This window comes from Rhinatrema bivittatum, chromosome 1 (genome assembly GCF_901001135.1).
Source record: "Rhinatrema bivittatum chromosome 1, aRhiBiv1.1, whole genome shotgun sequence".
NCBI lineage: Eukaryota > Metazoa > Chordata > Amphibia > Gymnophiona > Rhinatrematidae > Rhinatrema > Rhinatrema bivittatum.
In genome coordinates, this window is record NC_042615.1 from 829783112 (window position 1) to 829855200 (window position 72089).

General features: G+C 43.3%; 1 long non-coding RNA gene across 1 annotated transcript; it reads right to left on the minus strand.

The window, feature by feature from the left end:
- Positions 1-14020: 14020 nt before the first annotated feature.
- LOC115082551 lies at positions 14021-54096 on the minus strand. Its single transcript, XR_003854196.1, has 4 exons — positions 54062-54096; positions 32776-32805; positions 28319-28348; positions 14021-14040 (listed from the first exon to the last, which is right to left on the minus strand). It is a non-coding gene; the product is annotated as an uncharacterized LOC115082551 (long non-coding RNA).
- Between the last annotated feature and the right edge of the window lie 17993 nt (positions 54097-72089).

Consider the following 72089-nt stretch of genomic DNA (forward strand, 5'->3'; position numbering starts at 1 on the left):
TGGTTTTATGTGTGTAAATGTCTGTACTAAAATAGCCTGGGGCTCAGTTTGTGTAAATGTGTCCATATAACCTGGTTTTATGTGTGTAAATGTTTGTACTAAAATAGCCTTGGACTCAGTTTGTGTAAATGTCTGCATGTAACCTGGTTTTATGTGTGTAAATGCCTGTACTAAAATAGCCTGGGGCTCAGTTTGTGTAAATGTGTGCATGTAACCTGGTTTTATGTCTGTAAATGTTTGTACTAAAATAGCCTGGGGCTCAGTTTGTTTAAATGTATGCATGTAACCTGGTTTTATGTGTGTAAATGTCTGTACTAAAATAGTCTGGGGCTCAGTGGGTGTAAATGTGTGCATGTAACCTGGTTTTATGTGTGTAAATGCCTGTACTAAAATAGCCTGGGGCTCAGTGTGTGTAAATGTATGCATGTAACCTGGTTTTATGTGTGTAAATGTCTGTACTAAAATAGCCTGTGGCTCAGTTTGTGTAAATGTGTGCATGTAACCTGGTTTTATGTGTGTAAATGTCTGTACTAAAATAGCCTGGGGCTCAGTTTGTGTAAATGTGTGCATGTAACCTGGTTTTATGTGTGTAAATGCCTGTACTAAAATAGCCTGGGGCTCAGTTTGTGTAAATGTGTGCATGTAACCTGGTTTTTTGTGTGTAAATGCCTGTACTAAAATAGCCTGGGGCTCAGTTTGTGTAAATGTATGCATGTAACCTGGTTTTATGTGTGTAAATGTCTGTACTAAAATAGCCTGGGGCTCAGTTTGTGTAAATGTATGCATGTAACCTGGTTTTATGAGTGAAAGTGTCTGTTCGAAAATAGCCTGGGGCTCAGTTTGTGTAAATGTATGCACGTAACTTGGTTTTATGTGTGTAAATGTCTGTATTAAAGTTGCCTGGGGCTCAGTTTGTGTAAATGTATGCATGTAACCTGGTTTTATGTGTATAAATGTCTGTATTAAAGTTGCCTGGGGCTCAGTTTGTGTAAATGTATGCATGTAATCTGGTTTTGTGTGCATAAATGTCTGTACTAAAATAGTCTGGGGCTCAGTGGGTGTAAATGTGTGCATGTAACCTGGTTTCATGTGTGTAAATGTCTGTACTAAAATAGCCTAGGGCTCAGTTTGTGTAAATGTATGCACATAACCTGGTTTTATGTGTGTAAATGTCTGTATTAAAGTTGCCTGGGGCTCAGTTTGTGTAAATGTATGCATGTAACCTGGTTTTATGTGTATAAATGTCTGTATTAAAGTTGCATGGGGCTCAGTTTGTGTAAATGTATGTATGTAACCTGGTTTTATGTGTGTAAATGTCTGTACTAAAATAGTCTGGGGCTCAGTGGGTGTAAATGTGTGCATGTAACCTGGTTTTATGTGTGTAAATGTCTGTATTAAAATAGCCTGTGGCTCAGTTTGTGTAAATGTGTGCATGTAACCTGGTTTTATGTGGGTAAATGTCTGTACTAAAATAGCCTGGGGCTCAGTTTGTGTAAATGTATGCACGTAACTTGGTTTTATGTGTGTAAATGTCTGTATTAAAGTTGCCTGGGGCTCAGTTTGTGTAAATGTATGCATGTAATCTGGTTTTGTGTGCATAAATGTCTGTACTAAAATAGTCTGGGGCTCAGTGGGTGTAAATGTGTGCATGTAACCTGGTTTCATGTGTGTAAATGTCTGTACTAAAATAGCCTAGGGCTCAGTTTGTGTAAATGTATGCACATAACCTGGTTTTATGTGTGTAAATGTCTGTATTAAAGTTGCCTGGGGCTCAGTTTGTGTAAATGTATGCATGTAACCTGGTTTTATGTGTATAAATGTCTGTATTAAAGTTGCATGGGGCTCAGTTTGTTTAAATGTATGCATGTAACCTGGTTTTATGTGTGTAAATGTCTGTACTAAAATAGTCTGGGGCTCAGTGGGTGTAAATGTGTGCATGTAACCTGGTTTTATGTGTGTAAATGTCTGTATTAAAATAGCCTGTGGCTCAGTTTGTGTAAATGTGTGCATGTAACCTGGTTTTATGTGGGTAAATGTCTGTACTAAAATAGCCTGGGGCTCAGTTTGTGTAAATGTGTGCATGTAACCTGGTTTTATGTGTGTAAATGTTTGTACTAAAATAGCCTGGTACTCAGTTTGTGTAAATGTCTGCATGTAACCTGGTTTTATGTGTGTAAATGCCTGTACTAAAATAGCCTGGGGCTCAGTTTGTGTAAATGTGTGCATGTAACCTGGTTTCATGTGTGTAAATGTCTGTATTAAAGTTGCCTGGGGCTCAGTTTGTGTAAATGTATGCATGTAACCTGGTTTTATGTGTGTAAATGTCTGTACTAAAATACCCTGGGGCTCAGTTTGTGTAAATGTATGCATGTAACCTGGTTTTATGAGTGAAAGTGTCTGTTCTAAAATAGCCTGGGGCTCAGTTTGTGTAAATGTATGCATGTAACCTGGTTTTATGTGTGTAAATGTCTGTACTAAAATAGCCTAGGGCTCAGTTTGTGTAAATGTATGCATGTAATCTGGTTTTATGTGCATAAATGTCTGTACTAAAATAGCCTGGGGCTCAGTGTGTGTAAATGTATGCATGTAACCTGGTTTTATGTGTGTAAATGTCTGTACTAAAATAGCCTGTGGCTCAGTTTGTGTAAATGTGTGCATGTAACCTGGTTTTATGTGTGTAAATGTCTGTACTAAAATAGCCTGGGGCTCAGTTTGTGTAAATGTGTGCATGTAACCTGGTTTTATGTGTGTAAATGTTTGTACTAAAATAGCCTGGGACTCAGTTTGTGTAAATGTCTGCATGTAACCTGGTTTTATGTGTGTAAATGCCTGTATTAAAATAGCCTGGGGCTCAGTTTGTGTAAATGTGTGCATGTAACCTGGTTTTATGTCTGTAAATGTTTGTACTAAAATAGCCTGGGGCTCAGTTTGTTTAAATGTATGCATGTAACCTGGTTTTATGTGTGTAAATGTCTGTACTAAAATAGTCTGGGGCTCAGTGGGTGTAAATGTGTGCATGTAACCTGGTTTTATGTTTGTAAATGCCTGTACTAAGATAGCCTGGGGCTCAGTGTGTGTAAATGTATGCATGTAACCTGGTTTTATGTGTGTAAATGTCTGTACTAAAATAGTCTGTGGCTCAGTGGGTGTATATGTGTGCATGTAACCTGGTTTTATGTGTGTAAATGTCTGTACTAAAATAGCCTGGGGCTCAGTGTGTGTAAATGTATGCATGTAACCTGGTTTTATGTGTGTAAATGTCTATACTAAAATAGCCTAAGGCTCAGTTTGTGTAAATGTGTGCATGTAACCTGGTTTTATGTATGTAAATGTCTGTACTAAAATAGCCTGGGGCTCAGTTTGTGTAAATGTGTGCATGTAACCTGGTTTTATGTGTGTAAATGTTTGTACTAAAATAGCCTGGGACTCAGTTTGTGTAAATGTCTGCATGTAACCTGGTTTTATGTGTGTAAATGCCTGTACTAAAATAGCCTGGGGCTCAGTGGGTGTAAATGTGTGCATGTAACCTGGTTTTATGTGTGTAAATGTCTGTACTAAAATAGCCTGTGGCTCAGTTTGTGTAAATGTGTGCATGTAACCTGGTTTCATGTGTGTAAATGTCTGTACTAAAATAGCCTAGGGCTCAGTTTGTGTAAATGTATGCATGTAAACTGGTTTTATGTGCATAAATGTCTGTACTAAAATAGCCTGGGGCTCAGTGTGTGTAAATGTATGCATGTAACCTGGTTTTATGTGTGTAAATGTCTGTACTAAAATAGCCTGGGGCTCAGTTTGTGTAAATGTGTGCATGTAACCTGGTTTTATGTGTGTAAATGTTTGTACTAAAATAGCCTGGGACTCAGTTTGTGTAAATGTCTGCATGTAACCTGGTTTTATGTGTGTAAATGCCTGTACTAAAATAGCCTGGGGCTCAGTTTGTGTAAATGTGTGCATGTAACCTGGTTTTATGTCTGTAAATGTTTGTACTAAAATAGCCTGGGGCTCAGTTTGTTTAAATGTATGCATGTAACCTGGTTTTATGTGTGTAAATGTCTGTACTAAAATAGTCTGGGGCTCAGTGGGTGTAAATGTGTGCATGTAACCTGGTTTTATGTGTGTAAATGCCTGTACTAAAATAGCCTGGGGCTCAGTGTGTGTAAATGTATGCATGTAACCTGGTTTTATGTGTGTAAATGTCTGTACTAAAATAGCCTGTGGCTCAGTTTGTGTAAATGTGTGCATGTAACCTGGTTTTATGTGTGTAAATGTCTGTACTAAAATAGCCTGGGGCTCAGTTTGTGTAAATGTGTGCATGTAACCTGGTTTTATGTGTGTAAATGCCTGTACTAAAATAGCCTGGGGCTCAGTTTGTGTAAATGTGTGCATGTAACCTGGTTTTATGTGTGTAAATGTTTGTAATAAAATAGCCTGGGGCTCAGTTTGTTTAAATGTATACATGTAACCTGGTTTTATGTGTGTAAATGTCTGTACTAAAATAGCCTGGGGCTCAGTTTGTGTAAATGTATGCATGTAACCTGGTTTTATGAGTGAAAGTGTCTGTTCGAAAATAGCCTGGGGCTCAGTTTGTGTAAATGTATGCACGTAACCTGGTTTTATGTGTGTAAATGTCTGTATTAAAGTTGCCTGGGGCTCAGTTTGTGTAAATGTATGCATGTAACCTGGTTTTATGTGTATAAATGTCTGTATTAAAGTTGCCTGGGGCTCAGTTTGTGTAAATGTATGCATGTAATCTGGTTTTGTGTGCATACATGTCTGTACTAAAATAGTCTCGGGCTCAGTGGGTGTAAATGTGTGCATGTAACCTGGTTTCATGTGTGTAAATGTCTGTACTAAAATAGCCTAGGGCTCAGTTTGTGTAAATGTATGCACATAACCTGGTTTTATGTGTGTAAATGTCTGTATTAAAGTTGCCTGGGGCTCAGTTTGTGTAAATGTATGCATGTAACCTGGTTTTATGTGTGTAAATGTCTGTACTAAAATAGCCTAGGGCTCAGTTTGTGTAAATGTGTGCATGTAACCTGGTTTTATGTGTGTAAATGTCTGTACTAAAATAGCCTGGGGCTCAGTTTGTGTAAATGTGTGCATGTAACCTGGTTTTATGTGTGTAAATGTTTGTACTAAAATAGCCTGGGACTCAGTTTGTGTAAATGTCTGCATGTAACCTGGTTTTATGTGTGTAAATGCCTGTTCTAAAATAGCCTGGGGCTCAGTTTGTGTAAATGTGTGCATGTAACCTGGTTTTATGTCTGTAAATGTTTTTAGTAAAATAGCCTGGGGCTCAGTTTGTTTAAATGTATGCATGTAACCTGGTTTTATGTGTGTAAATGTCTGTACTAAAATAGTCTGGGGCTCAGTGGGTGTAAATGTGTGCATGTAACCTGGTTTTATGTGTGTAAATGCCTGTACTAAAATAGCCTGGGGCTCAGTTTGTGTAAATGTGTGCATGTAACCTGGTTTTATGTCTGTAAATGTTTGTACTAAAATAGCCTGGGGCTCAGTTTGTTTAAATGTATGCATGTAACCTGGTTTTATGTGTGTAAATGTCTGTACTAAAATAGTCTGGGGCTCAGTGTGTGTAAATGTATGCATGTAACCTGGTTTTATGTGTGTAAATGTCTGTACTAAAATAGCCTGTGGCTCAGTTTGTGTAAATGTGTGCATGTAACCTGGTTTTATGTGTGTAAATGTCTGTACTAAAATAGCCTGGGGCTCAGTTTGTGTAAATGTGTGCATGTAACCTGGTTTTATGTGTGTAAATGTTTGTACTAAAATAGCCTGGGACTCAGTTTGTGTAAATGTCTGCATGTAACCTGGTTTTATGTGTGTAAATGCCTGTATTAAAATAGCCTGGGGCTCAGTTTGTGTAAATGTGTGCATGTAACCTGGTTTTATGTCTGTAAATGTTTGTACTAAAATAGCCTGGGGCTCAGTTTGTTTAAATGTATGCATGTAACCTGGTTTTATGTGTGTAAATGTCTGTACTAAAATAGTCTGGGGCTCAGTGGGTGTAAATGTGTGCATGTAACCTGGTTTTATGTTTGTAAATGCCTGTACTAAGATAGCCTGGGGCTCAGTGTGTGTAAATGTATGCATGTAACCTGGTTTTATGTGTGTAAATGTCTGTACTAAAATAGCCTGTGGCTCAGTTTGTGTAAATGTGTGCATGTAACCTGGTTTTATGTGTGTAAATGTCTGTACTAAAATAGTCTGTGGCTCAGTGGGTGTATATGTGTGCATGTAACCTGGTTTTATGTGTGTAAATGTCTGTACTAAAATAGCCTGGGGCTCAGTGTGTGTAAATGTATGCATGTAACCTGGTTTTATGTGTGTAAATGTCTATACTAAAATAGCCTAAGGCTCAGTTTGTGTAAATGTGTGCATGTAACCTGGTTTTATGTATGTAAATGTCTGTACTAAAATAGCCTGGGGCTCAGTTTGTGTAAATGTGTGCATGTAACCTGGTTTTATGTGTGTAAATGTTTGTACTAAAATAGCCTGGGACTCAGTTTGTGTAAATGTCTGCATGTAACCTGGTTTTATGTGTGTAAATGCCTGTACTAAAATAGCCTGGGGCTCAGTGGGTGTAAATGTGTGCATGTAACCTGGTTTTATGTGTGTAAATGTCTGTACTAAAATAGCCTGTGGCTCAGTTTGTGTAAATGTGTGCATGTAACCTGGTTTCATGTGTGTAAATGTCTGTACTAAAATAGCCTAGGGCTCAGTTTGTGTAAATGTATGCATGTAAACTGGTTTTATGTGCATAAATGTCTGTACTAAAATAGCCTGGGGCTCAGTGTGTGTAAATGTATGCATGTAACCTGGTTTTATGTGTGTAAATGTCTGTACTAAAATAGCCTGGGGCTCAGTTTGTGTAAATGTGTGCATGTAACCTGGTTTTATGTGTGTAAATGTTTGTACTAAAATAGCCTGGGACTCAGTTTGTGTAAATGTCTGCATGTAACCTGGTTTTATGTGTGTAAATGCCTGTACTAAAATAGCCTGGGGCTCAGTTTGTGTAAATGTGTGCATGTAACCTGGTTTTATGTCTGTAAATGTTTGTACTAAAATAGCCTGGGGCTCAGTTTGTTTAAATGTATGCATGTAACCTGGTTTTATGTGTGTAAATGTCTGTACTAAAATAGTCTGGGGCTCAGTGGGTGTAAATGTGTGCATGTAACCTGGTTTTATGTGTGTAAATGCCTGTACTAAAATAGCCTGGGGCTCAGTGTGTGTAAATGTATGCATGTAACCTGGTTTTATGTGTGTAAATGTCTGTACTAAAATAGCCTGTGGCTCAGTTTGTGTAAATGTGTGCATGTAACCTGGTTTTATGTGTGTAAATGTCTGTACTAAAATAGCCTGGGGCTCAGTTTGTGTAAATGTGTGCATGTAACCTGGTTTTATGTGTGTAAATGCCTGTACTAAAATAGCCTGGGGCTCAGTTTGTGTAAATGTGTGCATGTAACCTGGTTTTATGTGTGTAAATGTTTGTAATAAAATAGCCTGGGGCTCAGTTTGTTTAAATGTATGCATGTAACCTGGTTTTATGTGTGTAAATGTCTGTACTAAAATAGCCTGGGGCTCAGTTTGTGTAAATGTATGCATGTAACCTGGTTTTATGAGTGAAAGTGTCTGTTCGAAAATAGCCTGGGGCTCAGTTTGTGTAAATGTATGCACGTAACCTGGTTTTATGTGTGTAAATGTCTGTATTAAAGTTGCCTGGGGCTCAGTTTGTGTAAATGTATGCATGTAACCTGGTTTTATGTGTATAAATGTCTGTATTAAAGTTGCCTGGGGCTCAGTTTGTGTAAATGTATGCATGTAATCTGGTTTTGTGTGCATACATGTCTGTACTAAAATAGTCTCGGGCTCAGTGGGTGTAAATGTGTGCATGTAACCTGGTTTCATGTGTGTAAATGTCTGTACTAAAATAGCCTAGGGCTCAGTTTGTGTAAATGTATGCACATAACCTGGTTTTATGTGTGTAAATGTCTGTATTAAAGTTGCCTGGGGCTCAGTTTGTGTAAATGTATGCATGTAACCTGGTTTTATGTGTGTAAATGTCTGTACTAAAATAGCCTAGGGCTCAGTTTGTGTAAATGTGTGCATGTAACCTGGTTTTATGTGTGTAAATGTCTGTACTAAAATAGCCTGGGGCTCAGTTTGTGTAAATGTGTGCATGTAACCTGGTTTTATGTGTGTAAATGTTTGTACTAAAATAGCCTGGGACTCAGTTTGTGTAAATGTCTGCATGTAACCTGGTTTTATGTGTGTAAATGCCTGTTCTAAAATAGCCTGGGGCTCAGTTTGTGTAAATGTGTGCATGTAACCTGGTTTTATGTCTGTAAATGTTTTAGTAAAATAGCCTGGGGCTCAGTTTGTTTAAATGTATGCATGTAACCTGGTTTTATGTGTGTAAATGTCTGTACTAAAATAGTCTGGGGCTCAGTGGGTGTAAATGTGTGCATGTAACCTGGTTTTATGTGTGTAAATGCCTGTACTAAAATAGCCTGGGGCTCAGTTTGTGTAAATGTGTGCATGTAACCTGGTTTTATGTCTGTAAATGTTTGTACTAAAATAGCCTGGGGCTCAGTTTGTTTAAATGTATGCATGTAACCTGGTTTTATGTGTGTAAATGTCTGTACTAAAATAGTCTGGGGCTCAGTGGGTGTAAATGTGTGCATGTAACCTGGTTTTATGTGTGTAAATGCCTGTACTAAAATAGCCTGGGGCTCAGTGTGTGTAAATGTATGCATGTAACCTGGTTTTATGTGTGTAAATGTCTGTACTAAAATAGCCTGTGGCTCAGTTTGTGTAAATGTGTGCATGTAACCTGGTTTTATGTGTGTAAATGTCTGTACTAAAATAGCACGGGGATCAGTTTGTGTAAATGTGTGCATGTAACCTGGTTTTATGTGTGTAAATGCCTGTACTAAAATAGCCTGGGGCTCAGTTTGTGTAAATGTATGCATGTAACCTGGTTTTATGTGTGTAAATGTCTGTACTAAAATAGCCTGGGGCTCAGTTTGTGTAAATGTATGCATGTAACCTGGTTTTATGAGTGAAAGTGTCTGTTCGAAAATAGCCTGGGGCTCAGTTTGTGTAAATGTATGCACGTAACCTGGTTTTATGTGTGTAAATGTCTGTACTAAAATAGCCTGGGGCTCAGTTTGTGTAAATGTATGCATGTAACCTGGTTTTATGTGTATAAATGTCTGTATTAAAGTTGCCTGGGGCTCAGTTTGTGTAAATGTATGCATGTAATCTGGTTTTGTGTGCATAAATGTCTGTACTAAAATAGTCTGGGGCTCAGTGGGTGTAAATGTGTGCATGTAACCTGGTTTCATGTGTGTAAATGTCTGTACTAAAATAGCCTAGGGCTCAGTTTGTGTAAATGTATGCACATAACCTGGTTTTATGTGTGTAAATGTCTGTATTAAAGTTGCCTGGGGCTCAGTTTGTGTAAATGTATGCATGTAACCTGGTTTGATGTGTATAAATGTCTGTATTAAAGTTGCATGGGGCTCAGTTTGTGTAAATGTATGTATGTAACCTGGTTTTATGTGTGTAAATGTCTGTACTAAAATAGTCTGGGGCTCAGTGGGTGTAAATGTGTGCATGTAACCTGGTTTTATGTGTGTAAATGTCTGTACTAAAATAGCCTGGGGCTCAGTTTGTGTAAATGTATGCATGTAACCTGGTTTTATGAGTGAAAGTGTCTGTTCTAAAATAGCCTGGGGCTCAGTTTGTGTAAATGTATGCATGTAACCTGGTTTTTATGTGTGTAAATGTCTGTACTAAAATAGCCTAGGGCTCAGCTTGTGTAAATGTGTGCATGTAACCTGGTTTTATGTGTGTAAATGTCTGTACTAAAATAGCCTGTGGCTCAGTTTGTGTAAATGTGTGCATGTAACCTGGTTTTATGTGTGTAAATGTTTGTACTAAAATAGCCTGGGACTCAGTTTGTGTAAATGTCTGCATGTAACCTGGTTTTATGTGTGTAAATGCCTGTACTAAAATAGCCTGGGGCTCAGTTTGTGTAAATGTGTGCATGTAACCTGGTTTTATGTCTGTAAATGTTTTTAGTAAAATAGCCTGGGGCTCAGTTTGTTTAAATGTATGCATGTAACCTGGTTTTATGTGTGTAAATGTCTGTACTAAAATAGTCTGGGGCTCAGTGGGTGTAAATGTGTGCATGTAACCTGGTTTTATGTGTGTAAATGTCTGTACTAAAATAGCCTGGGGCTCAGTGTGTGTAAATGTATGCATGTAACCTGGTTTTATGTGTGTAAATGCCTGTACTAAAATAGCCTGGGGCTCAGTTTGTGTAAATGTGTGCATGTAACCTGGTTTTATGTGTGTAAATGTCTGTACTAAAATAGCCTGGGGCTCAGTTTGTGTAAATGTGTGCATGTAACCTGGTTTTATGTGTGTAAATGTTTGTACTAAAATAGCCTGGGACTCAGTTTGTGTAAATGTCTGCATGTAACCTGGTTTTATGTGTGTAAATGCCTGTACTAAAATAGCCTGGGGCTCAGTTTGTGTAAATGTGTGCATGTAACCTGGTTTTATGTCTGTAAATGTTTGTACTAAAATAGCCTGGGGCTCAGTTTGTTTCAATGTATGCATGTAACCTGGTTTTATGTGTGTAAATGTCTGTACTAAAATAGTCTGGGGCTCAGTGGGTGTAAATGTGTGCATGTAACCTGGTTTTATGTGTGTAAATGTCTGTACTAAAATAGCCTGTGGCTCAGTTTCTGTAAATGTGTGCAAGTAACCTGGTTTTATGTGGGTAAATGTCTGTACTAAAATAGCCTGTGGCTCAGTTTGTGTAAATGTGTGCATGTAACCTGGTTTTATGTGTGTAAATGTTTGTACTAAAATAGCCTGGGACTCAGTTTGTGTAAATGTCTGCATGTAACCTGGTTTTATGTGTGTAAATGCCTGTACTAAAATAGCCTGGGGCTCAGTTTGTGTAAATGTGTGCATGTAACCTGGTTTTATGTCTGTAAATGTTTGTACTAAAATAGCCTGGGGCTCAGTTTGTTTAAATGTATGCATGTAACCTGGTTTTATGTGTGTAAATGTCTGTACTAAAATAGTCTGGGGCTCAGTGGGTGTAAATGTGTGCATGTAACCTGGTTTTATGTGTGTAAATGTCTGTACTAAAATAGCCTGGGGCTCAGTGTGTGTAAATGTATGCATGTAACCTGGTTTTATGTGTGTAAATGTCTGTACTAAAATAGCCTGTGGCTCAGTTTGTGTAAATGTGTGCATGTAACCTGGTTTTATGTGTGTAAATGTCTGTACTAAAATAGCCTGTGGCTCAGTTTGTGTAAATGTGTGCATGTAACCTGGTTTTATGTGTGTAAATGTTTGTACTAAAATAGCCTGGGACTCAGTTTGTGTAAATGTCTGCATGTAACCTGGTTTTATGTGTGTAAATGCCTGTACTAAAATAGCCTGGGGCTCAGTTTGTGTAAATGTGTGCATGTAACCTGGTTTTATGTCTGTAAATGTTTGTACTAAAATAGCCTGGGGCTCAGTTTGTTTAAATGTATGCATGTAACCTGGTTTTATGTGTGTAAATGTCTGTACTAAAATAGTCTGGGGCTCAGTGGGTGTAAATGTGTGCATGTAACCTGGTTTTATGTGTGTAAATGTCTGTACTAAAATAGCCTGTGGCTCAGTTTGTGTAAATGTGTGCATGTAACCTGGTTTTATGTGTGTAAATGTTTGTACTAAAATAGCCTGGGACTCAGTTTGTGTAAATGTCTGCATGTAACCTGGTTTTATGTGTGTAAATGCCTGTACTAAAATAGCCTGGGGCTCAGTTTGTGTAAATGTGTGCATGTAACCTGGTTTTATGTCTGTAAATGTTTGTACTAAAATAGCCTGGGGCTCAGTTTGTTTAAATGTATGCATGTAACCTGGTTTTATGTGTGTAAATGTCTGTACTAAAATAGTCTGGGGCTCAGTGGGTGTAAATGTGTGCATATAACCTGGTTTTATGTGTGTAAATGTCTGTACTAAAATAGCCTGGGGCTCAGTGTGTGTAAATGTATGCATGTAACCTGGTTTTATGTGCATAAATGTCTGTACTAAAATAGTCTGGGGCTCAGTGGGTGTAAATATGTGCATGTAACCTGGTTTCATGTGTGTAAATGTCTGTACTAAAATAGCCTAGGGCTCAGTTTGTGTAAATGTATGCACATAACCTGGTTTTATGTGTGTAAATGTCTGTATTAAAGTTGCCTGGGGCTCAGTGTGTGTAAATGTATGCATGTAACCTGGTTTTATGTGTGTAAATGTCTGTACTAAAATAGCCTGTGGCTCAGTTTGTGTAAATGTGTGCATGTAACCTGGTTTTATGTGTGTAAATGTCTGTACTAAAATAGCCTGGGGCTCAGTTTGTGTAAATGTGTGCATGTAACCTGGTTTTATGTGTGTAAATGTTTGTACTAAAATAGCCTGGGACTCAGTTTGTGTAAATGTCTGCATGTAACCTGGTTTTATGTGTGTAAATGCCTGTATTAAAATAGCCTGGGGCTCAGTTTGTGTAAATGTGTGCATGTAACCTGGTTTTATGTCTGTAAATGTTTGTACTAAAATAGCCTGGGGCTCAGTTTGTTTAAATGTATGCATGTAACCTGGTTTTATGTGTGTAAATGTCTGTACTAAAATAGTCTGGGGCTCAGTGGGTGTAAATGTGTGCATGTAACCTGGTTTTATGTTTGTAAATGCCTGTACTAAGATAGCCTGGGGCTCAGTGTGTGTAAATGTATGCATGTAACCTGGTTTTATGTGTGTAAATGTCTGTACTAAAATAGCCTGTGGCTCAGTTTGTGTAAATGTGTGCATGTAACCTGGTTTTATGTGTGTAAATGTCTGTACTAAAATAGTCTGTGGCTCAGTGGGTGTATATGTGTGCATGTAACCTGGTTTTATGTGTGTAAATGTCTGTACTAAAATAGCCTGGGGCTCAGTGTGTGTAAATGTATGCATGTAACCTGGTTTTATGTGTGTAAATGTCTATACTAAAATAGCCTAAGGCTCAGTTTGTGTAAATGTGTGCATGTAACCTGGTTTTATGTATGTAAATGTCTGTACTAAAATAGCCTGGGGCTCAGTTTGTGTAAATGTGTGCATGTAACCTGGTTTTATGTGTGTAAATGTTTGTACTAAAATAGCCTGGGACTCAGTTTGTGTAAATGTCTGCATGTAACCTGGTTTTATGTGTGTAAATGCCTGTACTAAAATAGCCTGGGGCTCAGTGGGTGTAAATGTGTGCATGTAACCTGGTTTTATGTGTGTAAATGTCTGTACTAAAATAGCCTGTGGCTCAGTTTGTGTAAATGTGTGCATGTAACCTGGTTTCATGTGTGTAAATGTCTGTACTAAAATAGCCTAGGGCTCAGTTTGTGTAAATGTATGCATGTAAACTGGTTTTATGTGCATAAATGTCTGTACTAAAATAGTCTGGGGCTCAGTTTGTGTAAATGTATGCATGTAACATGGTTTTATGTGTGTAAATGTCTGTGCTAAAATAGTCTGGGGCTCAGTTTATTGTTCCTTGAGTATATGTTAATATTTATTTAAATAGATATTTTTATATTTCAAGTGAATTTTTAGTTGATAACTTTATCTGATTGCATTTATTGTATTTATACGTTGTTTGTTTTGGTTTGAGAGGCTCATGTTTAATCTCATAAGAATTTTAGATTTTGTAGTTTGGTAACTTTAGGTTATGTATTTATGACTTACTTGAAATTTAATAAATTGAAAGTCTGAAGATTTGCCAGCATAGCTTATTTTTGTATAATTCTTGGTTTTGCTATACCATCTTTGTCATCTATGTTTTATTGATGAAACATACAAGAGAGAACAGAAAAATAAGTTTGAAAAGGGAGCTTTCTGAGGCAATAACAGAAATTTAAGCCTATGAACAGTTAATGTGAATCATTATCAGGAGGTAAAGTTAAAGCTTACCTTAAGAATCACAGAGACAATATCACGATACTAAATGAAAGAAAACAAGGAGTGAGATTAGGGATGAAGCTTTCCTAGGAAGGTCACAGAGTTTCAAAGTCACTTTACAGGGGAGACAGAAGTGTGAGAAGCAAACTCCAGGTTACCAAGAGACTTCAGTCCTGTCTAACATTTTGTTTTTGCAACACAACCTTCCCATTTAGAGGTCCCAGGGGGAAGGATCCGCAGTGGGATCTGTGTTACAGTGCATAACCCGATGTAGGTTATACATAAAATTAACATCCCACATCAGGAGATATCAGACCCAGATCTGAGGATCAGAAGTAAAACCCCCAAGATCTGCAGCAGACGCTTTCGCCTTCTCCTGGTTTTCCTATAATCATCCTTTGGATTCTAGGTTCCATTCTGATTTAGCCTTATATATTAGGATGTAAAATATTAGCAAAATAATTTTTTATCGTATTTAACATTGAATACCTGTAGTAGCATAAATGGTAAAAGTGCTTGGTGGTATTACTCAATATAATAGACAGCAGCATGTAACATTAATTAAAAATAAAATAGTAAAGATAACAATCTTATGAACAGAAGGAAATGGAGAAATTACTTACCTGATAATTTCGTTTTCCTTAGTGTAGACAGATGGACTCAGGACCAGTGAGTATAGTGTACTCCTGTTAACAGTTGGAGACGGATCAGATTTCAATCTGACGTCAGCTCCTTGTACATATACCCCTGCAGGAAGTACAGCTCTTCAGTATTCTCCTCGAAAAGCATTGTGGATATATGTGTGACTGATTGATTAACTTCATAATATGATTAACTTAAATAACTTCATAACTTGTTAGAACATTTAAAACATGATTAACTTGATTAACTTGAACTGGTTGATTGGCTATAGCTGGAGACCGCCAGTATACTCAACCGGAAAGCGTCGACTCCCGGCAGGGTGGATGCCCCAGGTAGATGAAAACATGGCTTACCCTTGATTCATTGACAAAAAACCATGTCTAACGGCAGCCAAGGGTGAGATGCTGAGTCCATCTGTCTACACTAAGGAAAACGAAATTATCAGGAAAGTAATTTCTCCATTTCCTAGCGTGTAGCAGATGGACTCAGGACCAATGGGATGTATAAAAGCTACTCCCGAACCGGGTGGGAGGCTGCCCGTGGTCCACTTAGAATTGCCCTTGCAAATGCCGTGTCCACCTGAGCCTGCACATCCAGATGTTAGAATCTGGAGAAGGTATGGATGGAGGACCACATTGCTGCCCTGCAGATCTCGGCAGGTGACAACATTCTAGTTTCTGCCCAGGATACCACCTGGGCTCTGGTGGGATGGGCCTTGACCTGTAGAGGTGGAGGTTTTTCAGCTACTACGTAGGCCGCCTTGATGACTTCTTTGATCCAGCGGGCAATGGTTGCCCGCGAGGCCGCTTCTCCTTGCCTCTTTCCGCTGTGAAGGATGAAAAGGTGGTCCATCTTTCGTACTGGTTCCACCATTTCTAGGTATCTGGATAGGAGTCTGCCGATGTTGAGGTGGCGTAGACTACGGGCTTCATCCGAATTCTTCAAGCCATCCATCATTGGTAGTGAGATGGTTTGGTTAAGGTGGAAGTGTGAGACCACTTTGGGGAGGAAGGAGGGCACCGTGAGTAGTTGGATGGACCCTGGGGTGAGTCTGAAGAATGGCTTACGGCAGGCAGTGCTTGTAGTTCCGAGATGCAGCGGGCCGAATACACGGCCAGCAAGAACATTGTCTTTAAGGTTAACAGATGGAGGGACAGGCCTTGGAGGGGTCTGAAGGCGGATCCCGCTAGGAACTCCAAGACAAGGTTGAGGTTCCATAGAGGTACTGGCCACTTTAGTGGTGGGCGGATGTGTTTGACTCCTTTCAGGAAGCGTGATACATCTGGGTGTGAGGCTATGCTTTTGCCCTCGCTCCTGGAGCCGTAGCATGACAATGCTGCCACTTGTACCTTGATGGAGTTGAGGGACAGACCCTTCTGTAGTCCATTCTGTAAGAATTCCAGGATCACGGGAACATTGGAGGAGTGTGGCTTGACATTGTGGTCTTCGCACCAGGCCTCAAAAACTCTCCAGATCCTTATGTACTTTAGAGATGTGGAGAACTTGCATGCTCGGAGGAGAATATCTATTACCGCCCCCGAGTATCCGCTCTTTCTCAGGTGGGCTCTCTCAATGGCCAGACCGTAAGAGAGAATTGAGCTGGGTCCTCGTGAAGGATCGGGCCTTGTTGTAGTAGGTCTCTGTGTGGGGGCAGGGGTAGTGGATTCCCTGCCAGTAGTCTTCTCATGTCTGCGTACCAGGGTCTTCTTGGCCAATCTGGAGCCACCAGAAGAACTAGTCCCCTGTGTCGCTGTATCTTGTGTATGATTGCTCCCAGCAAGGGCCACGGTGGGAAGGCGTATAGCAGGGTCCCCAGTGGCCATGTCTATACCAGGGCATCGATTCTCTGGGACTGCGGCTGAAGTATCTGGGTACTTGAGCATTGGATCTGCTTGCTAGAAGGTCCATGTCTGGGGTCCCCCACCGATTCACTATCATCTGGAAGGCTGTGGATGACAGCTTCCATTCTCCTGGGTTTAGACTTTCCCTGCTGAGGAAGTCTGCAATGATGTTGTCTTTCCCGGCGATGTGGACGGCGGAGATTTCCTGGAGATTTGCTTCCGCCCACACCATCAGGAGGTCTATTTCTAGGGACACCTGTTGGCTTCTGGTTCTGCCCTGTCGATTGATGAAGGCCACAGTCGTGGCGTTGTCCGACATCACCCTGAGTGCTTTGTCTCAGAGTCAGTGGGCGAACCGCAGGCAGGCTAGTCTGACTGCCCACGCTTCTAGGCGGTTGATGTTCCATCCCGCCTCTTCTGCGTTCCACCGTCCTTGGGCGGTTAACTCTTCACAGTGTGCTCCCCATCCATGTAGACTGGCATCTGTGGTGAGCAGGTTCCAGATTGGGGAGGATAGTCTTAATCCCCGGCTCATGTGGCTGGTCTGCAGCCACCACCGTAGCTGGGTCCGGATTCTGCCCGGGAGTGGTAGACATATGGTGTAGTTCTGGGACCGTGGGCTCCACAGCGATAGAAGTGAGCATTGTAGGGGCCTCATGTGGGCTCGCGCCCGTGGCACCATTTCAAGTGTGGATGCCATCAGTCCGAGGACTTGCAGGTAGTCCCATGCTGTGGGACGAGGAACGCTCAGCAAGGTCTGCAGCGGTTCCGCAGTTTTGATCTCCTTGTGGGGGTCAAGCTGACCTTGATTTCCTTGGTGTTGAATTGGACTCCTAGGTATTCCAGCGACTGTGAGGGCTGTAGGGAGCTTTTGTTTGTGTTGACCACTCATTCTAGGCTTTCCAGTAGTGTTATGACTCTGCTGGTTGCTTGGTGGCTTTCCTACGGTGACTTTGCCCTGATCAGCCAATCGTCTAGGTAAGGGTGAACGAGGATTCCTTCCTTCCTCAGTGTTGCCGCCACCACTACTATTACCTTGGTGAACGTTCGGAGTGCTGTGGCTAACCCGAAGGGTAGTGCCCAGAACTGATAGTGACGATCTAGGACCTTGAAGCGTAGGTAGCGCTGGTGCTCCTGATGAATTGGGATGTGTAAGTAGGCCTCCGAAAGATCCAGGGATGTGAGAAACTCTCCTGGTTGTATTGCACGTATGACAGATCGTAGGGTTTCCATGCGGAAGCGGGGGATCCTTAGGTGGTGGTTGACCGACTTGAGGTCCAGGATAGGCCTGAATGTACCCTCTATCTTGGGTACTACAAAGTAGATGGAGTAATGTCCAGTATTAATTTCCTGTGTAGGCCCTGGGGTTATGGCCTCGAGGGCCAGAAGTCTGGACAGAGTAGCTTCCACTGCCGCCCTCTTGAGGAGGTCATGGCAGGGGGATTCTATGAACCTGTCCGGAGGGGTTAGAAGGAAATCCAGGTAGTACCCCTCCCGGATGATGGCTAGGACCCACTTGTCCGAAGTTATCTCGACCCATCTGCGGTAGAATAGAGCTAGTCTGCCCCCTATGGCTTCTTCCCTCGGAGGGGTTGGCTGATTCTCATTGTGGGGTACTGCTGGGGCCTGTCCCCGAGCTGGCTCCCCTCTTGTTGTGCTTGGTTCAAAAGGACTGGTTCCTGCCTGTAGGGTGGGATGCTTGATAGTTGCGCTTGTAAGGGTTGAAGCGCTTCGAGCTTCTGCCCCTGGTGGACCTGTGGAAGGGATGCTGGTTTTTCTTCATCTTGTCTTCTGGCAGGCGTGGTAAAGGGGAGTCGCCCCATTTGTTGGCCAGTTTCTCTAGTTCACTGCCGAACAGGAGGGATCCTTTGAAGGGCATCCTCGTGAGGCGCGTCTTGGAAGAGGCGTCAGCCAGCCAACTTCGAAGCCAGAGTTGTCTCCTGGCCGCCACTGTGGACGACACTCCTCTAGCTGCTGTGCGCATAGACTATGGCGTCCACTCTAGGGCATGCCAGAAGCTCCTTGGTCGCTGGGTCCAGGGGGTACATGGCTGACAAGTCTTGTCCCCCTTTGAATGTGGACTCCGGGGCATTCCATTCCAGGTCAATTAGCTGTTGTGCCGCCTGTAAGAGAGGAAAATGGCAAGACGTCTGGTGAAGGCCCTCCAGCAGGGGGTTCGTTCTAGGTTTCCCCGAGGCACCTTGGCCCGGGATAGCGAGTTCCGTTAGACATTGGGATACGAGGTCCGGGAGCTCGTCCTTTGTGAAGAAGCATATCATGGTTCGGTGTGGCTCTGTCCCCGAGGGAAGTTCCCCCTCCTCCAGGGGTTCAACTTCCTCTTCGGAGAAATCCGTGTCCCCGTAGGCGGGGCTTCTGGGTGGTGGGAACCTGTGCCTAGGCCTCGAGGGTCCTGGGGAATGAGGGTCCTCCGGTGGAGCATGTGGCTGATCAGCCAGAGGTGCAGTTTGCATCTTGACAAAGGCGTGAATCCCCTTGAATAACTCCTCCCAAGATATTGACACTGTGTCTGTTGAGGGGCGCAGGATCTCTGGGAGTCCCCATCTGTGGGGGGGACCCACTGGGGCCTTCTAGGTTCGGGGTACATCCTGAGGAGCTAGCACTGAGCCCTGGGTGGGCCTGGCCCTGACCTGGATCTCCCAGGGCCTCCTCACAGTATGCGCACAGGGCATCGGTCTCCTCGCTTTGTGCGGCTCTGATGTGGCATGCAGGGCAGAGGCCTTGAGCTTTTATTCCTGTTTCTGGAGGTGCCATGTCTGTGGACGCGTAAGCTCTTGTGTGCTCCAGTGCGCCTGAGATGTGCGTGCAGATATGCGCCTAGCCGTAGATATGAGCCCGGCTCTGTGCGTGCAACTTATGTGCGCAAGGTTTTATGTGCATGTAAGTTTATGCGCACAAGGATTTTTGTGCGCTTAGCTCGATTTGTGCGCTCAGATCAAACAGCAGGTGGTGCGGCGAATAGGGCCAGGATGGCGACGGCGAGCATGCGGGTAATATGGCGACCTCCACGGAGGGTCTCCACGTGGGCAGACCCTTGGAAATAACCGGGGCCCTGCTAGGGCAGATCAAACCAGTGGCACTGGCTCCGATCGGTGACCTGTGCTCCTCCTCGATCCTCGGAGACTGGATTCAAACAACAGATTTCCACCTTATCTTGTCTTCGGCGCTTCCTGGTTTCGTTCTGGGTGGTCTCCGGCTGCGGGGGGAGAGGGCCAATACCTTCACCACCGCACTCGAGGGGTGCACCCGCTGCCTCTCAGTCACGCCCGAGGATCGGGGGCTAGGTCCTCGCTGCGATTCGGCCGCCGGACCGAGGCTCACCTCCGAGGGACCACGGAAATCACCTCGGGAATCTCAACTGGGGGAGGGACCTGAAGGTATCACCGCAGGAGAGCGGGGCTCGTCTTCAGATAGGTTTTCCCCTTTAATTTTGGTTTTCTTCTTTGGATTTGGTTCAAACGCTGCTAGAGCGTGCAGATAGTCCCTAACTGCTATGGAGACAGAAAATACTGAAGAGCTGCACTTCCTGCAGGGGTAAATGTACTAGGAGCTGATGTCAGATTGAAATCTGATCTGTCTCCAACTGCTAACAGGAGTACACTATACCTACTGGTCCTGAGTCCATCTGCTACACGCTAGGAAAGTAGAGTTAAATCTCATACCCCAGTCTGTATTTATCAGGCTCTGGGGCATTGTGGAAGATCCACGTGAATTCAGATGGCTGCAGGAACAATTCACGTAATTTAATTCTATAATACACTGTACTAGCATGACGTCTTTGAGAGCCTGAGGTTCAATACATGTAAATATATGCATGGAACCTGGTTTTATATGAAGATAACTGTATTAAAATATCACAAAATTATGTTTGTCTAAATGTATGCATGTAATCTGGTTTTATGTACGTAAATCTCTGTAATAAAATAGCCTGGGGCTCAGTTTGTGTAAATGTCTGCATGTAACTTGGTTTTATGTGAGTAAATGTCTGTATTAAAATAGCCCGGAGCTCAGTTTGTGTAAATGTATGCATGTAACCTGGTTTTATGTGTGTAAATGTCTGTACTAAAATAGCTTGGGGCTCAGTTTGTGCAAATGTATGCATGTAACCTGGTTTTATGTGTGTAAATGTCTGTATTAAAATAGCCCGGTGCTCAGTTTGTGTAAATATATGCATGTAACTTGGTTTTATGTGAGTAAATGTCTGTATTAAAATAGCCCAGAGCTCAGTTTGTGTAAATGTATGCATGTAACCTGGTTTTATGTGTGTAAATGTCTGCACTAAAATAGCCTGGGGCTCAGTTTGTGTAAATGTATGCAAGACAAGTATCCTGGTTTTATGTGACTAAAGGACGCTCTAAATTAGCCCTAAGCTCAGTTGTAAAAATGTATGCATCTAACCTTTTCTGTCTAAAAATGGCTCGACTAAAATTGTCTATGGCTGTTTTTTTGTATTAATGTATGCACAAAACATGGTTTTATATGTGCAAATGTATTTACTAAAATTGTTTGAACTTACGCTCTGTAGAATATTTACAGACCGAGTTGTTTGCAAAAGGTCAGATTTTCAAAGGCTACGTGCGTAACATACACGTGTAACCTGAGAAAATCTGCCCCACGTGCGCCGAGCCTATTTTGCATAGGCTCAGCAGAGCGCCAAGCCCCAGGACGTGTGTAAGTCTCGGGGCTTTCAAAATCGGGCAGTTTTGGGGCAAGTCCGGGGGCGTGACTGTGGTCCGGGGGCATGTCCGGGGCCAGGTGGCAGTCCAGAGGTGAATCCAGGGGCGTGACCCGAGCCCTCCTCCATTCCGGACATGCTGGTGCACGCAAGATACACCTGCCTCTGGCAGGCAAAAGAAATAAAATAAGGTAGGGGGGATTTAGGTAGGGCTGGGGAGTGGGTTATATAGGGGAAGGGAGGGGAAGGTGGGGAAGGCCAGAAAAAAGTTCCCTCCAAGGCCGCTTCAATTTCGGAGCGGCCTTGAGGGAAAAGGGACAGCCATCGGGGCTCCCCTCAGGCTCGGCGTGTGCAAGGTGCACATGTGTATACCCCCTTGCACGTGCCGAGCCCGGATTTTATAACATGTGCGTGGCAGAGGAACATGTTATAAAATCAGGCGTAGATTTGTTCGCACCGGATTACGTGAATAAATCTACTCCCGCGCATAAGTTTTAAAATCTGCCCCAAAGTGTATTGCCTGTGTTATCCGTGCTTCAACTTGCATCAGTGGAATGTGTTATGGAACTTTTGAGATCTTTATAACCATTGAGATTGTTCAATTCATCCTCATGTTTTCACCTTTTTTCTTTTTTCCTAAACAACTACCGTCCAGTCTCAAATCTACCCTTATTAGCCAAATTAATAGAAAAAACGGTACAGAAACAACTAGCAGAACACCTTGATAACAATAACTTACTATATCCATCACAACAAGGATTTCACAAACACTACAGTACCGAAACACTACTCCTCTCACTTACAGACAACATCCTAAGAAGTTTTGATAGTGGAAGATTGGACTACACAATAAAATAATAAACTGGTTCTGCTCATATCTAAAAAACAGATTCTTTCAAGTTCAGATCAACAACACACTATCAGACAAATTCAATCTTGAAACAGGTGTACCGCAGGGATCAGCCTTGTCCGCGACCCTTTTTAACATATACATGCTTCCATTATGCTATCTACTAGCAGGATTAGGAATCATACATTACATCTACGCAGATGATAATTCTACCAATCGACGACACAATAAAAAAAACATTAAACCTAGCTAACATGTACCTAGATATCATAAAACAACTATTAAACTGAATGGAACTAGTGATCAATATTGAAAAAACAGAATTTCTACACTTAGAAAGAAAAAATATCGAAATCATTCAAACCCCAATTATACTCAAAAATAACCAGAAAATAGAACTAAGGAAAAAGTAAGGAACATAGGAATAATAATGGACCCCGAAATTAATCTAAAACAACACATATCGCTAAAAGTAAAAGAAGGCTATGCTAAACTCATGATCCTCAGAAAACTTAAACCATTACTAACTCCTGCAGATTTCAGAATAGTGCTTCAGGCACTAGTTTTCACCAGTACTGATTACTGTAATGCACTTTTTCTAGGACTCCCAAATACAACAATAAGACCACTTAATTCTACAAAACACAGCAGCGAGAATACTAATTGGAAAAAGAAGAGACCATATAAATGAAACTCTGGCTGAACTTCACTGGCTACCGATAGAACAAATAATAAAATACAAAGCACTATGCACATACATAAATTAATACATGATGAAAAAGCGGACTGGCTAAACACCGCACTATGGGTACACGTACCATACAGGAACCTTTGTTCAGCAAACAAAGCTCTCTTAACCATTCCCTCAGTCAAGACAGTCAGACTAACACAGGTAAGAGAGAGGGCATTGTCTTTAGCAGGACGCACACTCTGGAACACAATGCCTTTGGAGATCAGATTACAGAGAGACCCCAAAAACATTCAAGAGAAGTCTAAAGGCATGGCTTTTTAAATAGCCTTTTATAAAGAGACTGGAGAATAGAAAATACACTGGAATAAATAGAAGAGCACCAGCACACAGCACTATTCTCATAAATGTGCATTACAATATTTTTTATAACAAATGGGCAATCTACAGGTATTATTCTATCATGAATAAATATACAAACATATACCTGTGCCTATTATAAACACAAATTTTATTTATTATTGTTGACTTAATTTCACATACATATAAAATCTTCTAACATTCTTCACTCATACCACATTCATCCACATAATACAATATTGCACCTATCCCTAATACAATTTTGCACCTGTCCCTATCATATTAAAATACATACATATATTTCATGTGCCAATAATAATACAATAATTGTAAACAATTCCCTCACATTAATTATATCGTGATGTTCTTATTCAATTCCATTTATTACAGCAAAACATCCAACAATGCTTCCTTGCACCGTTCCCTTTTCTCTTAATATTTATGAAGCTCCCAACGAGAGACTCTCGTTTCACCCAGATGGTTTCCTCAGGGGATCACTACTAAACTATTATTTCTTCATTTCCATTATAGGGAACATCTATATCATTCTCGTTGAACATATAATATGGTCAACTTTGTTGAATATAATTTTGTGAATATACTTTTTTAAAAGGTTTAATGTGAAACTCGGACTCATACTGTTGGAATTGTTGAAGGATGATTAGGTGGACTGTGGAGCAGGGGACTGCGGAGCAGTTTAAGTAAAGCAGTATGGTTGTGAAACCGGATGACAAAAATATATATCTTAAGGTTAGTATATTAAGATAAGGAGAGTAACATATAAAGTTAAATATAGTTTGGGGTCTCGAGTTATGTTTTAATGTGTTTTGGTTATTAGGCTTTGTGGTGCATTCATCGGAGGTGAGTGGATATTGTGGTTGAGACCTGAGTTGACCAAATAGTCTGAATAGTGAGAATAGGTGAAATTCAAGAGGTGAGCGGTTGGTGTTAACACATCTTTGACACACATTAGTGGTGACTGGGTAAAGTCATTGGTTTGAATATTTGGTAATTAAAATGTTTTTAGATGTTTTTGTAAATGCTTTCTATTTAATATTAATATTCATGATTACCATGTTTTGTGTTCTATCATAGACAGCAGATTAAGAAAAGTCCATATGTACAACGAGAATGATATAGATGTTCCCTATAATGGAAATGAAGAAATAATAGTTTAGTATTGATCTCCTGAGGAAACCATCTGGGTGAAATGAGAGTCTCTTGACGGGAGCTTCATAAATATTAAGAGAAAAGGGAACGGTGCAAGGAAGCATTGTTGGATGTTTTGCTGTAATAAATGAAATTGAATAAGAACATCAAGATATAATTAATGTGAGGGAATTGTTTACAATTGTATAATTATTGACACATGAAATATATGTATGTATTTTAATATGATAGGGACAGGTACAATATTGTATTATGTGGATGAATGTGGTATGAGTGAAGAATGTTAGAAGATTTTATATGTATGTGAAATTAAGTCAACAATAATAAATAAAATTTGTGTTTATTAGGGATGTGAATCGTTTTTGAACGATAAAAATTATCGTCAGATAATTTTAAAATCGTCCTAAATCGTCAGAGTGCACGATACAATACAAATGCCCCCGATTTATCGTCATAAATCGTCCTAAATCGTTAAATAGGGCACGGGAATTATTTGGGGGAGGGTGGGAAAACCAGCACACAAAACAACCCCTAAACCCACCCCGACTCTTTAAAACCAATTCCTTACCCTCCCCCACCCACCCGAACCCCCCCAAAATGTTAAATTACCTGGTGGTCCAATGGAGGGGGTCCCGGTGCGATCTCCCACTCTCGGGCCATCGGCGCCATTTTGGCTGCCACTAATTAAAATGGCGCCGATGGCCCGATAAAAAATAAAAACCCACCCGACTCTTTAAATCGACCCCCCTTAGCCTCCCCCACTCTCCCGAACCCCCACAAAACCTTTTAACATTACCTGGTGGTCCAGGGGGGCCTCGGAGGATGATTTCCCTTTCCCAGGCATCAGCTGCGCTAAAAAAAATGGCTCCAATGCCCCTTTGCCCTTACCATGTGACAGGGTATCCATGCCATTGGCCGGCCCCTGTCACATGGTAGGAGCACTGGATGGCCGGCGCCATCTTTAAAGATGGCGCCGGCCATCTTTACTCATCAGCCCCTATTAGCCCCTATTAACTCCTACCATGTGACAGGGGCCGGCCAATGGCACGGATACCCTGTCACATGGTAAGGGCAAAGGGGCATCGGCGCCATTTTATTTTAGCACAGCTGATGCCTGGGAACGGGAAATCATCCCCCGAGGCCCCCCTGGACCACCAGGTAATATTAAAAGGTTTTGGGGGGGTCGGGAGGGTGGGGGGGTCGATTTAAAGGGTCGGGTGGGGTTTTTTTTTAGCGGCGCGGGCCTCCCTAAAAAAAAAATTAGCGATGTGAATTGGAATCGGAAATGATTCCAATTCACATATCTTAACGATCAGATTCCCCCCCCCCCAGCCGAACCTGATCGTTAAGACGATCTGGCACACGATTCACATCTCTAGTGTTTATAATAGACACAGGTATATGTTTGTATATTTATTCACAATACAATATTTTAACATATTGAGTACACAATGAATGTAATGTGATTTTTTTTTACCTGTAAAAGTACCTTCTAGGTACACCTGTCCAGAACCTACATCATTAAACATTTGTACGTATTTTTATGATTTAATGTAACCGAAACTTAATGGCACCGGATAGAATGTACTATAGTATGCTTACTCCAAACTTACGTATGTGCCTACATGTAAACCATTGCGATGATATATAACTTAGCGACGGGATAGAAAAGACTTTAAATAAATAAAATAAATAAATTCGTATTTTCATATTTGTCACATTGTTTTGTTTATTATTTCATTTATTCTATTACTGTCCTTTCTCCATTTTTGTCTTTTTTGGCTTGTTGATTGTCTTTATAGACTGTTTATTGTTCCTTGTGAGAATAATTGAATCTATTTATATAGATTTTTTTGAATTTCATGTGAAGTTTTAAATATTAACTTGATGTGTTTTAACTTATTGGGGCCGATGAAATAATGTTCGCGGAAACAGGGCTATGCCTTTTCAGTGCCTGCTTTAACACATGCATGGCACCCTGAAGAGGGGTGGACCCAAAAAGCAAAGCGGAAGCCGATCCAGTTGGCTGTGTTAGAGTAAAAACAATAGGAATCGGATGATCAAACGAAGCCCTTTATTATATGCCCGACACTGGCCGAGTTTCGCTCGTAGAGCTGCCTCAGGGGCAATTCAATTGGCAGGACTTAAAAAATGCCTGCTGGGCTGCTGTCACAATGTCAAACTGTCACAAAATCACGTATGGATATACATTAGTTCCTGCGGAATGCATCAGCAGAATGATTGTCGATGCAATCTTATCTGTGTTACCAACCTTCAAGCTCTGCGTCCTAAGGTTCACGTAGCAAACACAACAGTTTGATCATCTGATTCCTATTGTTTTTACTCTAACACAACCCTCAAGAGGGGTGCCATGCAATATGTAAATTAAGGGGTCTTGCTAGGAAGGAGGCGCTAGGGTCGCTCGCGTGACCTTAGCGCTTCCTTGCTAATGCGACAATGCCGCAGCTGCCGGTTATGAAGACCGACGCTGGTTAACTCTGCATTGGTTTTCATAACCTGCCTGTCTGCCAGTAATGAAAATGTCCGCCGAGTTTATCGGTGGCCATTTTCAGTACTGGCAGATGTGCGGTTATGAAACAGACGCCAAGTTTACTGGCGTTGGTCTTCATAACTCAGCAGTCTCCAGAGTTTTGTTTTTTTTTTTTACTTTAAAAAAGAAGTACAGAAAAGCTGTTTTTTTCTGCTCATAAGAACATAAGAACATACCATACTGGGTCAGACCAAGGGTCCATCAAGCCCAGCATCCTGTTTCCAACAGTGGCCAATCCAGGCCATAAGAACCTGGCAAGTACCCAAAAACTAAGTCTATTCCATGTAACCATTGCTAATGGCAGTGGCTATTCTCTAAGTGAACTTAATAGCAGGTAATGGACTTCTCCTCCAAGAGTTTATCCAATCCTTTTTTAAACACAGCTATACTAACTGCACTAACCACATCCTATGGCAACAAATTCCAGAGTTTAATTGTGCGTTGAGTGAAAAAGAACTTTCTCTGATTAGTTTTAAATGTGCCCCATGCTAACTTCATGGAGTGCCCCCTAGTCTTTCTATTATCCGAAAGAGTAAATAACCGATTCTCATCTACCCATTCTAGACCTCTCATGATTTTAAACACCTCTATCATATCCCCCCTCAGTCATCTCTTCTCCAAGCTGAAAAGGCCTAACCTCTTTAGTCTTTCCACATAGGGGAGCTGTTCCATTCCCCTTATCATTTTGGTCGATCTTCTCCAGGCAGGCGTTAATATCTGAGACGCACATTTATCTTTTTGCATGTGGAGTGAATGAGCAATAGGCTCATTCACATGCATTTGCATGTGATGAGTGCTATCTCATTCACTCCACGTCGGACGCGCGTTAAATATGCGCTAAGCTCCCTACTGCATTAGGGGATGGATTAGCGCCTATATATCCCACGTCCGACTGCGGGATGTACAGTGCGCTCGGTTGAGTGCAGTGTATTGCATCGGCCCCATTGTCTTTAATCGATTTATTTTTAGTGGACAATGTTTAGGCTCATTCGATTTTTAGAATTTGTAGTTTGAAAACTCTCAGTTATGAATTTATGGCTTATTTGAAATTTAAAATTTGTTCTTTTGAAGATTTGCCAGTATAGCTTATTTATGTATAATTTTTGGTTTTGCTGTACTATGTTTTTCATCTCTTCATAAGTTTTATTGATGAAACATGCAAGAGAGAACAGAAAAAGAGGTTATAAAACGGATCTTTCTGAGGCAGTAACGCATTTGATTTCCTTGTAAATACAGTCATTTTTCCTTGTACAGCATATATAGTTACTTCTCCCTGTACAGTATTTTATCACCTTGTATAAAAAATTACTTCTCCGTGTTTCTTTGGACACAGCTTTCTGTGTCCCTTAATTTCTCCTGTTCTCCCCTCCTTTGTTATTTGTAACTTTAATTTCTCTGTAAACTGATATGAAGTACACACAAATACCGGTATATAAAAACAGTAAAATAAATAAATAAATAACACAAAGTTAAGTCTATGAACAGTTATTGTGAATCATTTTAAGGAACTGAATATAAGGCTTACCTGAAGAATCCAAGAGACAATTTCAGGAGTCTAAATAAAGAAAAAGAGCAGAGAGATTAGGGAAGAAGTTGGGAAGGTCACAGAGTTTCAAAGTCACTTTACAGGGGAGTCAGAAGTGTGAGAAGCAAACCATAAGTCACCAGGAGACTTAAGTTTAGTGTTTTGTTTTTGCATTAAATCCTTCCTGATTAGAGCCTCCGGGTGAGAGAGTCACAGTGGGATCTGTGTTACAGTGCATGACGTGATGTGATCTCCATGTAAAAGTAACATCCCACATCAGGAGATATCACCGCCAGATCTCCAGATCTGAGGATCAGATGTAAAACCCACAGAGACACTCCAACCCTCTCCTGTGTTTCCTATTATCATCCATTGGTTTCTAGGTCCCATTCTGATTTAGCATTTTATTGTAGGATGTATAATATGGGTAGCCAGGATCTCTTTATCTCCCATCACCCACCCTCTCACAATCAATAACAAAGAAGCAGGACAATACAGTAAAGTGCAGCCGCGGTTACCCTGCTTCTAACCCACTTTCTACTCACAATTTGGCCGCATTAGTCCAACCTGCGATTCACTATCCCTTTTAACCCATCCTTACCGCTTCTTTAAATCCCCGGGTAACCCTTTCCGCCCGCGGCATGTATATGAGATGTAAACGATCGAATTAGCTATTCCCTCCCATACAGTAACGCGCGCCCCGATTATCGCTTTTTAAACCTGCAGTTTTGCCGCGCGTTTAACCTGCTAATTTACCGCCTAAGCCCTGCGTTAGAGGTAGGCGGCAAACTTTCCCCCAGCCCCCGCTCACCTGCCCTGGCCACATGCATTGGTGCCGGTCTCCGGGGCAGCCCCAGTCCTATCTCCCCTCCTCCCGAAGCAACTTTAATCCTAAGAAAACCTAAAAACCTAAAATCCCCTCCTCCCGAAGCAAGGCGCAGGGCGAAAAGCGACTCGACATGTAAAGTATTGTGAATAAGTGTAACCAAAGTTAACTTACTTTTTCTTTCTTTCAGCCCTCTCTGCCCTCCTCCGGAGGCGCGCACCCTGCCTCCCGGGGGCAGCCAGCGGTGAAAGTGGCTTCCAGCGGCCCCCGCCAGCGAAGATGGACGAACGCACGCCCGTAGTGCACGGGCGCTCAAGCCAGCGAAGCGCATGACATCACGGCGTATTTTCATACACTTCGCTGGCTTGAGCACCCAAATTGACAGGCCCCCAAGTCAGCGAAATGACAGGTACCAGCGCACCCAGGATACTGTATAGGCGCTGTATAGCGCCTATACAGTAAAATGGATTGCGCTTCATGGACACGCGTTGGACACGCGTTGGACACAGCTTATATTTGCATGCCATTTAAATAGAGTATCGAGCGGTATGTGATTCGAATTGTGCGTGCGGCAAACTCGGGTGCGTCTGGCCCTAACGCACCTCTTTCTACCACACCTTACTGTATCGGCCTGAAGGTAATCAATAAAAAACCAAGACTTAGGCAATAAGGGGGGATCAAACAGGCCGCAGCTTTATTTTACAACAATCAGGTGCCCGAGCCAGGAATTTACATAGGCCTCACTTTGCACCCGTCAGCAAGATGCGCAGATCCAGGCCATTCCAAATTTGCCCCATTAACATTCGAAATAAAACCAACCTTGACCCCCGCCACCATCCAGGAAGGGGTTGTGTCTTCCAGCTCCCGCACTCTCCAGCAAGGAACCTCCCCAGGAGAATTGCACCCAATTGTCCCACCATAATTCCAACCTGACACATGTCGGGTCATTTCACTGTTAAGCACCACATTGCACCTCTGTCAGCTCGGGCATCCCGCCACAGGGAAAGGATGTACCCATCCTGTGGCCCCCCCAAAGATGCGGCCTAGATCCTTAATGTAGTAAATCTTCCAAAGCCTCCTGAAATGTATTTAGGAACAAATCCAGTGCTATAAAGGATAAATGTACCCCGTCAGGGTGAAAGAGCCCTTTCTCCCAGTCCCATGACCACTCATGTCGAATGTGACATCCCTCAAATACTGTTAGCTAAGAAGCAATTATCTGTATGCCTTAGACCGGCAACGCTGCCAAATCCTTCTATTCATTTCAGCAGGCCTTGGAATGATGTTGGACTAACAAATTACAGCAGCAGGTAGCAACACTGTGGCAGATATCAAGTCCTTCTGTACCATACTAATGAATTTGCATCCAAAGTGCAGTACACTCCTTTCAAGGCAGGGAATTAATTCATCCCAACTCATGCCCCTGCGTCCCAACCATCGAATGGTCATGTTATGCTGTGCGAAGCCCAAGTGAACCCCGTAGGGATGCTCCTGGGCATGTTTGAAAGCCCATAATTCCCGACCACATTCCTGTCCCCTGCCACCTTGATTCGTGTTAGCCAGCCATGATATTTAAAAAAAAAAGTAAATAAAAAATCACCGCAGTGATCCGGGTCCCGGCCATGGATTAAAATAAATAAATATATAGAAAAATCGAGATTATCCTTGCCTACCCAGGGCTGAGAGCCGGCAGTATAGGTTAGTGCATTTAACCCCTCTGCAAAAGAGGGGTTTCTGATTAGTGAGTAGGAAAGGGCAGTTTTAAAAAAAATCAAAAATCCTGCTTGAAGCCCACGATCTTCTGTGCTACTTCCCACATGGCTGCAAGGCAACATCAACATATCCCACGCTGCACCGAAGTATCCCCAGTGAGACATGGAGTCCGAGAAGCCTACCTTGGCACCAGGTGAGGCATGTGATGCAAGCCGCGTCATTCCCGGTGAGTTCAGAAGCACGCAGAAGATGTCTGGGAGTGGGAGCTCGGTAAAAACAGGCCGCCTTAGGCCAGTCCATCAGGCATCAGAGGGGAGAGCCACGGTGTCCACAGCATCGAACATCCAGAGACCGCCAGGTCCAAAAAGAGGGCATCATCGTGCTCGTGGTCAGAATGAACCCGGGCCTTCTCATGCAAGAGCCCTCACGCCTGCTCCAGCCCCGCCATGCGGTACAGAAGCACTGGGAGAGGATTACACATCACTCAGCCGCAACCAACATGACAAAGAGGGAAGACGCAGAGACTGTAGGCGCATTCTTTAACTACATCCCAGGGCAGGCCGGCCCTATATCGGCAGCAACAGTGGCTACAGGAGTCTTCCAGCGAGGCTCCCTCTCCGGAAGAAGCCGGCACCCTGCGGGTCAGAGCATCGGATGAAAACCGTAGGCCTGCGACAGCGAACTTAGGATGCAGGTTGGCCCAGATTCCAAAAGAAATCTTTCTCATATCTTTCCTGTCCCCTGCCACCTTGATTCGTGTATTTAAAAAAAAAGTTAATAAAAAATCACCGCAGCGATCCGACCCCGGCCATGGATTAAAATATATAAATATATAGAAAATCGAGATTATCCTTGCCTACCCAGGGCTGAGAGCTGGCAGTACCTTTTATTTTGCAAGTTACTTCAGGGCCCGATGTGAAGTAACTTCCTCACGCTAGCAGCCAGCCTGGACATGAGGCTCCTGGATAGTGAGGAATGGCGCTGTCCTGAACCACCCCACTCCGTCCCCCGGTCTACCCTGTTTTAAGGCCTCAGCACTTACTTGTGTCCTGGGTTTCGCATGCATGGCCGGGCCCATTTGAAAATTGGCTTGGTGCGCCTAAGGCCCTGGTTTTCGGAATGTAAATGTCTGAACTAACACAGCCCAGGGATCTTTTTTTTTTAAACTTATGCACATAACCTGGTTTTATGTATGCAAATGTATTTATTAAAACAGTCTGAAGTTATGCCCTGCAGAATAATCACTGACTGAGTTATTTGCAATGTTTATTGCTTGTGTTATTTGTCCTTCAATTGAAGCAATGGAAGGTCTTATGGAATTTTTGAAATCTTTAAAATTATTGAATATTTTTCTAAATATTTTACTCTTGATGTTTTCCCCTCTCATTTATCTTATTTTCATATTTATCACATTTTTTTTTTATGATTTCATTTATTCTATTTTTGCCTTTTCTCTGTTTTTGTCTTTTTTGGGTCATTGGTAGAATTTATACTCTCTTTATTATTTCTCGTGTATTTCTTTGTATTTATTTAATAGATCTTTTTGTATTTCATGTGAATTTTTAGTTGATAAAATAAGTGCAAACAAATCAAGTTATTTATAAAATGTTTGTTTTGGTGTGAGTGGCTCATGTTTAAGCTCATAAGATTTTTAGACATTGCAGTTTGATAACTTTCAGATATGTGTATATAAGACTTAGTTGAAATTCAATATATTATACTTTTGAAGATTTGCCAGTATAGCTTATTTTTGTATAATTTTTGGTTTTGCTATACAATGCTTTTCATCTCTTCATAAGTTTTATTGATGAAACATACAAGAGAGAACAAGAAAAGAGGTTATAAAAAGGATCTTTCAGAGACAGTAACACAAATTTAAGCCTATGAACAGTTAATGTGAGGTAACGTTAAGGCTTACCAGAGCTTCCCTAGCGGCAGGATCAGAATTCTAAATGAAAGAGAAAGCTCAGTGAGATAGGGATGAAGCTCTCCTGGGAAGGTGAAACTTTGGTCCTGGGTAACATTTTGATTTGCATTAAAACCTTCCCTTTTACAGCCCCTAGGTGGATGGAGTCACCGTGGGATCTGTGTTACAGTGCATGACCTGATGAGGTTTACACATAAAAGTAACATCCCACATTAAGCTTTATCAGACCCACAGCTGAGGATCAGAAGTAAAAACCCCCAAGATCCGCAGCAGACGCTCTCACCCTCTCCTGGTTTTCCTGTCTTCATCCATTGGTTTCTTGGTCCCATTCTGATTTTACATTATATTGTAGGATGTTTAATATTAGCAAAAGTAATCCTTATCATATCTAACAATGAAAGGCTGTAGTAGTATAAATTGTAACAGTGCTTGCTGAAATTACTCAAAATAATACAAAGAGAGCAGAATGTATCAATAAACAAAAATAAAGCAGTATGGTAGACACTCTTATGTAGTGTTATATCTCATACCGCAGTCTGTATTTACCAGGCTCTGGGGCATTGTGGAGGCTCCATGCGAGTTCAGATGGCAGCAAGAACAATTCATGCAATCCAGCTCTATAATGCCCTGTACTAGCAGGATGTCTGTGAGAGCCTGGGCTCAATATACGTAATTATATGCATGCAACCTTGTCTTATGTGTGAATATATCTGTATTAAAATGTCACAAAACTAAGGGGGTCATTTACTCGATGGATAGCACACAATAAGTCCCTTATCACGTGCGATACCAAGATGGCGGCGGAGTCAGGGTGGCGTCAGCACCGGAAGAGGAGGAGTTGGGGCGGCACCGGGGCTGACGCCGCGAAGACTGCACCGACAGCGAAAGGTAAGCACCTTAATCGCTGTCAGTTTCATGCCAAATAACTACACCTTTTATGATGTAGTTATTTGATACGGCGCCGACAACGACCGCACCACGGAGGTGCAATCACTGCTGGCTATCGCAGGACAACCACCCCATTTCACCCCCAGCCCCCCGTTAGTGTGTTTTTCAGGGAGCCCTGCAACGTTGGTAAATCTACGCCAAAGTTTGTCTAAATTTATGCACGTGAACAGGTTTTTTTGTGAGTAAATGTGTTGCGGGGACGCTCAGTGCATTTAGTGTTGCGGTTGCCTCTACTTGCTCACCTCCGATGCCGAGAACGCTGCTCCCGCGGCTCTGCTGGGTCTTTGGGGCGTCTGCCATTACTGGGTCATCTCGCTGCTGCCACGCGCGCGCGCGCGAGGACGCGCATTATGGACGTACGGTCACCGGAAGTCTGGCCACGCCCCAAGGCCAATTTAACCGGCGTTCATCTGCTCTCTCATTGTCTTGCAACGAGGGTCGCTACTACTCGTAGTTCTTAGTTGCACTTCTGCTGTTCTGCCTGCCATTGACCTCTGCTCGTTCCTGACTCCGCTTCTGCCTGCCGCCCGCCATTGACCTCTGCTCGTTCCTGACTCCGCTTCTGCCAGCCTCCCGCCATGGACCTCTGCTCGTTCCTGACTCCGCTTCTGCCTGCCGCCCGCCATCGAACTCTGCTCGTTCCTGACTCCGCTTCTGCCTGCCGCCCGCCATTGACCTCTGCTCGTTCCTGACTCCGCATCTGCCTGCCGCCCGCCATCGAACTCTGCTCGTTCCTGACTCCGCTTCTGCCTGCCGCCCGCCATTGACCTCTGCTCGTTCCTGACTTCGCTTCTGCCTGCCGCCTGCCATTGACCTCTGCTCGTTCCTGACTCTGCTTCTGCCTGCCGCCTGCCACTGACCTCAGCGTGTACCAGTCTCCGTCTCTGCCTGCCGCCTGCCTTGACTTCGGCTTGGGCCGGTTCCTGCTCCTGTCTCTTGCCAGCCTCCGACCCCGGCCTGCTCTGAGGACTGCACCTAGCCTTGAGGTACCTAATGATTTAGAAGCCTGGTTAGGCTCACAGACACGATTGCGGTGACCAGCTGTTCGCATCGTCTGAAGGTACACTCATCTCCATCAATCTAGATTGCACCCGCTGGCAGCCATTCCATCTTGGGGTTGCCTCCTTTTACTTGCTGCCAGGTCTGGGTCTCTACACGCCACTGGCGCCAGTACTGCCTATTGCGGGTCACACCCTGCTGGACTAAAACTCTGTTCCTGTTACCCGTCTGCCCTGCTCAGCTGGGCCCACTTGCCTCTTGTTACTGGACTCTGTGAGTTACCTTTATCCAGGCCTTTCCATAGAGACTGCTTAGTACTCCTAAGTCCCAAGGCTCTAGGACCCTACGGGCACCTCCCGGGGGGTTCCTGGTTCCCGAGCTACTCTATCCAGGGTGGTTCGGCCCAAGGGTCCACTACCAGGACTGCAGCTTCCCAGACCGCAACAAAATGTCTGTACTAAAATAGCCTGGATCTCAGTGTGTGTAAATGTATGCATGTAACCTGGTTTTATGTGTGTACATGTCTGTACTAAAATAGCCTGGGGCTCAGTTTGAGTAAACGTGTGCATGTAACCTGGTTTTATGTGTGTAAATGTCTGTACTAAAATAGCCTGGGGTTCAGTTTGTATAAATGTATGCATGTAACCTGGTTTTATGTGTGTAAATGTCTGTACTAAAATAGCCTGGGGCTCAGTTTGTGTAAATGTATGCATGTAACCTGGTTTTATGTGTGTAAATGTCTGTACTAAAATAGCCTGGGGCTCAGTTTGTGTAAATGTCTGCATGTAACCTGGTTTTATGTGTGTAAATGTCTGTACTAAAATAGCCTGGGGCTCAGTTTGTGTAAATGTATGCATGTAACCTGGTTTTATGTGTGTAAATGTCTGTACTAAAATAGCCTGGGGCTCAGTTTGTGTAAATGTCTGCATGTAACCTGGTTTTATGTGTGTAAATGTCTGTACTAAAATAGCCTGGGGCTCATTTTGTGTAAATATATGCATGTAACCTGGTTTTATGTGTGTAAATGTCTGTACTAAAATAGCCTGAGGCTCAGTTTGTGTAAATGTCTGCATGTAACCTGGTTTTATGTGTGTAAATGTCTGTACTAAAATAGCCTGGGGCTCAGTTTGTGTAAATGTATGCATGTAACCTGGTTTTATGTGTGTAAATGTCTGTACTAAAATAGCCTGGGGCTCAGTTTGTGTAAATTTATGCATGTAACCTGGTTTTATGTGTGTAAATGTCTGTACTAAAATAGCCTGGGGCTCAGTTTGTGTAAATTTATGCATGTAACCTGGTTTTATGTGTGTAAATGTCTGTACTAAAATAGCCTGGGCTCAGTTTGTGTAAATGTATGCATGTAACCTGGTTTTATGTGTGTAAATGTCTGTACTAAAATAGCCTGGGGCTCAGTTTGAATAAAAGTATGCGCGTAGCCTCGATTTATGTGTGTAAAGGCTACAGTAAATTAGCCAAAAGCTCAGTTTGCATAAGTGTATGCACGTAACCTGGTTTTCTGTATGTAAATTTCTGTAATAAAATAGCCTGGGCTCAGCTTGTGTAAATGTGTGCATGTAACCTGGTTTTATGTGTGTAAATGTCTGTACTAAAATAGCCTGTAGGTGGAGAAAAGAAAAGCTAGACTGATGCCTTGGAAATATATTATTTAGATAAGGAATTGTTCTAGCTTTTGTTTTCTTCACCTCATGGCTTTTCTAGACCGTCTACCATCTTGCTTCTTGGGTCCTTCCCTAATACAGCCTGGGGCTCAGTTTGTGTAAATGTGTGCATGTAACCTGGTTTTATGTGTGTAAATATCTGTACTAAAATAGCCTGGGGCTCAGTTTGTGTAAATGTATGCATGTAACCTGGTTTTATGTGAGTAAATGTCTGTACTAAAATAGCCTGGGGCTCAGTTTGTGTAAATGTATGCATGTAAGCTGGTTTTATGTGTGTAAGTATCTGTACTAAAATAGCCTGGGGCTCAGTTTGTGTAAATGTATGCATGTAAGCTGGTTTTATGTGTGTAAATGTCTGTACTAAAATAGCCTGGGGCTCAGTTTGTGTAATTGTATGCATGTAACCTGGTTTTATGTGTGTAAATGTCTGAACTAAAATAGCCTGGGGTTCAGTTTGTGTAAATGTACGCATGTAACCTGGTTTTATGTGTGTAAATGTCTGTACTAAAACAGCCTGGGGCTCAGTTTGTGTAAATGTATGCATGTAACCAGGTTTTATGTGAGTAAATGTCTGTACTAAAATAGCCTGGGGCTCAGTTTGAATAAAAGTATGCGCGTAGCCTCGATTTATGTGTGTAAAGGCTACAGTAAAATAGCCAAAAGCTCAGTTTGCATAAGTATATGCACGTAACCTGGTTTTCTGTATGTAAATTTCTGTAATAAATAGCCTGGGCTCAGCTTGTGTAAATGTGTGCATGTAACCTGGTTTTATGTGTGTAAATGTCTGTACTAAAATAGCTTGGGGCTCAGTTTGTGTAAATGTGTGCATGTAACCTAGTTTTATGTGTGCAAATATCTGTACTAAAATAGCCTGTAGGTGGAGAAAAGAAAAGCTAGACTGATGCCTTGGAAATATATTATTTAGATAAGGAAATGTTCTAGCTTTTGTTTTCTTCACCTCATGGCTTTTCTAGACCGTCTACCATCTTGCTTCTTGGGTCCTTCCCTAATAAAGCCTGGGGCTCAGTTTGTGTAAATGTGTGCATGTAACCTGGTTTTATGTGTGTAAATATCTGTACTAAAGTAGCCTGGGGCTCAGTTTGTGTAAATGTATGCATGTAACCTGGTTTTATGTGTGTAAATGTCTGTACTAATATAGCCTGGGGCTCAGTTTGTGTAAATACTGTATGTAAGCTGGTTTTATGTGTGTAAATGACTGTACTAAAATAGTCTGGGGCTCAGTGTGTGTAAATGTATGCACGTAACCTGGTTTTATGTGTGTAAATGTCTGTACTAAAATAGCCTGGGCTCAGTTTGTGTAAATGTATGCATGTAAACTGGTTTTATGTGTGTAAATATCTGTACTAAAATAGCCTGCAGCTCAGTTTGTGTAAATGTATGCATGTAACCTGGTTTTATCTGTGTAAATGTCTGTACTAAAATAGCCTGGGACTCACTTTGTGTAAATGTCTGCATGTAACCTGGTTTTATGTGTGTAAATGTCTGTACTAAAATAGCCTGGGGCTCAGTTTGTGTAAATGTATGCATGTAACCTGGTTTTATTAGAGTAAACATAAGAACATAAGAATATGCCATACTGGGTCAGACCAAGGGTCCATCATGCCTAGCATCCTGTTTCCAACAGTGACCAATCCAGGCCATAAGAACCTGGCAAGTACCCAAAAACTAAGTCTATTCCTTGTTACCATTGTTAATGGCAGTGGCTATTCTCTAGGTGAACTTAATAGCAGGTAATGGACTTCTCCTCCAAAAACTTATCCAATCCTTTTTTAAACACAGCTATACTAACTGCACTAACCACATCCTCTGGCAACAAATTCCAGAGTTTAAATGTGCGTTGAGTAAAAAATAACTTTCTCCGATTAGTTTTAAATGTGCCACATGCTAACTTCATGGAGTGCCCCCTAGTCTTTCTATTATCCGAAAGAGTAAATAACCTATTCACATCTTACCGTTCTAGACCTCTCATGATTTTAAACACCACTATCATGTCTGTACTAAAATAGCCTGGGCTTAGTTTGTGTAAATGTCTGCATGTAACCTGGTTTTATGTGTGTAAATATCTGTACTAAAATAGCCTGGGCTCAGTGTGTGTAAATGTGTGCATGTAACCTGGTTTTATTAGAGTAAACATAAGAATATGTCATACTGGGTCAGACCAAGGGTCCATCAGGCCTAGCATCCTGTTTCCAACAGTGACCAATCCAGGCCATAAGAACCTGGCAAGTACCCAAAAACTAAGTCTATTCCATGTAACCATTGTTAATGGCAGTGGCTATTCTCTAGGTGAACTTAATAGCAGGTAATGGACTTCTCCTCCAAAAACGTATCCAATCCTTTTTTAAACACCGCTATACTAACTGCACGAACCACATCCTCTGGCAACAAATTCCAGAGTTTAAATGTGCGTTGAGTAAAAAAGAACTTTCTCCGATTAGTTTTAAATGTGCCTCATGCTAACTTCATGGAGTGCCCCCTAGTCTTTCTACTATCCGAAAGAGTAAATAACCTATTCACATCTACCCGTTCTAGACTAGGGTTGTGAATCGTTTTTCAACGATTAAAATTATCGTCCGATAATGTTAATATCGTCTTAAATCGTTATAGAACACGATACAATAGAAATTCTAATGATTTATCGTTAAAAATCGTTAAATCGTGTTAGTGCGCACTAACGGGAGTTAGTGCGCACTATCTCGATTTAGTGCGCACTAACTGAAAATGATACAAATAAACACTTTCCAGGTCACTGAAGGTCAGTTAGGAATGAATATGTGTTCCTATTGGCTGGCTGCCCTCTTATCTATTGATGTTACCAAGGTTACCACTGAGGTGATGGTTGGGGGGATGGGAAATGGAACTGGAAACTAACGAACACCAACAGAAAATGAAACAAAGTGTTCACACTTCCCAGGTCAGTAAAGGTCACTTAGGAATGAATATGTATGTATGTATTCCTATTGGCTGGCTGTGCTCTTATCTATTGATGTTACCAAGGCTAACACTGAGGTAATGGTTGGGGGGATGTGAAATGGAAACAGTTGGAAGCTTGACAAAAAAAGTAATGTAATGATCAGCACTCACGTGACTAGAACTTGTTTGTTTATTATTTTTGTTAGCAGGCACCTGAAATGCTAGTGCATGTTGAATTTGCCAATCACTGTGCATTTTAGAAAGGTGGTCCTGGCTGGAACTGTACACAGTTCAAATATATGTAATTGATTGTTGGTAAGTGTATTTTTTAAGTAGCCACACTGGCACAAGTATGTTTACTTTTCCTCCTACTTAACTCACTATCTCAGCTTTGTAAGAAGGGCTTCTCTGCTTGTGTGTTGTTTTTGTTTGGTGTGAGGAGAGCAGAAACATCAGATCTTTATTCAATCTACTACAGTCATCTCTTACAGTGCCCTATCCCTATTAATACCAGGAGTGTTGTGATCTTCCTGCACACAGTGCCCTAACCCTGATACCAGTCTGAGACAGCTCCCTCCCTGCATTACTAGTGAGAGGCTGGCTTCACAGACAGGGGGGAGCTGCCTGACCCTCACTCCTGACTTCCCCCATGTCCCAGCTAGTGAATGGTGTGTGGGTGAGGGGGGTTGGGAGGATGGTGAAGTCTGAGACAGCTCCCAACCTGCATTACTAGTGAGAGGCTGGCTTCACAGACAGGGGGGAGCTGCCTGACCCTCACTCCTGACTTCCCCCATGTCCCAGCTAGTGAATGGTGTGTGGGTGAGGGGGGGGGGGAGGAGGATGGTGAAGTCTGAGACAGCTCCCTCCCTGCATTACTAGTGAGAGGCTGGCTTCACAGACAGGGGGGAGCTGCCTGACCCTCACTCCTGACTTCCCCCATGTCCCAGCTAGTGAATGGTGTGTGGGTGAGGGGGGGGAGGGGGAGGAGGATGGTGAAGTCTGAGACAGCTCCCTCCCTGCATTACTAGTGAGAGGCTGGCTTCACAGACAGGGGGGAGCTGCCTGACCCTCACTCCTGACTTCCCCCATGTCCCAGCTAGTGAATGGTGTGTGGGTGAGGGGGGGGGGAGGATGGTGAAGTCTGAGACAGCTCCCTCCCTGCATTACTAGTGAGAGGCTGGCTTCACAGACAGGGGGGAGCTGCCTGACCCTCACTCCTGACTTCCCCCATGTCCCAGCTAGTGAATGGTGTGTGGGTGAGGGGGGGGGGGGGGGGGAGGAGGATGGTGAAGTCTGAGACAGCTCCCTCCCTGCATTACTAGTGAGAGGCTGGCTTCACAGACAGGGGGGAGCTGCCTGACCCTCACTCCTGACTTCCCCCATGTCCCAGCTAGTGAATGGTGTGTGGGTGAGGGGGGGGAGGATGGTGAAGTCTGAGACAGCTCCCTCCCTGCATTACTAGTGAGAGGCTGGCTTCACAGACAGGGGGGGAGCTGCCTGACCCTCACTCCTGACTTCCCCCATGTCCCAGCTAGTGAATGGTGTGTGGGTGAGGGGGGGGGGGAGGATGGTGAAGTCTGAGACAGCTCTCTCCCTGCATTACTAGTGAGAGGCTGGCTTCACAGACAGGGGGGAGCTGCCTGACCCTCACTCAAGCAGAGAAGCCCTTCTTACAAAGCTGAGCTAGTGAGTTAAGTAGGAGGAAAAGTAAACATACTGGTGCCAGTGTGGCTACTTAAAAAATACACTTACCAACAATCAATTACATATATTTGAACTGTGTACAGTTCCAGCCAGGACCACCTTTCTAAAATGCACAGTGATTGGCAAATTCAACATGAACTAGCATTTCAGGTGCCTGCTAACAAAAATAATAAACAAACAAGTTCTAGTCACGTGAGTGCTGATTATCACATTACTTTTTTTGTCAAGCTTCCAACTGTTTCCATTTCACATCCCCCCAACCATATTGGTAACATCAATAGATAAGAGCACAGCCAGCCAATAGGAATACATACATACATATTCATTCCTAAGTGACCTTTACTGACCTGGGAAGTGTAAACACTTTGTTTCATTTTCTGTTGGTGTTCGTTAGTTTCCAGTTCCATTTCCCATCCCCCCAACCATCACCTCAGTGGTAACCTTGGTAACATGAATAGATAAGAGGGCTGCCAGCCAATAGGAACACATATTCATTCCTAACTGACCTTCAGTGACCTGGAAAGTGTCTATTTGTATCATTTTGAGTTAGTGCCCACTAATCGGAAAAAACGATTTTTAACGATTTTTTCAACGAAATAATCGTGCCAAACACGATTTTCTTCTCCTGCCACACGATTTCTATCGTTAAGACGATATGGAAAACGATTCACATCCCTATTCTAGACCTCTCATGATTTTAAACACCGCTATCATGTCTGTACTAAAATAGCCTGGGGCTCAGTTTGTGTAAATGTATGCATGTAACCTGGTTTTATTAGAGTAAACATAAGAACATAAGAATATGCCATACTGGGTCAGACCAAGGGTCCATCATGCCTAGCATCCTGTTTTCCAACAGTGACCAATCCAGGCCATAAGAACCTGGCAAGTACCCAAAAACTAAGTCTATTCCTTGTTACCATTGTTAATGGCAGTGGCTATTCTCTAGGTGAACTTAATAGCAGGTAATGGACTTCTCCTCCAAAAACTTATCCAATCCTTTTTTAAACACAGCTATACTAACTGCACTAACCACATCCTCTGGCAACAAATTCCAGAGTTTAAATGTGCGTTGAGTAAAAAATAACTTTCTCCGATTAGTTTTAAATGTGCCACATGCTAACTTCATGGAGTGCCCCCTAGTCTTTCTATTATCCGAAAGAGTAAATAACCTATTCACATCTTACCGTTCTAGACCTCTCATGATTTTAAACACCACTATCATGTCTGTACTAAAATAGCCTGGGCTTAGTTTGTGTAAATGTCTGCATGTAACCTGGTTTTATGTGTGTAAATATCTGTACTAAAATAGCCTGGGCTCAGTGTGTGTAAATGTGTGCATGTAACCTGGTTTTATTAGAGTAAACATAAGAATATGTCATACTGGGTCAGACCAAGGGTCCATCAGGCCTAGCATCCTGTTTCCAACAGTGACCAATCCAGGCCATAAGAACCTGGCAAGTACCCAAAAACTAAGTCTATTCCATGTAACCATTGTTAATGGCAGTGGCTATTCTCTAGGTGAACTTAATAGCAGGTAATGGACTTCTCCTCCAAAAACGTATCCAATCCTTTTTTAAACACCGCTATACTAACTGCACGAACCACATCCTCTGGCAACAAATTCCAGAGTTTAAATGTGCGTTGAGTAAAAAAGAACTTTCTCCGATTAGTTTTAAATGTGCCTCATGCTAACTTCATGGAGTGCCCCCTAGTCTTTCTACTATCCGAAAGAGTAAATAACCTATTCACATCTACCCGTTCTAGACTAGGGTTGTGAATCGTTTTTTCAACGATTAAAATTATCGTCCGATAATGTTAATATCGTCTTAAATCGTTATAGAACACGATACAATAGAAATTCTAATGATTTATCGTTAAAAATCGTTAAATCGTGTTAGTGCACACTAACGGGAGTTAGTGCGCACTAACTCGATTTAGTGCGCACTAACTGAAAATGATACAAATAAACACTTTCCAGGTCACTGAAGGTCAGTTAGGAATGAATATGTGTTCCTATTGGCTGGCTGCCCTCTTATCTATTGATGTTACCAAGGTTACCACTGAGGTGATGGTTGGGGGGATGGGAAATGGAACTGGAAACTAACGAACACCAACAGAAAATGAAACAAAGTGTTCACACTTCCCAGGTCAGTAAAGGTCACTTAGGAATGAATATGTATGTATGTATTCCTATTGGCTGGCTGTGCTCTTATCTATTGATGTTACCAAGGCTAACACTGAGGTAATGGTTGGGGGGATGTGAAATGGAAACAGTTGGAAGCTTGACAAAAAAAGTAATGTAATGATCAGCACTCACGTGACTAGAACTTGTTTGTTTATTATTTTTGTTAGCAGGCACCTGAAATGCTAGTGCATGTTGAATTTGCCAATCACTGTGCATTTTAGAAAGGTGGTCCTGGCTGGAACTGTACACAGTTCAAATATATGTAATTGATTGTTGGTAAGTGTATTTTTTAAGTAGCCACACTGGCACAAGTATGTTTACTTTTCCTCCTACTTAACTCACTAGCTCAGCTTTGTAAGAAGGGCTTCTCTGCTTGTGTGTTGTTTTTGTTTGGTGTGAGGAGAGCAGAAACATCAGATCTTTATTCAATCTACTACAGTCATCTCTTACAGTGCCCTATCCCTATTAATACCAGGAGTGTTGTGATCTTCCTGCACACAGTGCCCTAACCCTGATACCAGTCTGAGACAGCTCCCTCCCTGCATTACTAGTGAGAGGCTGGCTTCACAGACAGGGGGGAGCTGCCTGACCCTCACTCCTGACTTCCCCCATGTCCCAGCTAGTGAATGGTGTGTGGGTAAGGGGGGGGGGAGGATGGTGAAGTCTGAGACAGCTCCCTCCCTGCATTACTAGTGAGAGGCTGGCTTCACAGACAGGGGGGAGCTGCCTGACCCTCACTCCTGACTTCCCCCATGTCCCAGCTAGTGAATGGTGTGTGGGTGAGGGGGGGGGGGAGGAGGATGGTGAAGTCTGAGACAGCTCCCTCCCTGCATTACTAGTGAGAGGCTGGCTTCACAGACAGGGGGGAGCTGCCTGACCCTCACTCCTGACTTCCCCCATGTCCCAGCTAGTGAATGGTGTGTGGGTGAGGGGGGGGGGAGGATGGTGAAGTCTGAGACAGCTCCCTCCCTGCATTACTAGTGAGAGGCTGGCTTCACAGACAGGGGGGAGCTGCCTGACCCTCACTCCTGACTTCCCCCATGTCCCAGCTAGTGAATGGTGTGTGGGTGAGGGGGGGGGGGGGAGGATGGTGAAGTCTGAGACAGCTCCCTCCCTGCATTACTAGTGAGAGGCTGGCTTCACAGACAGGGGGGAGCTGCCTGACCCTCACTCAAGCAGAGAAGCCCTTCTTACAAAGCTGAGCTAGTGAGTTAAGTAGGAGGAAAAGTAAACATACTGGTGCCAGTGTGGCTACTTAAAAAATACACTTACCAACAATCAATTACATATATTTGAACTGTGTACAGTTCCAGCCAGGACCACCTTTCTAAAATGCACAGTGATTGGCAAATTCAACATGAACTAGCATTTCAGGTGCCTGCTAACAAAAATAATAAACAAACAAGTTCTAGTCACGTGAGTGCTGATTATCACATTACTTTTTTGTCAAGCTTCCAACTGTTTCCATTTCACATCCCCCCAACCATATTGGTAACATCAATAGATAAGAGCACAGCCAGCCAATAGGAATACATACATACATATTCATTCCTAAGTGACCTTTACTGACCTGGGAAGTGTAAACACTTTGTTTCATTTTCTGTTGGTGTTCGTTAGTTTCCAGTTCCATTTCCCATCCCCCCAACCATCACCTCAGTGGTAACCTTGGTAACATGAATAGATAAGAGGGCTGCCAGCCAATAGGAACACATATTCATTCCTAACTGACCTTCAGTGACCTGGAAAGTGTCTATTTGTATCATTTTGAGTTAGTGCCCACTAATCGGAAAAAACGATTTTTAACGATTTTTCAACGAAATAATCGTGCCAAACACGATTTTCTTCTCCTGCCACACGATTTCTATCGTTAAGACGATATGGAAAACGATTCACATCCCTATTCTAGACCTCTCATGATTTTAAACACCGCTATCATGTCTGTACTAAAGTAGCCTGGGGCTCAGTTTGTGTAAATGTATGCATGTAACCTGGTTTTATTAGAGTAAACATAAGAACATAAGAATATGCCATACTGGGTCAGACCAAGGGTCCATCATGCCTAGCATCCTGTTTCCAACAGTGACCAATCCAGGCCATAAGAACCTGGCAAGTACCCAAAAACTAAGTCTATTCCTTGTTACCATTGTTAATGGCAGTGGCTATTCTCTAGGTGAACTTAATAGCAGGTAATGGACTTCTCCTCCAAAAACTTATCCAATCCTTTTTTAAACACAGCTATACTAACTGCACTAACCACATCCTCTGGCAACAAATTCCAGAGTTTAAATGTGCGTTGAGTAAAAAATAACTTTCTCCGATTAGTTTTAAATGTGCCACATGCTAACTTCATGGAGTGCCCCCTAGTCTTTCTATTATCCGAAAGAGTAAATAACCTATTCACATCTTACCGTTCTAGACCTCTCATGATTTTAAACACCACTATCATGTCTGTACTAAAATAGCCTGGGCTTAGTTTGTGTAAATGTCTGCATGTAACCTGGTTTTATGTGTGTAAATATCTGTACTAAAATAGCCTGGGCTCAGTGTGTGTAAATGTGTGCATGTAACCTGGTTTTATTAGAGTAAACATAAGAATATGTCATACTGGGTCAGACCAAGGGTCCATCAGGCCTAGCATCCTGTTTCCAACAGTGACCAATCCAGGCCATAAGAACCTGGCAAGTACCCAAAAACTAAGTCTATTCCATGTAACCATTGCTAATGGCAGTGGCTATTCTCTAGGTGAACTTAATAGCAGGTAATGGACCTTCTCCTCCAAAAACGTATCCAATCCTTTTTAAACACCGCTATACTAACTGCACGAACCACATCCTCTGGCAACAAATTCCAGAGTTTAAATGTGCGTTGAGTAAAAAAGAACTTTCTCCGATTAGTTTTAAATGTGCCTCATGCTAACTTCATGGAGTGCCCCCTAGTCTTTCTACTATCCGAAAGAGTAAATAACCTATTCACATCTACCCGTTCTAGACTAGGGTTGTGAATCGTTTTTCAACGATTAAAATTATCGTCCGATAATGTTAATATCGTCTTAAATCGTTATAGAACACGATACAATAGAAATTCTAATGATTTATCGTTAAAAATCGTTAAATCGTGTTAGTGCGCACTAACGGGAGTTAGTGCGCACTAACTCGATTTAGTGCGCACTAACTGAAAATGATACAAATAAACACTTTCCAGGTCACTGAAGGTCAGTTAGGAATGAATATGTGTTCCTATTGGCTGGCTGCCCTCTTATCTATTGATGTTACCAAGGTTACAACTGAGGTGATGGTTGGGGGGATGGGAAATGGAACTGGAAACTAACGAACACCAACAGAAAATGAAACAAAGTGTTCACACTTCCCAGGTCAGTAAAGGTCACTTAGGAATGAATATGTATGTATGTATTCCTATTGGCTGGCTGTGCTCTTATCTATTGATGTTACCAAGGCTAACACTGAGGTAATGGTTGGGGGGATGTGAAATGGAAACAGTTGGAAGCTTGACAAAAAAAGTAATGTAATGATCAGCACTCACGTGACTAGAACTTGTTTGTTTATTATTTTTGTTAGCAGGCACCTGAAATGCTAGTGCATGTTGAATTTGCCAATCACTGTGCATTTTAGAAAGGTGGTCCTGGCTGGAACTGTACACAGTTCAAATATATGTAATTGATTGTTGGTAAGTGTATTTTTAAGTAGCCACACTGGCACAAGTATGTTTACTTTTCCTCCTACTTAACTCACTATCTCAGCTTTGTAAGAAGGGCTTCTCTGCTTGTGTGTTGTTTTTGTTTGGTGTGAGGAGAGCAGAAACATCAGATCTTTATTCAATCTACTACAGTCATCTCTTACAGTGCCCTATCCCTATTAATACCAGGAGTGTTGTGATCTTCCTGCACACAGTGCCCTAACCCTGATACCAGTCTGAGACAGCTCCCTCCCTGCATTACTAGTGAGAGGCTGGCTTCACAGACAGGGGGGAGCTGCCTGACCCTCACTCCTGACTTCCCCCATGTCCCAGCTAGTGAATGGTGTGTGGGTGAGGGGGGGGGGGGGGGGGAGGAGGATGGTGAAGTCTGAGACAGCTCCCTCCCTGCATTACTAGTGAGAGGCTGGCTTCACAGACAGGGGGGAGCTGCCTGACCCTCACTCCTGACTTCCCCCATGTCCCAGCTAGTGAATGGTGTGTGGGTGAGGGGGGGGGGGAGGAGGATGGTGAAGTCTGAGACAGCTCCCTCCCTGCATTACTAGTGAGAGGCTGGCTTCACAGACAGGGGGGAGCTGCCTGACCCTCACTCCTGACTTCCCCCATGTCCCAGCTAGTGAATGGTGGGTGGGTGAGGGGGGGGGGGGGAGGAGGATGGTGAAGTCTGAGACAGCTCCCTCCCTGCATTACTAGTGAGAGGCTGGCTTCACAGACAGGGGGGAGCTGCCTGACCCTCACTCCTGACTTCCCCCCATGTCCCAGCTAGTGAATGGTGTGTGGGTGAGGGGGGGGGGGGGGATGGTGAAGTCTGAGACAGCTCCCTCCCTGCATTACTAGTGAGAGGCTGGCTTCACAGACAGGGGGGAGCTGCCTGACCCTCACTCCTGACTTCCCCCATGTCCCAGCTAGTGAATGGTGTGTGGGTGAGGGGGGGGGGAGGAGGATGGTGAAGTCTGAGACAGCTCCCTCCCTGCATTACTAGTGAGAGGCTGGCTTCACAGACAGGGGGGAGCTGCCTGACCCTCACTCCTGACTTCCCCCATGTCCCAGCTAGTGAATGGTGTGTGGGGTGGGGGGGGGGGGGGAGGATGGTGAAGTCTGAGACAGCTCCCTCCCTGCATTACTAGTGAGAGGCTGGCTTCACAGACAGGGGGGAGCTGCCTGACCCTCACTCAAGCAGAGAAGCCCTTCTTACAAAGCTGAGCTAGTGAGTTAAGTAGGAGGAAAAGTAAACATACTGGTGCCAGTGTGGCTACTTAAAAAATACACTTACCAACAATCAATTACATATATTTGAACTGTGTACAGTTCCAGCCAGGACCACCTTTCTAAAATGCACAGTGATTGGCAAATTCAACATGCACTAGCATTTCAGGTGCCTGCTAACAAAAATAATAAACAAACAAGTTCTAGTCACTTGAGTGCTGATTATCACATTACTTTTTTTGTCAAGCTTCCAACTGTTTCCATTTCACATCCCCCCAACCATATTGGTAACATCAATAGATAAGAGCACAGCCAGCCAATAGGAATACATACATACATATTCATTCCTAAGTGACCTTTACTGACCTGGGAAGTGTAAACACTTTGTTTCATTTTCTGTTGGTGTTCGTTAGTTTCCAGTTCCATTTCCCATCCCCCCAACCATCACCTCAGTGGTAACCTTGGTAACATGAATAGATAAGAGGGCTGCCAGCCAATAGGAACACATATTCATTCCTAACTGACCTTCAGTGACCTGGAAAGTGTCTATTTGTATCATTTTGAGTTAGTGCCCACTAATCGGAAAAAACGATTTTTAACGATTTTTCAACGAAATAATCGTGCCAAACACGATTTTCTTCTCCTGCCACACGATTTCTATCGTTAAGACGATATGGAAAACGATTCACATCCCTATTCTAGACCTCTCATGATTTTAAACACCGCTATCATGTCTGTACTAAAATACCCTGGTGCTGTTTGTGTAAATGTATGCATATAACCTGGTTTTATGTGTGTAAATCTCTATACTAAAATAGCCTGGGGCTCAGTTTATTCTTCCTTGATATATGTTAATATTTATTTAAATAGATATTTTTGTATTTCAAGTGAATTTTAAGTTCATAACTTGTCTGTTTGCATTTACTGCATTTATACGATGTTTGTTTTGGTTTGAGTGGCTCATGTTTAAGCTCGTAATAATTTTGGGGTAGATTTTAAAAAGCATTTACTCGAGCAAAACTGGTTTTTGCTCGAGTAAATACACTTTACTCAAGTAAGTGGGCTTTTCAAAATTGCTACAATATATGCCATTGAATTGTCCATAGGATTTACTCAAGTAAGTGCACTTTACTCGAGTAAATAGCTTTTGAAAATTGCTACGATAGTATGTCACATTTACATGCGTAACTCCTTTGAAAATGACCCCCTTTAGATTTTGTAGTTTGGTTACCTTTGGTTATGTATTTATGACTTACTTGACATTTAATAAATTGAAATTCTGAAGATTTGCCAGTATAGCTTATGTTTGTATAATTCTTGGTTTTGCTATACAATCTTTTTCATCTCTTTATAAGTTTTATTGATGAAACATACAAGAGAGAACAGAAAAATAATTTATAAAAAGGATCTTTCTAAGGCAATAACACAAAGTTAAGCCTATGAACAGTTAATGTGAATCACTGTCAGGAGGTAAAGTTAAAGCTTACCTGAAGAATCCTGGAGACAATATCAGGTCTCTAAATGAAAGAAAACAAGGAGTGAGATTAGGGAAGAAGCTTTCCTGGGAAGGTCACAGAGATTCAAAGTCACTTTACAGGGGAGACAGAAGTGTGAGAAGCAAACCCCAGGTCACCAGGAGACTTCAGTCCTGTCTAACGTTTTGTTTTTGCATCAAAATCTTCCCATTCAGAGCCTCGAGGGGGAGGGAGCCAGAGTGGGTAACGCCGAGACTGCAGCACCAATGCCTCAGCCTATGCCCATCCCCTCCCCCTCCGGATGTCACCCTGACTGAAAGCAATTATTACACAAACCAATTTGAGTGGATGAAGAAGGCCCCGGCTTTATTATTAACAAAATATTAATCAACACTGTTCCGAGCCACATACACACCTGGCACCAAACTGGTGCCCCCCCGGGCTGCCAGCCATGTTACTTAGCAAGGCAGCTCCTTATGCTCTGCCCCCTGCAGTGATTTCCAATCAATAGGGCACCCAGTCAATGATGTCACCGCGCTATCATGCTCGCAGGGGTTTAGGGGTCGAGCACGCATCGTTCATCACTCTTCCCCTCCCCTCCAGCACATCCTCAATAAAAAGTCAAGGGGATCAAGTTTCTCAACACAGCCCACCTTGACATCACTGATGGGCCATTATACACGTCGGCACGCGACCCTGAGACACCTTTGTTACACCGCATGACCTGACGTGGTTTACACATAAAAGTAACGTCCCACATCAGGAGGTATCAGAGCCAGATCTGAGGATCAGAAGTAAAAACCCCAAGATCCGCTGCAGACGCTCTCACCCTCTCCTGGTTTTCCTATCATCGTCCTTTGTATTCTGAGTCCCATTCTGATTTAGCATTTTATTGTGGGATGTGAAATATTAGAAACCAAATCTTTATCATATCTAACAATGAAAACTGGTACTACCATAAATGGTAACAGTGCTTGGAGGTATTACTCAATATAATAGAAAGCGGAATGTATAATTAATTAAAAATAAATTATTAAGGTAAACAATCTTATGACCAGAAAAAACATCGCCAAGTCCGCACTTCCCAGCCCCGACTCCTCCCTCCCCCTAATTTGCAATATATCGCACGTGATAAAGCTTTAGAAAATAAACCCATAAGTTTGTACTAAAATAGCCTGGGGCTCAGTTTGTGTAAATGTATGCGTGTAACCTGGTTTTATGTGTGTAAATGTCTGTACTAAAATAGCCTGAGGCTCAGTGGGGTAGATTTTCAGACGAGCGCGAACAGCCTACTTTTGTTTGCGCTCCAGGCGCAAACAAAAGTACGCTGGATTTTAGTAGATACGCGCGTAGTCGCGCGTATCTACTAAAATCCTGGATCGGCGCGCGCAAGGCTATCGATTTCGGCGCGCGCCGATCCAGGCGCGCGCAAGGCTATCGTTCCCTTCTAGGCCGCTCCGAAATCGGAGCGGCCTAGAAGGGAACTTTCCTTTGCCCTCCCCTCACCTTCCCCTCCCTTCCCCTACCTAACCCACCCGCCCGGCCCTGTCTAACCCCCCATCCTACCTTTGTCGGGGGATTTACGCCTCCCGGAGGGAGGCGTAAATCCCCGCGCGCCAGCGTGCCTCCTGCGCGCCGGGCCGCGACCTGGGGGCGGGTACGGAGGGCGCGGCCACGCCCCCGGGCCGTAGCCACGCCCCCGTACCCGCCCCCAAAACGCTGCCGACACGCCCCCGCAACGCCGCACGCTCCGGCCCCGCCCCCGACACGCCTCCCGACACGCCCACTCCGAAAACCCCGGGACTTACGCGAGTCCCGGGTTCTGCGCGCGCCGGTGAGCCTATGTAAAATAGGCTCACCGGCGCGCAGGGCCCTGCTCGCGTAAATCCGCCCGGTTTTGGGCGGATTTACGCGAGCAGGGCTCTGAAAATCCGCCCCAGTTTGTTTAAATGTATGCATGTAACCTGGTTTTATGTGTCTAAATGTCTGTACTAAAATAGCCTGGATCTCAGTTTGTGTAAATGTGTGCATGTAACCTGGTTTTATGTGTCTAAATGTCTGTACTAAAATAGCCTGGATCTCAGTTTGTGTAAATGTATGCATGTAACCTGGTTTTATGTGTGTAAATGTCTGTACTAAAATAGCCGGGGCTCAGTTTGTGTAAATGTATGCATGTAACCTGGTTTTATGTGTGTAAATGTCTGTACTAAAATAGCCGGGGCTCAGTTTGTGTAAATGTATGCATGTAACCTGGTTTTATGTGTGTAAATGTCTGTACTAAAATAGCCGGGGCTCAGTTTGTGTAAATGTATGCATGTAACCTGGTTTTATGTGTGTAAATGTCTGTACTAAAATAGCCTGAGGCTCAGTTTGTGTAAATGTATGCATGTAACCTGGTTTTATGTGTGTAAATGTCTGTACTAAAATAGCCTGGGCCTCAGTTTGTGTAAATGTATGCATGTAACCTGGTTTTATGTGTGTAAATGTCTGTACTAAAATAGCCGGGGCTCAGTTTGTGTAAATGTATGCATGTAACCTGGTTTTATGTGTGTAAATGTCTGTACTAAAATAGCCTGGGGCTCAGTTTGTGTAAATGTGTGCATGTAAGCTGGTTTTATGTGTGTAAATGTCTGTGCTAAAATAGCCTGGGGCTCAGTTTATTCTTCCTTGAGTATATGTTAATATTTATTTAAATAGATATTTTTGTATTTCAAGTGAATTTTTAGTTGATAACTTGTCTGTTTGCATTTACTGCATTTATACGATGTTTGTTTTGGTTTGAGTGGCTCATGTTTAAGCTCGTAAGAATTTTAGATTTTGTAGTTTGGTGTCTTTTGGTTATGTATTTATTGTTGCGGTCCCAGTCAAGGCAGCCGCAACTAGGCCCTTACCTCCTTGGTCCCGGCACATCTCCGAGGGTCTGTGGCCTGTTTAGCGGCATCCCGCGGGGGGGGGACGCTGCCGAGAAGCCCTGCCTGGTCGCCTTCTCCCTAGGCGCACGCGCGCACGCAAGCCGCGCTTTTGAAGGCCGTTTCCCGCCACTGAACGCTTCGCCCTACCCATGATGTCAGATGCCGCAGCCTATGTAAGGCCACCACGGAGCCCATTACTTTGCCTTGCAATGGGGTTCCTTGCGGTTCTCTGTTGCGCCGTGCCCCGTAGTGCTCTATTGCGTTAGCGACTCCGCTCCTCCCTGAGACTTGTGTTTTCTCCATGCTCAAGTCTTGCTTTTGTCTGGCTTGCTTACTGTAACCTGTTCTGCTTCAGCTGCTGTCTGCTTCCAGTAGCCAGTCCTGCTTCAGCTCCTGTCTGGTTCCAGTAGCCAGTCCTTCCTCAGCTCCTGTCTGGATCCAGTAGCCAGTCCTGCTTCAGCTCTTGTCTGGATCCTGTAGCCAGTCCTGCTTCATTTCCTGTCTGGTTCCAGTAGCCAGTCCTGCTTCAGCTCCTGTCTGGTTCCAGTAGCCAGTCCTTCCTCAGCTCCTGTCTGGTTCCAGTAGCCAGTCCTTCCTCAGCTCCTGTCTGGATCCAGTAGCCAGTCCTGCTTCAGCTCTTGTCTGGATCCTGTAGCCAGTCCTGCTTCATTTCCTGTCTGGTTCCAGTAGCCAGTCCTGCCTCAGCTCCTGTCTGGTTCTAGTAGCCAGTCCTGCTTCATTTCCTGTCTGGTTCCAGTAGCCAGTCCTGCCTCAGCTCCTGTCTGGTTCTAGTAGCCAGTCCTGCTTCAGTTCCTGTCTGGTTCCAGTAGCCAGTCCTGCTTCAGTTCCTGTCTGGTTCCAGTAGCCAGTCCTGCCTCAGCTCCTGTCTGGTTCTAGTAGCCAGTCCTGCTTCATTTCCTGTCTGGTTCCAGTAGCCAGTCCTGCTTCAGCTCCTGTCTGGTTCCAGTAGCCAGTTCTGCTTCAGCTTCTGTCTGGTTCCAGTAGCCAGTCCTGCTTCATTTCCTGTCTGGTTCCAGTAGCCAGTCCTGCTTCAGTTCCTGCCTGTCTTCTGATTCCTGCCTGCCTGCTCCAGCCCCAGCTTCCGTGATCTCCTAAGTCCCAGTGGCCGGGCTCCTACAGGCTCCTCCCGGGGGAGTACCGGCTTCCAGGGTGAAGCTCACGTCCAGCTCTTGCCTGGTATGCACCTCTGAGAGGCTATAGTACACCTCTCCCCAGTCTGTCACAGTTCGGCCAAAGGGTCCACTAAACACTTCAGTCACAACATTTATGACTTACTTGACATTTAATAAATTGAAATTCTGAAGATTTGCCAGTACAGCTTATTTTTGTATAATTCTTGGTTTTGCTATACTGTCATCTCTTTATACATTTTATTGATGAAACATACACGAGAGAACAGAAAAAGAAGTTTTAAAAGGGATCTTTCTGAGGCAGTAACAGAAATTTAAGCCTATGAACAGTTAATGTGAATCATTATCAGGAGGTAAAGTTAAAGCTTACCTGAAGAATCCTGGAGACAATATCAGGATACTAAATGAAAGAAAACAAGGAGTGAGATTAGGGATGAAGCTTTCCTGGGAAGGTCACAGAGATTCAAAGTCACTTTACAGGGGAGACAGAAGTGTGAGAAGCAAACCCCAGGTCACCAGGAGACTTCAGTCCTGTCTAATGTTTTGATTTTGCATCAAAATCTTCCCATTCAGAGCCTCGAGGGGGAGGGAGCCAGAGTGGGTAACATCAAGACTGCAGCACCAATGCCTCAGCCTATGCCCATCCCCCCCATTCCCCCCTCCCCCTCCCCATATGTCACCATGACTTAAAGCAATTATTACACAAACCAATTTGAGTGGATGAAGAAGGCCTCGGCTTACATAGAAACACAGAAACATAGAAATGACGGCAGAAGAAGACCAAACGGCCCATCCAGTCTGCCCAGCAAGCTTCACACATTTTTTCTCTCATACTTATCTGTTTCTTTTAGCTCTTGGTTCTATTTCCCTTCCACCCCCACCATTAATGTAGAGAGCGGTGGAGGAGCTGCATCCAAGTGAAATATCAATCTTGATTAGTTAGGGGTAGTAGGGGTAGTAACCGCCGCAATAAGCAAGCTACACCCATGCTTATTTGTTTTACCCAGACTATGTTATACAGCCCTTATTGGTTTATTTATTTATTTATTTATTTACATTTCTTATATACCGGCATTCGCGATGGGAGTCGCATCATGCCGGTTTACAAATAACAAGGTGTGACAACAGAATAAATACTTAATAACTTAAAAACATTAACATGTGATAGAAGAATAAGGTAGCAGTTACAATAAAACAGGGATAAAATGTAACTTGGAATGAAGAGAAGGCAAAAGAGAGATTAACACTGAGATAACAAAAGAATGACCAAGGTAAATAGAACCAAGGTAAATAAACCTGGTTGATTTTCTTCTCCCCTGCTGTTGAAGCAGAGAGCCATGCTGGATATGCATCGAAAGTGAAGTATCAGGCTTATTTGGTTTGGGGTAGTAACCGCCGTAACAAGCCAGCTACTCCCCTCTTTGAGAGTGCGAACCCTCTTTTCTTCTCCCCTGCCGTTGAAGCAGAGAGCTCTGCTGCATATGCATTGAGAGTGAAGTATCAGGCTTATTTGGTTTGGGGTAGTAACCGCCGTAACAAGCCAGCTACTCCCCGCTTTGTGAGTGCAAATCCTTTTTTCCACATTTCCTCTTGCTGTTGAAGCTTAGAGCGATGTTGGAGTCACAGTAACCATGTGTATGTTTATTGAATAAGGGTATTGTCTCCAGGCAGTAGCTGTCATTCTGGCGAGTCAACACTGTTGCGAACCAAATACACTCCTGGCACCAAACTGGTGCCCCCCTGGGCTGCCAGCCATGTTTCCTAGCAAGGCAGCTCCTTATACTCTGCCCCCTGCAGTGATTTCCAATCAAAAGAGCCCCCAGTCAATGATGTCACCGCGCTATCATGCTCGCAGGGGTTTAGGGGTCGAGCACGCATCGTTCATCACTCTTCCCCTCCCCTCCGGCACATCCTCAATAAAAAGTCAAGGGGATCAAGTTTCTCAACACAGCCCACCTTGACATCACTGATGGGCCATTATACACGTCGGCACGCGACCCTGAGACACCTTTGTTACACCGCATGACCTGATGTGGTTTACACATAAAAGTAATGTCCCACATCAGGAGATATCAGACCCAGATCTGAGGATCAGAAGTAAAAACCCCCAAGATCCGCAGCAGACGCTCTCACCCTCTCCTGGTTTTCCTATCATCATCCTTTGTATTCTGAGTCCCATTCTGATTTAGCAGTTTATTGTGGGATGTGAAATATTAGCAAAAGAAATCTTTATCATATCTAACAATGAAAACTGGTACTAGCATAAATGGTAACAGTGCTTGGAGGTATTACTCAATATAATAGAAAGCGGAATGTATAATTAATTAATTAAAAATTAAACAGTATAGTAAACACACTTATGAAGAGAGGGAAAGTGTAAGTATATCTCATACCCCAGTCTGTATTTATCAGGCTCTGGGGCATTGTGGAGGATCCATGTGAGTTCAGAAGGCAGCAACAACAATCAACACAATCCAGCTCTATAATACACTGCACTAGCATGATATCTGTGAGAGCCTGGGGCTCAATATAGTTAAAATATGCACGTAACTTGGTTTTGTGTGTGAATATATCTGTACTAAAATGTTACAGGGCGGTTTGGAATCCTTTTCCCAATTGGAGTTTCATCAGACAGTCTGTGTGGGACATTTCTTGCTGCAGTGTGAGTTATTGCCTGCTTAAAGATTTTTTCTTTGAATTCGGATGCCAGTGGGAGGAGCTAGAGGCGCGCATAAGATCCGCGGCCTGAGAGAGCTCACCGGGCGGTTTGGAATCCTTTTCCCAACTGGAGTTTCATCAGACAGTCTGTGTGGGACATTTCTTGCTGCAGTGTGAGTTATTGCCTGCTTAAAGATTTCTTCTTTGAATTCGGACGCCAGTGGGAGGAGCTAGAGGCGCGCATAAGACCCACGCCCTTGCGGCGCCCCGCTGCCGCCGGCGCTCCACCGGCTTAGTCCGAATTTGTACGGATTTTAGGGCCTGTAATTTTCTTTTTTAAAGGATAATTTTTATTCTTATGTCTTGATTAGGAAAATTCCAAACCTATCCATAAGAGCTTTCTGTGTATTAATTTGTTAGTATAAGAGCTAACTCAGGATTTTAGGTTAAGTGTTAGAAAAATTTCCTTTTAAGGTATGCCTCATAAGAGAAAAGCTAAGGTACGGGTTTTTCCAGCTGAACCCTCTCCCTTGTTACAACAACGCTTAATTCCTGAATATGCATTATCAGCCATACCACAGGGGAGTGCTAGTCCCATTGGTGTAGTGGGGGTAGGGACACTGCTATCACCGGGCGAAACATCTTTAAGCCCCCCAGAACCTTGCCAGCTGCTTACAGCTTCCCCCCTAATACCCTCCATGGTTGTTGTTGGAAATGGAGATATATCTACCACAGTACAACAAACAACTGGAGACCATTGAGAGGATTTAGTGATAGTTAGGTCCTCTACACCAGAAGGTAAATCTGGGGTAGTAGAGGATGAAGGGATTTAAGAACTATCAGCTGTGTCCATAGAGTCCTTGGCGGACATGATCAGAAAGCTGTCTGTTAGCATTCAAGAACAGTCATCAATTTTAAGAAATGTTTTCCCAGAAGTTAGATTTTGTATCTCAAGACCATCAGAAAATTCTTACAGACCAGTGTGTGCAGATACAATCTCTAGGCAACATTTCTAGAAGAATCTCAGGTAGAGATACTTACACACATTACACTTTTGATTACTTTTCAATCTGAACAGGAAAAGAATTTAGTGATGAAAGCATATTTTAAAAATATGGATATTAATTTCCTAGGTAATAAGGTCAGGTTATTTCCTGACCTAGCAAGGTATACCTAGGTACGCCGAAAGGCTTTTTTATTGTTAAAGCCTGAAGCTGAGGCATTAGGTGCTATAATGAAAATAAAATATTCATGTAAATGTATGTTAAAACTTCGAGGAATAACATATATTTTCTTTGAAATAAACCAGTTAAGAGATTTCTTGAAAGCAAAACATCAGGTTCTGAATGAAGGAAATGGAAATGAGGTCAATAAAGAATAATGGCTGTATCTTATACAATTGTTATTGTTAGAATATTCTTGGAAATCCTTATCTAATGTTGCACAGAAACCTCTTGCAAGTATTACCTCTTTGATGTTTTAGCAATGACAAGCACAAAGATAAGATAGTATTTCCTGAAATCTATATCTGTAATTTTATTGAATAATATCAATGTGTTTTGTCTGCTATTGTATTTCACTACAAAGTGTTAAATTATCTTTGTAATATGTCAAAAAATTTAAAAAAGAGAAATTGTAAAAAAAAATGTCACAAAACTAAGGCCTGGATTCATCATTCAACGCAGAATGTTGAATCCTGTGAAAACAGGGGCTGGGCGGGCCTGCGAAAGCCCGCAACTTTCGAACCACGGTGGTGCAATTTCCAAGGCTGCCGTCTTTCGCACCGAATAGCACCACCGTGAAAGGTGGTGCTATTCGGTGCGCTACTGCCGATCATAATGTTAGTAACATTAACGACGGAAGCGAAAAAACCGCCAACTCCGCCCTTCCCAGCCCCGACTCCTCCCCTCCCCCCTATTTCCAATATATCGCAAGTGATAAAGCTTTAGAAAATAACCCCATATGTTTGTCTAAATATATGTATGTAACCAGGTTTTATGTGAGTAAATGTTTGTACTAAAATAGCCTGGGGCTCAGTTTGTGTAAATGTATTCATGTAACCTGGTTTTATGTGTGTAAATGTCTGTGCTAAAATAGACTGGAGCTCAGTTTGTGTAAATGTATGCATGTAACCTGGTTTTATGTGTGTAAATGTCTGTACTAAAACAGCCTGGGGCTCAGTGTGTGTAAATGTATGTATGTAACCAGGTTTTATGTGAGTAAATGTTTGTACTAAAATAGCCTGGGGCTCAGTTTGTGTAAATGTGTGCATGTAACCTGGTTTATGTGTGTAAATGTCTGTACTAAAATAGACTGGAGCTCAGTTTGTGTAAATGTATGCATGTAACCTGGTTTTATGTGTGTAAATGTCTGTACTAAAACAGCCTGGGGCTCAGTTTGTGTAAATGTGTGCATGTAACCTGGTTTTATCTGTGTAAATGTCTGTACTAAAATAGACTGGAGCTCAGTTTGTGTAAATGTATGCATGTAACCTGGTTTTATGTGTGTAAATGTCTGTACTAAAACAGCCTGGGGCTCAGTTTGTGTAAATGTAGGCATGTAACCTGGTTTTATGTGTGTAAATGTCTGTACTAAAATAGCCTGGGGCTCAGTTTGTGTAAATGTATGCATGTAACCAGGTTTTATGTGAGTAAATGTTTGTACTAAAATAGCCTGGGGCTCAGTGTGTGTAAATGTGTGCATGTAACCTGGTTTTATGTGTGTAAATGTCTGTACTAAAATAGACTGGAGCTCAGTTTGTGTAAATGTATGCATGTAACCTGGTTTTATGTGTGTAAATGTCTGTACTAAAACAGCCTGGGGCTCAGTTTGTGTAAATGTAGGCATGTAACCTGGTTTTATGTGTGTAAATGTCTGTACTAAAATAGCCTGGGGCTCAGTTTGTGTAAATGTGTGCATGTAACCTGGTTTTATGTGTGTAAATGTTTGTACTAAAATAGCCTGGGGATCGGTTTGTGTAAATGTATGCATGTAACCTGGTTTTATGTGTGTAAATGTCTGTACTAAAATAGCCTGGGGATCGGTTTGTGTAAATGTATGCATGTAACCAGGTTTTATGTGAGTAAATGTTTGTACTAAAATAGCCTGGGGCTCAGTTTGTGTAAATGTATGCATGTAACCTGGTTTTATGTGTGTAAATGTCTGTACTAAAATAGCCTGGGGCTCAGTTTGTGTAAATGTATGCATGTAACCTGGTTTTATGTGTGTAAATGTCTGTACTAAAATAGCCTGGGGCTCAGTTTGTGTAAATGACTGCATGTAACCTGGTTTTATGTGTGTAAATGTCTGTGCTAAAATAGCCTGGGGCTCAGTTTATTCTTCCTTGAGTATATGTTAATATTTATTTAAATAGATATTTTTGTATTTCAAGTGAATTTTTAGTTGATAACTTGTCTGTTTGCATTTACTGCATTTATACGATGTTTGTTTTGGTTTGAGTGGCTCATGTTTAAGCTCGTAAGAATTTTAGATTTTGTAGTTTGGTGTCTTTTGGTTATGTATTTATTGTTGCGGTCCCAGTCAAGGCAGCCGCAACTAGGCCCTTACCTCCTTGGTCCCGGCACATCTCCGAGGGTCTGTGGCCTGTTTAGCGGCATCCCGCGGGGGGGGGGACGCTGCCGAGAAGCCCTGCCTGGTCGCCTTCTCCCTAGGCGCACGCGCGCACGCAAGCCGCGCTTTTGAAGGCCGTTTCCCGCCACTGAACGCTTCGCCCTACCCATGATGTCAGATGCCGCAGCCTATGTAAGGCCACCACGGAGCCCATTACTTTGCCTTGCAATGGGGTTCCTTGCGGTTCTCTGTTGCGCCGTGCCCCGTAGTGCTCTATTGCGTTAGCGACTCCGTTCCTCCCTGAGACTTGTGTTTTCTCCATGCTCAAGTCTTGCTTTTGTCTGGCTTGCTTACTGTAACCTGTTCTGCTTCAGCTGCTGTCTGCTTCCAGTAGCCAGTCCTGCTTCAGCTCCTGTCTGGTTCCAGTAGCCAGTCCTTCCTCAGCTCCTGTCTGGATCCAGTAGCCAGTCCTGCTTCAGCTCTTGTCTGGATCCTGTAGCCAGTCCTGCTTCATTTCCTGTCTGGTTCCAGTAGCCAGTCCTGCTTCATTTCCTGTCTGGTTCCAGTAGCCAGTCCTGCCTCAGCTCCTGTCTGGTTCCAGTAGCCAGTCCTGCCTCAGCTCCTGTCTGGTTCTAGTAGCCAGTCCTGCTTCATTTCCTGTCTGGTTCCAGTAGCCAGTCCTGCTTCAGTTCCTGTCTGGTTCCAGTAGCCAGTCCTGCTTCAGCTCCTGTCTGGTTCCAGTAGCCAGTTCTGCTTCAGCTTCTGTCTGGTTCCAGTAGCCAGTCCTGCTTCATTTCCTGTCTGGTTCCAGTAGCCAGTCCTGCCTCAGTTCCTGTCTGGTTCCAGTAGCCAGTCCTGCTTCATTTCCTGTCTGGTTCCAGTAGCCAGTCCTGCTTCAGTTCCTGCCTGTCTTCTGATTCCTGCCTGCCTGCTCCAGCCCCAGCTTCCGTGATCTCCTAAGTCCCAGTGGCCGGGCTCCTACAGGCTCCTCCCGGGGGAGTACCGGCTTCCAGGGTGAAGCTCACGTCCAGCTCTTGCCTGGTATGCACCTCTGAGAGGCTATAGTACACCTCTCCCCAGTCTGTCACAGTTCGGCCAAAGGGTCCACTAAACACTTCAGTCACAACATTTATGACTTACTTGACATTTAATAAATTGAAATTCTGAAGATTTGCCAGTACAGCTTATTTTTGTATAATTCTTGGTTTTGCTATACTGTCATCTCTTTATACATTTTATTGATGAAACATACACGAGAGAACAGAAAAAGAAGTTTTAAAAGGGATCTTTCTGAGGCAGTAACAGAAATTTAAGCCTATGAACAGTTAATGTGAATCATTATCAGGAGGTAAAGTTAAAGCTTACCTGAAGAATCCTGGAGACAATATCACGATACTAAATGAAAGAAAACAAGGAGTGAGATTAGGGATGAAGCTTTCCTGGGAAGGTCACAGAGATTCAAAGTCACTTTACAGGGGAGACAGAAGTGTGAGAAGCAAACCCCAGGTCACCAGGAGACTTCAGTCCTGTCTAATGTTTTGTTTTTGCATCAAAATCTTCCCATTCAGAGCCTCGAGGGGGAGGGAGCCAGAGTGGGTAACATCAAGACTGCAGCACCAATGCCTCAGCCTATGCCCATCCCCCCCATTCCCCCCTCCCCCTCCCCATATGTCACCATGACTTAAAGCAATTATTACACAAACCAATTTGAGTGGATGAAGAAGGCCTCGGCTTACATAGAAACACAGAAACATAGAAATGACGGCAGAAGAAGACCAAACGGCCCATCCAGTCTGCCCAGCAAGCTTCACACATTTTTTCTCTCATACTTATCTGTTTCTTTTAGCTCTTGGTTCTATTTCCCTTCCACCCCCACCATTAATGTAGAGAGCGGTGGAGGAGCTGCATCCAAGTGAAATATCAATCTTGATTAGTTAGGGGTAGTAGGGGTAGTAACCGCCGCAATAAGCAAGCTACACCCATGTTTATTCCCTTTACCCAGACTATGTCATACAGCCCTTATTGGTTGATTTTCTTCTCCCCTGCCGTTGAAGCAGAGAGCCATGCTGGATATGCATCGATAGTGAAGTATCAGGCACATTTGGTTTGGGGTAGTAACCGCCGTAACAAGCCAGCTACTCCCCTCTTTGAGAGTGCGAACCCTCTTTTCTTCTCCCCTGCCGTTGAAGCAGAGAGCTCTGCTGCATATGCATTGAGAGTGAAGTATCAGGCTTATTTGGTTTGGGGTAGTAACCGCCGTAACAAGCCAGCTACTCCCCGCTTTGTGAGTGCAAATCCTTTTTTCCACATTTCCTCTTGCTGTTGAAGCTTAGAGCGATGTTGGAGTCACAGTAACCATGTGTATGTTTATTGAATAAGGGTATTGTCTCCAGGCAGTAGCTGTCATTCTGGCGAGTCAACACTGTTGCGAACCAAATACACTCCTGGCACCAAACTGGTGCCCCCCTGGGCTGCCAGCCATGTTTCCTAGCAAGGCAGCTCCTTATACTCTGCCCCCTGCAGTGATTTCCAATCAAAAGAGCCCCCAGTCAATGATGTCACCGCGCTATCATGCTCGCAGGGGTTTAGGGGTCGAGCACGCATCGTTCATCACTCTTCCCCTCCCCTCCGGCACATCCTCAATAAAAAGTCAAGGGGATCAAGTTTCTCAACACAGCCCACCTTGACATCACTGATGGGCCATTATACACGTCGGCACGCGACCCTGAGACACCTTTGTTACACCGCATGACCTGATGTGGTTTACACATAAAAGTAATGTCCCACATCAGGAGATATCAGACCCAGATCTGAGGATCAGAAGTAAAAACCCCCAAGATCCGCAGCAGACGCTCTCACCCTCTCCTGGTTTTCCTATCATCATCCTTTGTATTCTGAGTCCCATTCTGATTTAGCAGTTTATTGTGGGATGTGAAATATTAGCAAAAGAAATCTTTATCATATCTAACAATGAAAACTGGTACTAGCATAAATGGTAACAGTGCTTGGAGGTATTACTCAATATAATAGAAAGCGGAATGTATAATTAATTAATTAAAAATTAAACAGTATAGTAAACACACTTATGAAGAGAGGGAAAGTGTAAGTATATCTCATACCCCAGTCTGTATTTATCAGGCTCTGGGGCATTGTGGAGGATCCATGTGAGTTCAGAAGGCAGCAACAACAATCAACACAATCCAGCTCTATAATACACTGCACTAGCATGATATCTGTGAGAGCCTGGGGCTCAATATAGTTAAAATATGCACGTAACTTGGTTTTGTGTGTGAATATATCTGTACTAAAATGTTACAGGGCGGTTTGGAATCCTTTTCCCAATTGGAGTTTCATCAGACAGTCTGTGTGGGACATTTCTTGCTGCAGTGTGAGTTATTGCCTGCTTAAAGATTTTTCTTTGAATTCGGATGCCAGTGGGAGGAGCTAGAGGCGCGCATAAGATCCACGGCCTGAGAGAGCTCACCGGGCGGTTTGGAATCCTTTTCCCAATTGGAGTTTCATCAGACAGTCTGTGTGGGACATTTCTTGCTGCAGTGTGAGTTATTGCCTGCTTAAAGATTTCTTCTTTGAATTCGGACGCCAGTGGGAGGAGCTAGAGGCGCGCATAAGACCCACGCCCTTGCGGCGCCCCGCTGCCGCCGGCGCTCCACCGGCTTAGTCCGAATTTGTACGGATTTTAGGGCCTGTAATTTTCTTTTTTAAAGGATAATTTTTATTCTTATGTCTTGATTAGGAAAATTCCAAACCTATCCATAAGAGCTTTCTGTGTATTAATTTGTTAGTATAAGAGCTAACTCAGGATTTTAGGTTAAGTGTTAGAAAAATTTCCTTTTAAGGTATGCCTCATAAGAGAAAAGCTAAGGTACGGGTTTTTCCAGCTGAACCCTCTCCCTTGTTACAACAACGCTTAATTCCTGAATATGCATTATCAGCCATACCACAGGGGAGTGCTAGTCCCATTGGTGTAGTGGGGGTAGGGACACTGCTATCACCGGGCGAAACATCTTTAAGCCCCCCAGAACCTTGCCAGCTGCTTACAGCTTCCCCCCTAATACCCTCCATGGTTGTTGTTGGAAATGGAGATATATCTACCACAGTACAACAAACAACTGGAGACCATTGAGAGGATTTAGTGATAGTTAGGTCCTCTACACCAGAAGGTAAATCTGGGGTAGTAGAGGATGAAGGGATTTAAGAACTATCAGCTGTGTCCATAGAGTCCTTGGCGGACATGATCAGAAAGCTGTCTGTTAGCATTCAGAACAGTCATCAATTTAAGAAATGTTTTCCCAGAAGTTAGATTTTGTATCTCAAGACCATCAGAAAATTCTTACAGACCAGTGTGTGCAGATACAATCTCTAGGCAACATTTCTAGAAGAATCTCAGGTAGAGATACTTACACACATTACACTTTTGATTACTTTTCAATCTGAACAGGAAAAGAATTTAGTGATGAAAGCATATTTTAAAAATATGGATATTAATTTCCTAGGTAATAAGGTCAGGTTATTTCCTGACCTAGCAAGGTATACCTAGGTACGCCGAAAGGCTTTTTTATTGTTAAAGCCTGAAGCTGAGGCATTAGGTGCTATAATGAAAATAAAATATTCATGTAAATGTATGTTAAAACTTTGAGGAATAACATATATTTTCTTTGAAATAAACCAGTTAAGAGATTTCTTGAAAGCAAAACATCAGGTTCTGAATGAAGGAAATGGAAATGAGGTCAATAAAGAATAATGGCTGTATCTTATACAATTGTTATTGTTAGAATATTCTTGGAAAACCTTATCTAATGTTGCACAGAAACCTCTTGCAAGTATTACCTCTTTGATGTTTTAGCAATGACAAGCACAAGATAAGATAGTATTTCCTGAAATCTATATCTGTAATTTTATTGAATAATATCAATGTGTTTTGTCTGCTATTGTATTTCACTACAAAGTGTTAAATTATCTTTGTAATATGTCAAAAAATTTAAAAAAAGAGAAATTGTAAAAAAAAATGTCACAAAAACTAAAGCCTGGATTCATCATTCAACGCAGAATGTTGAATCCTGTGAAAACAGGGGCTGGGCGGGCCTGCGAAAGCCCGCAACTTTCGAACCACGGTGGTGCAATTTCCAAGGCTGCCGTCTTTCGCACCGAATAGCACCACCGTGAAAGGTGGTGCTATTCGGTGCGCTACTGCCGATCATAATGTTAGTAACATTAACGACGGAAGCGAAAAAACCGCCAACTCCGCCCTTCCCAGCCCCGACTCCTCCCCTCCCCCCTATTTCCAATATATCGCAAGTGATAAAGCTTTAGAAAATAACCCCATATGTTTGTCTAAATATATGTATGTAACCAGGTTTTATGTGAGTAAATGTTTGTACTAAAATAGCCTGGGGCTCAGTTTGTGTAAATGTATGCATGTAACCTGGTTTTATGTGTGTAAATGTCTGTGCTAAAATAGCCCGGGGCTCAGTTTGTGTAAATGTGTGCATGTAACCTGGTTTTATGTGAGTAAATGTTTGTACTAAAATAGCCTGGGGCTCAGTTTGTGTAAATGTATGCATGTAACCTGGTTTTATGTGGGTAAATGTCTGTACTAAAATAGACTGGAGCTCAGTTTGTGTAAATGTGTGCATGTAACCTGGTTTTATGTGTGTAAATGTCTGTACTAAAATAGCCTGGGGATCGGTTTGTGTAAATGTAGGCATGTAACCTGGTTTTATGTGTGTAAATATCTGTACTAAAATAGCCTGGGACTCAGTTTGTGTAAATGTACGCATGTAACCAGGTTTTAAGTGTGTAAATGTCTGTACTAAAATAGCCTGGGGCTCAGTTTGTGTAAATGTAGGCATGTAACCTGGTTTTATGTGTGTAAATATCTGTACTAAAATAGCCTGGGGCTCAGTTTGTGTAAATGTAGGCATGTAACCAGGTTTTAAGTGTGTAAATGTCTGTACTAAAATAGCCTGGGGCTCAGTTTGTTTAAATGTGTACATGTAACCTGGTTTTATGTGTGTAAATGTCTGTACTAATATAGCCTGGGCTCAGTTTGTGTAAATGTATGCATGTAACCTGGTTTTATGTGTGTAAATGTCTATACTAAAATAGCCTGGGGCTCAGTTTGTCTAAATGTGTGCATGTAACCTGGTTTTATGTGTGTAAATTTCTGTGCTAAAATAGCCCGGGGCTCAGTTTGTGTAAATGTGTGCATGTAACCTGGTTTTATGTGTGTAAATGTCTGTGCTAAAATAGCCCGGGGCTCAGTTTGTGTAAATGTGTGCATGTAACCTGGTTTTATGTGTTTAAATGTCTGTACTAAAATAGCCTGGGGCTCAGTTTGTGTAAATGAATGCATGTAACCTGGTTTTATGTGTGTAAATGTCTGTACTAAAATAGCCTGGGGCTCAGTTTGTATAAATGTATGTATGTAACCTGTTTTTTTGTGTGTAAATGTCTGTACTAAAATAGCCTGGGGCTCAGTTTGGGGGTAATTTTCAAAGGAGTTACGCGCATAAATGTAACTACTATTGTAGCAATTTCAAAAAGCCATTTACTCACGTAAAGTGCACTTATGCGAATAAATCCTATGGACGATTCAATGGCATATATTGTAGCAATTTTCAAAAGCCCACTTACTCGAGTAAAGTGCATTTACATGCGTAAAACCCAGATTTACGCATGTAAATGCTTTTTAAAATCTGCCCCTTTGTGTAAATATGTGCATGCAACCTGGTTTTATGTGTGTAAATGTCAGTACTAAAATAGCCTGGGGCTCAGTTTGTGTAAATGTATGCATGTAACCTGGTTTTTTGTGTGTAAATGTCTGTACTAAAATAGCCTGGGGCTCAGTTTGTGTAAATGTATGCATGTAACCTGGTTTTTTGTGTGTATATGTCTGTACTAAAATAGCCTGGGGCTCAGTTTGTGTAAATGTATGCATGTAACCTGGTTTTATGTGTGTAAATGTCTGTACTAAAAACGCCTGGGGCTCAGTTTCTGTAAATGTATGCATGTAATCTGGTTTTATGTGAGTAAATGTCTGTACTAAAATAGCCTGGGCCTCAGTTTGTGTAAATGTGTGCAGGTAACCTTTTTTATGTGTGTAAATGTCTGTACTAATATAGCCTAGGCTCAGTTTGTGTAAATGTATGCATGTAACCTGGTTTTATCTGTGTAAATGTCTGTACTAAAATAGCCTGGGGCTCAGTTTGTGTAAATGTCTGTATGTAACCTGGTTTTATGTGTGTAAATGTCTGTACTAAAATAGCCTGGGGCTCAGTTTGTGTAAATGTAGGCATGTAACCTGGTTTTATGTGTGTAAATATCTGTACTAAAATAGCCTGGAGCTCAGTTTGTGTAAATGTAGGCATGTAACCAGGTTTTAAGTGTGTAAATGTCTGTACTAAAATAGCCTGGGGCTCAGTTTGTTTAAATGTGTACATGTAACCTGGTTTTATGTGTGTAAATGTCTGTACTAAAATAGCCTGGGCTCAGTTTGTGTAAATGTATGCATGTAACCTGGTTTTATGTGTGTAAATGTCTGTACTAATATAGCCTGGGCCTCAGTTTGTGTAAATGTATGCATGTAACCTGGTTTTATGTGTGTAAATGTCTGTACTAAAATAGCCTGGGGCTCAGTTTGTGTAAATGTGTGCATGTAACCTGGTTTTATGTGTGTAAATTTCTGTACTAAAATAGCCTGGGGCTCAGTTTGTGTAAATGTATGCATGTAACCTGGTTTTTTGTGTGTATATGTCTGTACTAAAATAGCCTGGGGCTCAGTTTGTGTAAATGTATGCATGTAACCTGGTTTTATGTGTCTAAATGTCTGTACTAAAAACGCCTGGGGCTCAGTTTCTGTAAATGTATGCATGTAATCTGGTTTTATGTGTGTAAATGTCTGTACTAAGATAGCCTGGGGCTCAGTTTGTGTAAATGTCTGCATGTAACCTGGTTTTCTGTGAGTAAATGTCTGTACTAAAATAGCCTGGGGCTCAGTTTGTGTAAATGTGTGCAGGTAACCTGGTTTTATTTGTGTAAATGTCTGTACTAATATAGCCTAGGCTCAGTTTGTGTAAATGTGTGCAGGTAACCTGGTTTTATGTATGTAAATGTCTGTACTAAAATAGCCTAGGCTCAATTTGTGTAAATGTATGTATGTAACCTGGTTTTATCTGTGTAAATGTCTGTACTAAAATAGCCTGGGGCTCAGTTTGTGTAAATGTCTGCATGTAACCTGGTTTTATGTGTGTAAATGTCTGTACTAAAATAGCCTGCGGTTCAGTTTGTGTAAATGAATGCATGTAACCTGGATTTATGTGTATAAGCATCTGTTGCGGTCCCAGTCTCGGTAGCCGCGACTAGGCCCTTTCCTCCTTGGTCCCGGCCCATCTCCAAGGGTCTGCGGCCTGTTTCGCGGCATCCCCACAGGGGGGGACGCCGCTGAGAAGCCCTGCCTGGACGCCTTCTCCCTATGCGCGCGCGCACAATCCGCGCTTATGAAGGCCGTTTCCCGCCACTGGAAGCTCCATCCTATCCATGACGTCAGACGCCGCGGCCTATGTAAGGCCGCCGTGGAGCCCAGGGCTTTGCCTTGCAATGGGGTTCCTTGCGGTTCTCTGTTGCTCCGTGCCCCGGAGTGTGCTATTGCGTTAGCAACCCCGTTACTGTCTGAGACTTGTTTCACTGCATGCCCAAGTCTTGCTTCTGCCTGGCTTGCTTGCAGTAATCTGTTCTGCTTCAGTTCCAGCTCCTTTCTAGTTCCAGTAGCCAGTCCTGCTTCAGCTCCTGTCTGGTTCCAGTAGCCAGTCCTGCTTCAGCTCCTGTCTGGTTCCAGTAGCCAGTCCTGCTTCAGTTTCTGCTTGCTTCATTCCTAGCCTGTTTCAGATCCTGCCTGACTCCTGATCCCTGGCTGCCTGCTCCAGCTTCCGTGATCTCCACAGTCCCAGCGGTCGGCTCCTACGGGCTCCTCCCTGGGGAGTACCGACTTCCAGGGTGAAGCTCACATCCAGCTCCTGCCTAGTATCTGCCTCCCGACCTGTCACTCACCAGAGACTATAGTACATCTCTCCCCAGTCTCTCACAGGTCGGCCCAAGGGTCCACTAAACAGTTCACTCACAACATTTGAACTAAAATAGCCTGGGGATCAGTTTGTGTAAATGTATGCATGTAACTTGGTTTTATGTGTGTAAATGTCTGTACTAAAATAGCCTGGAGATCAATTTGTGTAAATGTATGCATGTAACCTGGTTTTATGGGTGTAAATGTCTGTACTAAAATAGCCTGGGGATAATTTTGTATAAATGTATGCACTAGGGATGTGAATCGTGTGCCAGAACATTTTAACGATCGGGTTCGGCTGCGGGGGGGGGGGGGGGGGGGGGGGGAAATCTGATCGTTAGAGTTGTGAATTGGAATCGGTTCCGATTCCAATTCACATCACTAATTCTTTTTAATGAGGCCCGCGCCGATAAAAAAAAACCCCACCCGACCCTTTAAAATTACCCCCTTAGCCACCCCCACTCTCCCGACCCTCCCCCAAAAACTTTTTACACATACCTGGTAGTCAAGGGGGGCCGCGGGGAACGATCTCCCATTCCCAGGCAATCAGCTGCGCTAAAAAAAAATGGCGCTGGCGCTACCTTTGCCCTTACCATGTGACAGGGCAAAGGTAGCGCCGGTGCCATTTTGAATATTGGCAATACGGCCTGAGTGCAGAAGGTTGCTCCAGGACCCCCGCTGGACCCCCAGGCACTTTTGGCCAGCTTGGGGGGGCCTCCTGACCCCCACAAGTTTTGCCAAAAGTCCAGCGGGGGTCCGGAAGCGACCTTCTGCACTCAGGCCGTATTGCCAATATTCAAAATGGCACCGGCGCTACCTTTGCCCTGTCACATGGTAAGGGCAAAGGTAGCGGGAGGGCTTGCAGAGGTGCAGCCCCAGTGGGGACACTGCCAACCAGGCCACAGGCCCGACCTCTGGAAGTGGGAGCAGGTCCGGGAACCCGGAGGTAAGGGCCTGGCTGCGGTGCTCGCGGCCAGAACCACAATAGTACCTCCCCTCTTACGCCCTCTCTTAGCCGGTCCGGGTTTACTTGGGTGATCCCGATGGAACTGCCGTAATAAGTCCTTGTTGAGGATGTTACGGGTCGGTTCCCAAGAATTATCCTCGGGTCTGCAACCCTCCCAGGCAAGCAAGTATTCCCATCGGTGTTGATGAAACCGGATATCCAAAACTTCACGCACTTGATACGTGATCTCGTCCGGTACTGAAGGATCCAATGGTTCAGGAGCCCATGAGTGGTACCTGGATAACACAAGAGGCTTCAGCAATGATACATGGAAGACGTCATGTATGCGCATGGAGGAGGGTAGGCGTATACAGTAAGAGAATGCTCCCACACGTTCGGCGACTCAAAAAGGCCCACAGAATTTCAGTGCTAGTCGTCTGGACGGGATTCATAGCTGTAGATTTCTGGTGCTAAGCCAGACACGGTCTCCTGGAAGGAAGATGGCTGCTGGCTGACAATACCTATCTGCCCACTTCTTAGTGGACAGGGCGGCCTTACAGATCTTTTCCTGGGTAGAGATCCACAATGAACGAAGCTGGCGAGCTGAGAGTTGCACTGCCGGGAGTGCACTAGGTTCAGGCGAAGGTAAAGGTGGACAAAGTTGCTTCCCATAAACAACAAGGAACGGAGAACTTCCAGTGGCAGTATGTGTTTGACTATTATATGAGAACTCCGCACACGGGAGTAATTTAGCCCAATTATCTTGACGTTTGTTCACAAAGGCACAAAGGAAAGTCTTCAAAGTTCGATTGGTTCGTTCTGTGTGCCCATTACATTGAGGATGGAATGCTGACGAAAGACTAAGTTGCACATTGAGGCATTTGCATAAGGCTTTCCAATAATGAGCTGTAAATTGGGGTCCTCGATCGGAGACTATATCTTGCGTGAGACCGTGAAGTCTAAAGATATGCTGGGCAAACAAGCCAGCCAGATAAGGTGCAGAGGGTAGCTTAGGCAAAGGGACAAAGTGCGCCATTTTGGAAAATCGGTCCACGGTTACCAAAATGACCGAATTACCTCCTGAGTCAGGAAGGTCCATGATGAAATCAGTGGAGATGTGTGTCCACGGCTCCACAGGGATGGGCAAAGGTTGCAAGAGACCCCTAGGCTACCCGATGGGCAGCTTTTGAACAGCACAAGTAGGGCATGAGCCCACAAAAGCTTGGACGTACTGTCTCACCATTGGCTACCAGTAGAAACGGTTTAACAAGTCTAAAGTCCCTTTCCACCCCGCATGGCCCCCAGTGAGGGAGTCATGGGCCCAAGCGAGAACTGCTCTCCGAGAGCGATGTGGAACGACGGTCTTCCCTTGGGAGGACACTGAGGTTGCAGCAAGACTTATTTTCTTAGGGTCCAAGATATATTGGGGTGTATCAGGAGTCTCTTCTACCTCAGAAGAGCGCATCAGCTCGAACGTTCTTTGAGCTGAGTCAGTAGCGTAGCGTAAAGTTAAACCAGTCAAAAAACAGGGACCACCGGGCTTGTCTTGGATTCAGGTGTTGAGCTTGCTTCAAAAATGCTAGGTTCTTGTGATCGGTGTAAATCGTAACTTGGTGGTTGGCTCCTTCCAACCACTGTCTCCATTCCTCCAGGGTGAGCTTCACGGCTAGCAACTCTTTGTCCCCAACACAGTAGTTGCTCTCTGCCGGGGAGAATTTCCTTGAGAAATATGAACAGGGCAACAGCTGTCCGGAATCAGAGTACTGACTCAGTACGGCCCCCACGGCCATATTGGAGGCATCAATTTCCACCACGAAGGGCCGGTTGGGATCCGGATGGAGAAGGCAAATGTCTAACAAGAAGGCTTCTTTAAGGGCCTCAAAAGCTTGACAGGCTGAAGCAGGCCAATCCACCGCGTTAGCCCCCTTTCGGGTGAGGGCAGTTAACGGTCGAACAATACGAGAGTAACTGGGAATAAAGTGACGGTAAAAATTAGAAAAGCCAAGGAAGCGTTGCAACGCTTTAAGACCCCTTGGCCGGGGCCAATTCTTAATAGCTGCCACTTTCTCAGGATCCATTCGAAAGCCAGCTGCAGAAACTATATAGCCTAGGAACGGCAGGGACATCTTCTCAAAGCTACATTTT